At 43.3% G+C, this 72,089-nt stretch overlaps 1 protein-coding gene across 2 annotated transcripts; it reads left to right on the plus strand.

Moving 5' to 3' along the window:
- Nucleotides 1-27,648: 27,648 nt before the first annotated feature.
- On the plus strand, nt 27,649-46,345 carry LOC115208607 (axin-2). Of its 2 annotated transcripts, none has more exons than XM_029776797.1 (10): nt 27,649-28,212; nt 29,817-30,748; nt 33,424-33,564; nt 36,550-36,652; nt 38,518-38,658; nt 39,442-39,857; nt 40,169-40,597; nt 40,831-40,926; nt 41,590-41,757; nt 44,560-46,345. In XM_029776797.1, the coding sequence occupies exons 2-10, from the start codon at nt 29,925-29,927 to the stop codon at nt 44,684-44,686; spliced, it is 2,445 nt and encodes an 814-aa protein (XP_029632657.1). In that variant the 5' UTR covers nt 27,649-28,212; nt 29,817-29,924; the 3' UTR covers nt 44,687-46,345. The 2 variants fall into 2 exon arrangements, with proteins under 2 accessions (XP_029632657.1, XP_029632656.1); XM_029776796.1 differs by lacking the exon at nt 27,649-28,212 and adding an exon at nt 28,593-28,885.
- Nucleotides 46,346-72,089: the final 25,744 nt, after the last annotated feature.

Genomic DNA, 72,089 nt, shown 5'->3' on the forward strand with positions numbered 1-72,089 from the left:
CCTCTTCTTTCTAACCACCTTTCTGATCTTAACGCCTGACCAGCTCTGCTACAAAGCAGAGGCCTCCTGTATGTTGGGTGCTAATCTTTCACAAACAGGGGAGCTGATGTGAGCAGAAAAAGCCACAGGGCCTGTTAAGAGGAGGTTTATATTAGTTTCAACTCGTCATGCTCCTGACTCATTGTCATTAAACAAGCTCTGTGATGGGAGTTAAACTTAGAGGTACTCTTCTAGCTCTCTACGGCTCTACAGGCCGCAGACATTCCACACGTGTTGTAAAGAGGTCTCCGCTGCTAACCTAACAAAACAGCCCCAACTTCTGCTTCTACTTAACAGAGGGCTTTAGCAGAGCTCACCTTATCTTTACACAAGGACCACCCAGGAGTGACAAATCAGTTCTCACCTTCAGTCGTTGTGTGTGTACGCGTGTGTGGCCTAGGGTATGTACAAGCTCGTGTGTGCGTGCCTAAACAACTGCAAGTGTGTATGAGTGTGTGTGTCCCTAAGTAACTGCGAGCTTATGGAGTACGTGTGTGTCTGCATGTGTTTTATTTGTGTTACTGTCTACCTCCCACCATCTGGGACCTGTTTGGAGAGATTCTCTGTAAAACCCACAGTCACGCTGAGGAAGGATTACCACTGTGAAAGCAGCACCTGGAAGAAACTCTGCTCTCCTCTCTTCTCCTTGGCTCCTTCAGATGCTCAAAGAGGTTCTGGGTTCTCTGCTGGAGGCACAGGATTTGTGCCTGACCTACATGGGAGTCCTGGTGCGCTGTATCCTTCCATAAAAGCTGCAAGACAACATCTACCTAGCCAGCTTTTTCCCCTACCACCAAGATAGATACAAGTGTGGAATATATTATTGTTGTGGTGTATTGTACATTTCTTGAACATTGAGTGACTTTTGAGATTGCTAGTGTTGTAATCCTATACAATGCCCATTTTTTTGTTGACCACCTGACCTGACCAGGAAAAACACTGGGCCCTACAGATTTAGGATCTTAATTTGAGCCAGTTTGCTACAGCAGGACAATAATCTTGCAGCAACAGGAAATGTGAATTATTATGTGGATTATAAAAGGATCGGCTTTCCGTCAACGGGACAGTTGTAAATCAGGCAGCGCTTTATGTCAAGATCGCAGATTTTAGAGAAACAACTAATGTCGGTACATAATAGTGTCTTATATTGGCTGAAATCTTAAATTCTTGTTAATATAACTGCACTATCCAATTTACAGTAGCTATTACTGCGAAAAAATGCCATGCTATTGTTTGAGGAGAGCTCCTAACAACAAAACACTTTTTTCAACGCAATAGGTTTGATAAATTCACCTCTGAAGGTGAAATGTGTACTTACATTCTGAAATCTTGCTCTGATTTATCATCCAAAGGGTCCCAGAGATAACATGAAGTGTCGTTTTGTTAGATAAAATCATTTTTCATATCTTAAAAAGGTCCATATAGCACGCACAATCAATTTTGTATTTCCACTCATTCAATTCCTCAGAGATCCTAGAAGGTAACAAGACTTCACTATTTCATTAGGGGTGTAGTATATCTTATAGGACACCCCATCTGGTCAGAGAGCGATGCCTTCATGGCACGCCGATGATGCGGGTGGCCATCACTTGAACGACTGTATCTTTGTCAAATAAGCACCAATCGGGGTCAAACAAAGCTAGCTAGATAGCCAATGAGCTGGGCTTTACGGGAGTATCCGGAAACCATGTATATGTCATAAAATCTAGGTAATAACCTTGAACGACAGCATGCCTTTTCATTTTGGACAAAAATTATAAAGATATTCAGAGTTATGAAGTTATGAAAACTGGTTGTTTTGCAAATGTTGAACTTATAATATGGCTACTAATACTTGGAAAGCTAAATCAAAGTCCAAGTATACAGATTTGACAATATTCTTGCAGAAAAATGGAATATGAATGCGAATGTCTCCTTCACGATTTGCCCAAATGTACCTGGGGACTTCACATTAAAAGTCTTTGTGGGTCAGTTATTCTTCAAGTTATCCATCTGAAACGTTGCACATACACTGCTGCCATCTTGTGGACACCATCGGAATTACAACCAGAGTGATGGCTAGAACTATGACCTTTCTCTTGCATTTCAAAGATGGTGGTAGAAAAAGACCGGTTGGTTTTTTCTTTGTATTTTCTTCTACCAGATCTATTGTGTTATATTCTCCTACATTCAATTCACATTTCCACAAACATCGAAGTGTTTCCTTTCAAATGGTACCAAGAATATGCATATTCTTGCTTCAGGGCCTGAGCTACAGGCATTTAGATTTGGGTATGTCATTTAGGCTGAAATTGAAAAAAAGCGGGCTATTCTTAACGGAAATTTTTTGTAAGGGAAAATCAAGTCTGAAATGTTTAAGTGGAAATTACTAACTTCAGAAGCCTTTTTAAACCTCAAATACACTACAAGTTTTAAATGCAACGGGGTGATCAAATTAAGATCTCACATCTGTAGTTATAGGTCATAACTCGGTGCCCTGAGCTTTTTCCTGGTCAGGTCATATAGTCAGGAAAAACTCCAGGCCCTAATCATAGAGTATGTCCAACTGTGATTGTCCCAAGAAATCCTGCTCTACTGGTTGGAGGAACCATGGTTGAGTTTGAGGACGGAGGGGGAGCTGTGTTCGTGTTGCCTGGCCTTGCTTGGGGTGTCGCCTCTGGGGCTGTGGCCTCTCCATGGTGGGTGGTGGATAGGGTGACCGCAGTGTGGCCTGGCATCCAGCACTGTGTGCTGGAAGAATGTGCTGAGTTATGCAGAGTTCCTGACTAACCCACACGGCTGGCTTATCGGACGCCACCACGCTACGGTTCAAAGGAAGGAGCCGGGCCTCTCTCTGATCCATGTCTGAAACATATCTCTGTGTGTGTGTGTGTGTGTGTGTGTGTGTGTGTGTGTGTGTGTGTGTGTGTGTGTGTGTGTGTGTGTGTGTGTGTGTGTGCGTGCATTTGTTTGTCCATGTATGCACAAACATGTCTACTCCTCTTTGGACACACTGTCTCCACACTGTCTCCACTATCATGTTACACTGTCTCCACACTCTCTCCACTATCCTGTACCACTGTCTCCACACTGTCTCCACTACCCTGTACCACTGACTCCACACTGTCTCCACTATCATGTATCACTGTCTCCACTATCATGTACCACTGTCTCCACACTGTCTCCACTATCCTGTACCACTGTCTCCACTAGCATGTACCACTGTCTCCACACTGGCTCCACTATCATGTACCACTGTCTCCACATTGTCTCCACTATCATGTACCACTGTCTCCACACTGTCTCTACTATCATGAACCACTAGCTCCACTATCAGTACCACTCTATCCACACATTCTCCACTGTCCTGTAACACTGTCTCCACAATGTCTCCACAATCATGTACCACTATCTCCACTATCCTGTACCACTGTCTCCACTAGCATGTACCACTGTCTCCACACTGTCTCCCCTATCCTGCACCACTGTCTCCACACTGTCTCCACTATTCTGTACCACTGTCTCCACTATCCTGAAACACTGTCTCCACTATCATGTACCACTGTCTCCACACTGTCTCCACTATCATGTACCACTGTCTCCACAATCATGTACCACTCTCTCCACACCGTCTCCACAATCCTGTACCACTGTCTCCACTATCATGTACCACTGTCTCCACATTGTCTCCACTATCATGTACCACTGTCTCCACACTGTATCTACTATCATGTACCACTAGCTCCACTATCAGTACCACTCTATTCACACATTCTCCACTGTCCTGTACCACCGTCTCCACACTGTCTCCACTATCATGTACCACTATCTCCACTACCCTGTACCACTGTTTCCACTAGCATGTACCACTGTCTCCACACTTTCTCCATTATCCTGCACCACTGTCTCCACACTGTCTCCACTGTCATGTACCACTGTCTCCACACTGTCTCCACACTGTCTCCAAACGGTCTCCACTATCATGTACCACTGTCTCCACACTGTCTCCTCTATCCTGTACCACTGTTTCCACACCGTCTCCACAATTCTGTACCACTGTCCCCACACTGTCTCCACTATCATGTACCACTGTCTCCACACTGTCTCCACTATCATGTACCACTATCTCCACTATCCTGTAACACTGTCTCCACTATCATGTACCACTGTCTCCACTATCATGTTATACTGTTTCCACACTGTCTCCACTATCATGTACCACTGTCTCCACACTGTCTCCACTATCATGTACCACTGTCATGTACCACTGTCATGTACCACTAGCATGTACCTTAACCCCTACCCCCCTCCAATACCCCTGCCCCTCTGTCATCTTCCTCTCCGCTGTTCCCCTCCACCCCCAGCCCTGGCCTGCTCCTAATGACCTCTGTGGTGTCTGATGTTGTCAGGGGGTGACATCATCTGTCACAACGAGTCCACTGCCTCCTCCAGTTCTACTGTGTACTGTTAGAGTCAATGTCACTGTGTACTGTTAGAGTCAATGGGCCGTGTTGTTCTCTACTCCCTGACATTGGTATGGCACGCTCCTACTGTCATAATGGAAGAGAGAGGAGCATTGTGTGGCTGAAGCCATTATAGCCCCAGTTCATCTGAAGGGATGCTTGACTGCTGTTAATGTTAGCTCTTTGGATACTGTGTAGGAGGAAGGTTTGTGTTTGAGGCTCATATTAGATAGAATGTACAGAGTTCTAACTTCAAATGTACTGTTTTAACGGTACAATGTCTGTGCATTATAGTACAAATGTGTGTGTGTGTGTGTGTGTTTTTTGTTTTACTATCCTTGGGGGACCAGAAGTAAAACAAGGAAAATTAGAACAAGTGGGGACATTTGCCAGTACCCACAAAGAAAAAGGCTAGTTTAGTTTTAGGGTTAGAATTAGGGTTGGGGTTAGGTTTAGGGATTTGGGGTTAAGGTTAGGGTTAGGGTTAGATTAAGGGTTAGGGTTAGGAAAATAGTTTTTTGAATGAGAATCAATTGTTCGGTCCCCACATGGATAGTAAAACAAACGTGTGTGTGTGTGTGTGTGTGCGTGCGTGTGTGTGTGTGTGTGTGTGTGCGTGTGTGTGTGTGTGTGTGTGTGTGTGTGTGTGTGTGTGTGTGTGTGTGTGTGTGTGTGTGTGTGTGTGTGTGTGTGTGTGTGTGTGTGTGTGTGCGCGCGCGTGCAGGTGGCTGCCCGTGTGTGTGGCGGCAGAGTTAAAAGTCAGTGTGTTCATGGAATTCAGTCTTTCCTGCGGGCCTATTTTTATGGATCTACCTTGTTTGTGTTGTCTCAATGAACTTGATCTATTTTCGTTATTAGTACGGGCCATGATTAGATCTTCACAGTAGCTAGAACAACCTCGCGCAATTAAGGCTTTACTCGTCGAGCAAAATAACCTTTGAAGATGGTAGACAAAACAGCTGAATACTTGAAAAAGGCAGTTACCCTTAAATCTATGTAATCTAGGTCTATTGCCTCCGTTGTTATTCTTTCAGGCTGATTCAGTTGAAGGAGGCATCTTAATCTGTTTGTTTTTGACACATAAAAGACCTTAGTAATCAATCCAGCGGATGAACTGGGCATAGCAGATAGTGGAACAATGTTGTGAAACTTCTGTCCCTGACCTTTGCATTGTCTCTTGTTCACTCATCTCCACTGCAGATAATAAAGGTGTCCATAGAATCAAATGATAGGGATTGTAGACACATACTTTGAGACACTTCCTCAGGAATTTACCATAGGTGTCGCACACACTTATTGAAGAGAAAATAATTCCCCCTCCCTTGCCAGGAAAGATTCCCGCTTACTTTCATTCCATATGGAGATAGTCCTAATTTCCCTTCCTTTACCTCAAATCGAACACTTTAGAAGTCAAACCTGCCTTTTTCCTTGCGTTTTCCTCATGTGATTTGAGCTCTTTTGTGCTCTTCTGTGGCGACGCAAACTTTGTGAGCAACGTGACTTCTTGATATCCCGGGGAGTGGTGTCTGACGAGATTTTGTTACGTTCTCCTGTTTCTGAGAGTGAGCACATTCTTCTCCGCGGGTTCATTAGCATACATCAAGCTCCTGTCGTCAAACCGCAAACTTAATTTGAATCTCCGTTCGGGAACGGTGTCTTTCAACAGGCAGCTGTCAGACACATCAACCACACGACACACGGCAGAGAAGGAGGAGGAGAAGTTAAATCGAAGTACACTCTCAGAGGCTATATTTAGATGACATGTCACTTTCTTTTTTCAAGAGAAGAAGCTCTTTCAAAGTAGTCAATACGGAGTGCTTTATCAGGAACCCAAAAAACTTTGAACAATTGGAAGAGATTAAGCGATTTTCCATTTGTTTTGCTTGAAAAACTAAAAAGTGAGATTGTTCCCAAGTAGACAGGAGCGTTTAAGGGCCTCGCGTGTTGAGCCGCCCATCAGTCAAGGAGAAACGAGCAGCACCTCCCGGTGTGGCGTCTGATCGTTAGGTGTCCTCAAAGTGTCTCAAAGTATCTTTGTTATCGCTGAGCGCGTCGATTAAAGAGACAAATATCATTTATTCATCCCTGCCATTGAGGGAAAGAAAAGGATTCAAGAGTTTGTGTTTCATTTCCGTCAAATTCAGAGGTACCTTGATGAAGTCAGCTTTCTTTGTCAAGCTGTGTGGTGAGACGAGGCTGAGAGCTGTGGCCCATTTGAAAATTGATATTTTGGGGGGAGGGGGAACTTTGAACGATTTTTGGAAAGATAAGCGGTATTTAAACTTTTTTGTGGAACTTTTATTTGTAGGGCAGCGATACTGAGGAGAAAATACTACTAAAATGCTGCTCCACTGTTTGTAGAGCGGATGAAGCACGCTAACACACAATAATACAACAAACAAATGACCTTGTAGGACTCTTATGTGTAAGTGTGTATATATAAATGTAAAATGGATTTCAGTGACGTGGACATTGTGGAAGAGTCAGCATACACTGGATGGGTCTGGTTATCCTTTCAGTGTGGGACAAAAACATATTCATTTAAACCCCCTTTTCGTGTGTGAAGTCTGATTCTTTAGTATCCTTGACAGTCTCAGTCCCATATGTTCCGACCGTTTACATTTCAAGACTACAATCCTGTTGTAAGGTTTCTTTTGGTGGTTGAAAAGTTCTTTTCAAGCCGGGAAGTTTCGCCGTCTTCACTTTTCAACTGGAAAGATGAATATCGGTGGGACAAAGCAGAGAAGGCTTTTGACTAGACTTCTAAGAGTCAGGAGCGAGTCCTGTCTTTCTTTTGCAGTTTCCCATAACTGGCTGCCTCGCCTAGCTGCTAAAGAGACACTATAAGTGAGAAGTCAAAGTCTTTCAAGTTACATGAGCAGATCCTTGTGGAAATGCTGCTCTGCTAAGCTTAGGTTTTTCAGAACTTTTTTCCATTTAAAAAGAGGAGATTGATTTTTTTATTATTTTTTATTTAACTAGAAAAGTCAGTTAAGAACAAATTCTTATTTACAATGACGGCCTAGGAACAGTGGGGTAACTGCCTTGTTCAGGGGCAGAACGACAGATTTTTACCTTGATCTAGCAGCCTTTCAGTTACTGTCCCAACGCTCTAACCACTAGGCTACCTGCCTACCCAAGGATACCTGCCGCTTATGAGTAGTTATGACCAGTTATAAGCAGAAAGAAAGTAAGTTATGAGCAGGAATTGTAATAATAAGCTGTTATGACCAGTTTTAAGCAGAAAGAAAGTAGGTTATGAACAGAAAGTGTTATAATAACCAGTTATGACCAGTTATGAGCAGGAAGTGTATGTTGTTTTTACTGTACTGCCATTAATGGACAGCACTCTTGTTTTAAAGAGGGATAAAGGCCTCTGTCTGTACCGTATTCACTAAAGTATAACCACAGGACATTCAACCTAAAAACTCCCTTGAATGAAGTGCAGTGGATGTCATCGGATAGCTAGGTGTCAACAGAGAAACGGCAGATGTTGTAATAAGGAGATAACACAATTTAGCAACAAACAAAAAAACTTTAAGAGAAAACCATGATTAAGTGGATCTTTCTGGAGTGTTGTCACATTTTTGTTTTAAGTATTTTGGTCAATGATAAAGAAGCAAACGGTTCCTTCATAGAGCCGCTAATTTAATTTGCCCCTGACACTTTCTAGTATCCCAGATCAGTTTAAAGACCATCTAACCACATCAAGACTACATTTATTTTCTCTCAAATGCAGTATGGTTCCTGTTGAGAACTTGATGTCGGAACATTCTGTGTCAGATATTTTAAGTCTAAACAGTCAGTGTTTTGTGTTCAACAAGGTTGGATGGCCAGTGGTTAACACTCTCAATAGCACTTTCTAGGGTTAGAAACTGGAAACAGAATGTAACTCGACCTCATTGCAAATAATCACCCTGGGCTCTTTAAATGTTCTTAGCCCGTTTGTTTACGCATTGTAAATCATGAACAGAAATGCTTGGACATTGTGCGGCATGTATATTTCAAGGTTCGAACATTATATGATATCTGAATTTCTGCCACATGACCGCAGGCTTTTGGTGCTTTTTTCCTCTGAAGTCTTACTCAGATTCCTGAGGACAAAGAAAAGAGCGATGTGTTCTGAGGATTTGCAAAGAATGCATCTCCGACCGTTTCCAAAGGGGAATTTCCTCAGAGCGCAATATATAGGCTCAGACATTGGCCTCTACACAAACTGTTGCGTCCACATAACTTCCTGATCCTTTTGAGGAAGTTTATGAATCAGTTTGCACACCGGTTCCCAACACTGGTATTCACCCTGTAATTCTCTCCCTTTGATATGATGTAGTTTCTAGTTTCCTAACGTCTCCCTCTGAACCCTGTTTACCGTCCGACAGGCTAAGCCTCTTCAATAAGCGCAGCCCCGGTGATGTCATTGTAGGCGACCTCACCACCGCACCTGAGAGTATACCTGGCCATTACATCATCTCCGGGCTTCACTGAGCGCACCCCTGTGTGTGTGTGTGTGTGTGTGTGTGTGTGTGTGTGTGTGTGTGTGTGTGTGTGTGTGTGTGTGTGCGTGTGCGTGTGTGTGTGTGTGTGTGCGTGTGGGCGTGCATATGTGTCCCTCAGTGTCCTCCCCTGGTCTGCAGTAGCACGGGGGAGAACAAAAGAACCAAAAGCGTCCCATCACTCCATGCCCCCGGATAGTGTTACATGGCGTGCCATGCCAAAACACAAGGGCATAGAACAGGAAGGCTATGAGAATCAAAGGACACCGAGTAGGGTTAACAAACAAGGGGACTACCTTTGTACACTCCGACAGGAAGGTAGTGTGTAAGACAGGGGGGATTTGGCACTGGAAATATTCTAACTGAAAAAAAATAAGAAAAAATGTAAATCTCCCCCGAAAACTTGGCATTTCGTCAATGACCTTCTTCCAGTCAACATCAACACACACAAAACAAGTGACATCCTCTCTGTCGAGAGGTGAGGGGGATTTATATCGGGGAGAAAAGCAAGTAGGGTGACATTTTGAACCTTGGAGGCTGATGGAAGCTTTGAAAGGAAATATGATAAGGTATGCCTGTGGAATGTCTTTGAGAGTGGGCGCCTGGATCTGTAACTCGCGTTGCGTCCCTATTCCCTATATAGTGCACTACTTTTGACCAGGACCCATAGGTTTCTGGTCAAAAGTAGTGCACTACAGAGGGAATAGGGTGCTATTTGGGAGACAACCTCAAGGTTCCTAAATGTAGTTGTTGAACTCTGACCACACTGGGCTGTGCATTCCTGATAATTAAGTGTTTGGTTGAAGCATTTAAACAAAATACTTACGCAAACCTCAAAGTATGTCACACATGATCATGTTTTTGTGACACTGAAACACGACTGATTGGATGAAAGAGTGGAACTGTAAACTTGCAAGGCCAGTAGAGCCAATTCACAGTAAAAGTTCAATTCACAGTAAAAACAACTTATCTTCTTTCCCTGTCTCTGTCCTCGATCTTGGGTTAGATCATATTAACTTATAGGAGATTTTAGGCACTTAATACTGACCTTTTATTAATACTGACCTTTTCATTTTGGAGTTAGTGAAGACATTTTGCTGCTGTGAACATACAGTATATCGTCCTATCTAGATATTACTATACTATGTATATATTGTATAATACAAATATTAACTTCTGCATTTGGTTGCAGCTGGGCTGTATCTAGAAGAGACTATTGGAGAAGAGATCACAAATACAATTGGTTATACTGGCTTAAAAAGGCCAGTGACAAAGTCCCTATAGGACATCGATCCTGACATCACACACACATACACACATCAACCACACATTATCAAACACTGGCTCTTGCACTGAATTACACTAGAGTCCGGAGCCAATCACTTCCCAGAAAGACACAATACAAAGAGAGGGTTGACCTTGCATGACCACACACACACACTTATGCACACACACACATGCGCGCGCACACACTCACGCACACGCACGCACACACACACACACACACACACACACACAGTCTTGTATAACTAACCTTGTGGGGACACACAATTCAGTCCCATTCAAAATCCTATTTTCCCTAACCACTCACCCTAAACCTAACCTGTACCCATATCCATTCCCTTACCCTAACCTTAACCCTAAACCTAACCCTAGCTCCCAAACCTAAAAATAAACCTAGCTCCTAACCCTAAACCTAATTCTAACCATAACACTAATTCGAACATGCTGACCACGCGAGTGTTGAAAAATAAATGTACACATACATTATTCAATCATTGCACCCACACTGCTCGCGCGCGTCAATGAGCGTCTGCGTGGCCAGGCACTAAAATAGAACTTTGTTCTATTTGTGACGCTTGACGAGCTGAAAGTCCCGACACTCCCATGTCCTCATTGAATTTTAGGAGCATATACCCACGTGGGTGATTGAAAGATGAACTGAGGTCCACACTCCAGTCCAGTTGGTGGTGGTAATGCAACTTAAAGTTGGTTGCCAACCGCCATATAAAGTCTGAAGAGGAAAATAAGACTGAAGGAGAAGAGATTATTAGAAACCAACTCTGTTTACCCTTTTATCTGTGGATTAATTGTCGGAGTAGAGGACCTTGTGCATTTCAGATAAAATAGCAACTAACAACCCAATGTTTATATCCCAGGACAAATTAGCTAGCAACAGCAAGCTAGCTAGCTAAATTGGCATAAATGTTTAATGCTTTTCGACCTGTCCCCAAATTAATATATTTTGTTCAGAGTTCGTTTTGATATTTCAACCTGCTTGTCCTGATCGCGTCTGGTGTGGGTGGACAAAATCAACATGCACTCGATGGCGCAGGCGGACGCACGTGCGTGATCGGTCTGGTCAGCATGTAAACCCCCTAGAAATAGCATATGACCTTGTGGAAACTAACAAAATGTCCCCAATGGGTCAATTGTATGTTTGTTTACTATTCTTGTGGGGACTTCTGGTCCCCACAAGTATAGCTAAACAATCAAACAGTCTTCACACACACACTGGCTCCACAGCACTACAGCTGCCGTGGGGCGCTAAAGTGACGTTGGCCCAGTGTGATTGAAGGTCCAGCTGGTGGCCACCCTTTTGATCCCCTCTCCCTTTCATGAAAGACAAACAGCACCGCGTCGTCACCCACACCGACTGATTGATACACACACACTAATGGACATCCTTTCTCACTGTAATCACTCAGCTAATGACCCAATTGAACTCTGAATGAAGCCTGACGAGGATGGTGATAACAGAAGGTGGAGTCAGAGGGTTAGAGGGCCTGATCAGAAGGGAGAATTTAGGGGGGACGGGATAAGGGAGGGAGATCTAGGGGAGTGACCATGAACTTGGTTGGAAAAAATGTTAGCCTGGATTTAAACATAGGATTCCGTTTCACATTTTTGTTTTGTTTCACTGTGTGAAAAAATGTTTTATCTTGCCATGGTGGCACAGGATAGAGATGAGCCTGAGTCTTGGGCCCAAATCAGTGTATCCTCGTAGTCCGTTCCATCAACAAAGTGTTTTCCCTTTATCACAACAGAAGAGCAGGTCTACCGACTGGCCAATAAGCTCTACCTATAGCTCATCATGATTTATGAGGTAATCGCCACCCTGGTGTTTTAAATAGAGCCTCAAAACTATTGGCTTTTTTGAAGTAGTTGTGGGTATTTTTCCCCTTTAGGCAAACGGGGTAATAAGACTGACAACAATGCTAGTGGAGCAAGAGGGAGAGGAATGCTCAGCCGGATCCTAGCTTCCTGGGTATCCGCCTCCCTGGAGGCCGTTGTGGGGCCTCTTGTTTCCTTGTGCCTCATGCATTTCCAATGCATTTGTATTCAACAGGATTTTGATGGAAGTCACTTCCCACTGCCCGTGCCCATACTTGATCCTTGACCTAAAAATCACACATTTTCTCATCAGCTTCTCAGCAGATATTTTTGTTCTTATTGGAAGTCGGTCTTTATGAAACATTTAGTTTGAAGTGTGAGGATTGTCCTAGTGTAAAAAGTTGAAAGACAAGAAGGACAAGAGGAAAGGCCCTTTTAGAGTGGCTGGTGTCATCTTCCTATTCCTTGTGCCACAGGGGTCGAAGGGCTTGAGTTTGTCAGGGCTGTTGACTTGTAAAGAGAACAGCGGACACTGGAACTCAGTCAAGAACCTCATCCCTTTACTCGCATTTTACCCTACACTCTTAGAAAAAAGGTTTCCAAAAGGGTTATTCGGCTGTCCCCATAGGACAACCCTTTTTGGTTCCAGGTAGAACTCCTTTTGACTCCAGGTAGAACTCTTTTAGGTTTCATGTAGAACCCTCTGTGGAAAGGGTTCTATATGGAACCCAAACTTGTTCTACCTGGAACAAAAGGGGTTCTACCTGGAACCAAAAATGGTTCTTCAAAGGGTTCTCCTATGTGGACAGCCGAAGAGCCCTTTTAGGTTCTAGATAGCACCCTTTTTTTAAGAGTGTATGTATTTTTTAACCTTGTATTACTGTTGTGTAAAATTGGGGGCAGTTGTGTGTGTGTGTGTGTGTGTGTGTGTGTGTGTGTGTGTGTGTGTGTGTGTGTGTGTGTGTGTGTGTGTGTGTGTGTGTCCGTATGAGTGTGTGCGTCCGTATGAGTGTGTGCGCGAGCGTGTTTCAGAGAAAGATTCGTAGAAAGAGGGGTCAGGGTCTCTGTTACTGTAATCCCGCCAGTAGCAGTGAGCTGTTAGACCCATAAATCACAACGCTTGTATGAAATACCAGCGGGAGCAGAAAGGTCAGAGGAGGAAATTAGCAGCTGTCTTTTCCTCTCCTTTCATGTTAGCCGCGGGGCTAATCGCCACCGAGCCATCAGCTCATTTCCACTTGAAAACAAACTCAGCAACGATACCGGGGAGTAGCTGTTTGCTCACACTTTGTGGCACCGGATTTGATTATGAAGGGAGGGAACGATCCCTATGTTCTCACTTTACTGTTCTGTGCTCTCTCTTTCTGTCTTTATTTCCCCCTCTCTCGTTCTGTCTCTCTCCTTGTTCTCTCTCTCTCTCTCTCTCTCTTTCTGTCTCTCTCCTTGTTCTCTCTCTCTCTCCTTCTTTCTATCTTATTCCTTTGTTCTCTCTCAATCACCCCATCGCAGGTGCGGGAGGGTAAACATGGGAGCATGCTCCTTTTAAACTGCTCTGTTGACACATTTCAATACCGTTGGGGACTAGCGGTGATTAGATGTGCTTTGCCTTGGAGGTCTACCAAGTTAAAAGAGACTACTAGAATGAGTACGGCATGAGTGTTATTGCAACGCGGCCTTTCGAACGCTGTTGACCTCAACATCGGGAATGCATAATGTCCATTTGTTTCTCTATTTTATTCTCCGTTCCGCTGCCACCACATAGATGGTGTACTATCATTAGACTTCTGTACCAAAAATCCTTATTTGCCAAGAGATATACAGTAGCCACAATAGAGCACGGATCTACTCCTCATGATTTTTATAGTCTTCATCAAAAGCGAAATGTGTTTTTTTCCCCCCCACATTTAACAGCACGATTGGAACTGATATGAAAGGAATTTGAATGTTTTCCCAGCATGCTTTCCTTTGCCCACTCTCTCTCTCTCTCTCTCTCTCTCTGTGGGAATGTTTTCCCTATCTCCTGTCCTTCAGCACAGAGAGAAGCATTGCACCATTGCATTTGTTGATGTTCCTCGCCTATCTGTGCGCACTGTTTTTGAAGCTCACCCTCCTATTCACACCTGTGGAAAAGGCTGACACAAAGCAGGGAAGGCAGCAACATCCCACAACACTGGTCACAGAAGCAAAGCAGAGCTCCCATATTCTCTCTTGTCTTGAACTGGTCTTATCTCAGACTTTTACCTCAGAAGAAGAGAAACTGACGAGATAATGAATAATTTGCAGCAGGCCCTGGGTGAGGTCAGAGAAGCCTGGTCTGGCCCTCTCTTCTGTATCTGTAGCTCCCACAATTCCACTGGATCCACCGAACGTGTACCTACTGTTTAGAAAACATGATAACCTTGTGGGACAGAATAATTTATATACAGTATGCAGTACAGCAGATGTTTACATTTGCTTTTTTTAAAACTAACTTAAACCATACAAACGTGGTGATTCCTTGGTGTCCACATCAACAACAAACTAGAATGGTCCAAACACACCAAGACAGTCGTGAAGAGGGCACGACAAAGCCTATTCCCCCTCAGGAAACAAAAAAGATTTGGCATGGGTCCTGAGATCCTCAAAAGGTTCTACAGCTGCAACATCGAGAGCATCCTGACCGGTTGCATCACTGCCTGGTACGACAACTGCTCGGCCTCCGACCACAAGGCACTTCAGAGGGTAGTACATCACTGGGATAAAGCTGCCTGCCATCCAGGACCTCTACACCAGGCGGTGTCAGAGGAAGGCCCTAAAAATTGTCAAAGAGCCCAGCCACCCCTGTCATAGACTGTTCTCTCCACTACCACATGGCAAGCGGTACCGGAGTGCCAAATCTAGGACAAAAAGGCTTCTCAACAGTTTTTACCCCCAAGCCATAAGACTCCTGAACAGGTAACCAAATAGTTACCCGGACTATTTGCATTGTGTATGATTTAAGTTTGGAGTAAGTTCAAGTTTAGGCTAAGTATATCCTATTATCAAGAATAGGGCGTATGTATATAAAAACCGGTCACTGAGATATTTAATAGGTTTACGATTAATACACAGTGGTCTATTTGACTTTGTTGGAGGAGTCACCAGCCCTGTGTAGACATTTGATAGCTTTATGATTATTACACATCGATGTAACTGCCTTTAATTACTTTTCTGGAGAATTCGACACTGCGTATTGACACTGTAAATATGATAAACATCTCCTCCTATTCAGTGGTTTGGTTAAGGTTTGATGTGGTTACTTCCAGGTAACTTCCCAGCGCAGGATAGCCAACTGTAAATATTGTACTTCTACATGTTGTCACAGTAATAGATATGCAGGAGGGGTGAAGTCAGGCGCAGGAGACTCAAGTACGTGGACACATGTTTAATAAAACCACAGTCCACAATGCTGAACAAAACAAGGCAGGGTAGAACGATTCCCTTGAAGACACAACAGTCCTGGAACGAGCCAGGACGCAGCCCAGTAACCCTAATGCCCAAAATGCGTAATATCCTGAACAACGATAAATCCCCCACATGCCATCACAGACACGTAACAATCCCGCACAACCCCAAACAAAAAAACAGACAGACTAAATACCCCACTAATTACTAAACACAAAACAGGTGCTACCCTACACAGACATTACCAAAAGAAACAGAAAAGGAGATCGGTGGCAGCTAGTAGGCCGGCGACGACGACCGCCGAGCGCCGCCCGAACGGGGAGAGGCGCCACCTTCTGTGGACGTTGTGACACATGTGTTGGGGTGTGAATTTGATTCCATCACCTCATTGTTTTAGCTCCCTCTGTTTTTACTCTTGGACCCAAAACCTGGGTCTAAATAAAATTTGAAATCTTTCAAATACATTGTGTGTTTGCTCTTGTCTGCCTGGAGTGACAGATGGGTGGGGTTTGCACTTTTGAGAATATTCTATTGGTTACTTTGTACCAGGCAAGCTCAATCAAGCACAGATAAAGTATCTGAAACGATTTCAAATAGTACTTGAATCCAGGTCTGTTGGGAACCAATGCTTGTGTAGTGGAGTTAAGAATGTACCGTAGCTTGAAATGTAGCCGATGGAGCTACCCAATTGGACCCTTTTGTATAGCTCAACATTTGGTATGTTGTCAAGGAGGGCGGTCACGTGTGTTGCAAAGAATAGGGTCACTAGTTCAAGCCCGGTATGGGGACAGGACAGAAGCTAAACTGTTAGCAGCACACTGATGTCTGTTTCACTTGTCACAGCGCCAACTGTCATTGGACACTCATTTGATCAATAGGGACAATTTATTTGCCTTATCGCCTCATTGACTTCCTGTCAGGACTTAGCCTCAGAAGCACAAGACGTGGATAAACATTGTACTTTGTCAGTTGAGCAGAGTGGAGAGCCCAAGTGCTGTTCCTGCTCTTCATGTCCAATCCACTTTAGTTTCCTTTCAAGCGGGTCGCTTTTCCGTCTTATTTGTCCGATTGTTATACAAAATGAAGTCATTGATTGGTTTGTTTGCGCATAAGTTAACCATGCAACACCTTTCCATACCACGTGACTAGCAACCTAATAAGTACTGTTCTAGTGCTGAGGCCTGTGGGTAGCAGCATCCATGCAGGGACTGCATGCTTATTAATACAACAGGGGTCATATTGCTGTAATAGATGGACAGTGGACTTGCAGAACCCTTTTTTACACAATATTCCCTCTTTAGTATATCAGGATTAAAGGACACACTGTTTTTAGTTCCTTCTCTTAAAAACACCTCTATATTTTCAAAAGGACACATAAAGGACACACAGGTGAAACTGCAAGGACAGAGAGAAGAAAGAGAATGAGAAAGAGAGAGAGAGATAAAGAGCTAGTGAAGAGAGGAAGAGGAAAGAGACAGAGAAAGAAAAGAATGCCTACGATGACCCCATCCAGACCAGTCTGCCTCCCTTGGCGGTCCCGCTCCGCCACATCAGAGAGTTTTGGTTATTCAAAGTAGATCAGCATCGGGCCAATAATCTCAGTGATCTTTCCAGGGGCATCTGCTGAATGCTGAAAAGGATAGACCTTTTTCCAGTTCAATTCCATCACCCCCACCAGGAGAGAGGAGGAGGATAAAACGGACACCATATTGTAGGCACACACACAAAGGTTTCCCTGGCCAAATGGATTAGGCTGAACATCAGACATTGTTTCTATACATTATTAAACTTTTAAGCCACCGCAAAACAGGATTAAAAACCAAAAAAGAGAGTGGGAGAGAAAGCAATTATTTACCTTAGGTGCCAAAACCCACCCCCATGTTCTACCCACGTACAGTTGAAGTCAGAAGTTTAAATACACTTAGGTTGGAGTCATTAAAACTTGTTTTTCAACCACTCCACAAATTTCTTGTAAACAAACTATAGTTTTGGCAAGTCGGTTAGGACATCTACTTTGTACATGACACAAGTCATTTTTCCAACAATTGTTTACAGACAGATTATTTCACTTATAATTCACTGTATCACAATTCCAGTGGGTCAGAAGTTTACATACACTAAGTTGACTGTGCCTTTAAACAGCTTGGAATATTCCAGAAAATGATGTCATGGCTTTAGAAGCTTCTGATAGGCTAATTGACATCATTTGAGTCAATTGAAGGTGTACCTGTGGATGTATTTCAAGGCCTACCTTCAAACGCAGTGCCTCTTTGCTTAATATCATGGGAAAATCAAAAGAAATCAGCCAAGATCTCAGAAAATAAATTTGTAGACCTCCACAAGTCTGGGTCATCCTTGGGAGCAATTTCAAAACGCCTGAAGGTACCACGTTCATCTGAACAAACAATAGTACGCAAGTATAAACACCATGGGACCACGCAGCCATCAATTTGTAAGTCGCTCTGGATAAGAGCGTCTGCTAAATGACTAAAATGTAATGTAAATGTAATACCGCTCAGGAAGGGGACGTGTTCTGTCTCCTAGTGATGAACGTACTTTGGTGCGAAAAGTGCGAATCAATCCCAAAACAGCAGCAAAGGACCTTGTGAAGACACTGGAGGAAACAGGTACAAAAGTATCTATATCCACAGTAAAACTAGTCATATATCATCATAACCTGAAAGGCCACTCAGCAAGGAAGAAGCCACTGCTCCAAAACCGCCATAAAAAAGCCAGACTACGGTTTGCAACTGCACATGAGGACAAAGATCGTATTTTTTGGAGAAATGTCCTCTGGTCTGATGAAACAAAAATAGAACTGTTTGGCCATAATGACCATCGTTATGTTTGGAGGAAAAAGGGGAAGGCTTGCAAGACGAAGAACACCATCCCAACTGTGAAGCACAGGGGTGGCAGCATCATGTTGTAGGGGTGCTTTGCTGCAAGAGGGACTGGTGCACTTCAAAATCGATGGCATCATGAGGCAGGAAAATTATGTGGATATATTGAAGCAATATTTCAAGACATCAGTCAGGAAGTTAAAGCTTGGTCGCAAATGGGTCTTCCAAATGGACAATGACTCCAAGCATACTTCCAAAGTTGTGGCAAAATGGCTTAAGGACAACAAAGTCAAGGTATTGGAGTGGCCATCACAAAGCCCTGACCTCAATCCTATAGAAAATCTGTGGGCAGAACTGAAACAGCATGTGCGAGCAAGCAGGCCTACAAACCTGACTCAGTTGCACCAGCTCTGTCAGGAGGAATGGGCCAAAATTCACCCAACTTATTGTGGGAAGCTTGTGGAAGGCTACCCAAAATGTTTGACCCAAGTTAAACAATCTAAAGGCAATGCTACCAAATACTAATTGAGTGTATGTAAACTTCTGACCCACTGGGAATGTGATGAAAGAAATAAAAGCTGAAATAAATCCTTCTCTCTTTTCTTCTGACATTTCACATTCTTAAAATAAAGTGGTGATCCTAACTGACCTGAGACAGGGAATTTTTACTAGGATTAAATGTCAGGAGTTGTGAGAAACTGAGTTTAAATGTATGTGGCTAAGGACAACAACTTTTAATATGCCATCATCAGGTTTCTTTCTGTCACGCCAGATATTTTTACACGTCCACATGTCGCCTACTCTTAACTTATTTGGAAATGAAAGTTAATTTTTTTAAATTGGCCCTTTAAAGAGGATCCTCTTAACAAACCATAAGGAGGGTATGAATGGCGGGCTTCTCTAACGTTAAGGGTGTTATGCACCATGTCCAACTTCAAAGACCGTCTTAACTCCACACTCTAATTGTATCTTAACCGAGCTAGCTGCCTGAACGCCATCTGATTCCGCTGACAACTTCTCTCCTTCTCCCTTCTATCTCTTCCCCCTCCTTCCTTCTCTCTTTTCATTTATCTGTCATTATGGATGGATACTCGTGTCTGTTTTTTTCCCTTTTACTCTCCCTCACTTTACCCCAAAAGACTGCCACCAAGAGTCTTTATCTCTCTTTTCTTCCTCTATCTATCTATCTATCTATCTATCTATCTATCTATCTATCTATCTATCTATCTACCTATCTACCTATCTACCTATCTACCTATCTATCTATCTATCTATCTATCTATCCCTACTTGCTTGTTCTTCATTACCCTCTCTTTCTTTTTTTCTTTCACTTTCCTTAAATTTTCACCCACAAAAGTCTTGTCATAAGTGTCAACTCGGGCACAAGCCTTAACATATTTATTCCCCCCACTACCACCAAAACAGTTTAGGTGTGCCTTTCTCTTTTTCTCTGTTGTGGCCCTATATATATATATATATATATATATAAACAGACATTCAAGCTCTTCTCCATATGGGCATTAATTTTCTATTGTCCTCCAGATATTCCTCCTCGGTCAGGCTTGAGATAAAGGGATAATCACTTCAAAGGGAGCCAGCAGAGAGTGTAACCCCCCAGCTGAAGTGGACAATGAGCTAATTGAGAGGGGAACCGATCACAGAGCCTGTTCAAAGGGAACCCTGGGCCACGCCCCCTTCTGATACACTTCATTTTATTAGTGTTTATGGGGAGGCTTCAGCCAGAGTTATCACTCCTCCAACTGCCACACTCTTTAAACTAGCAATATTGGGTTATTTATAATGATCCCCCCTCTCTGTTTTCAACTGTTCTGTTGGGGCTAGGGCGTATGGAGTGTAGGAATAAGAAGGATGAAATTAGTTTATTGTTGTCACTGTTCATGAACATGCAATGTGGGTTAACATGTGGTAAGAAGTTTTCAAATGTTATTACAGCTAGAAGAAACATATACAGTTGAAGTGGGAAGTTTACATACACCTTAGCCACATACATTTAAACTCCGTTTTTCACCATTTCTGACATTTAATCCTAGTAAAAATTCCCTGTTTTAGGTCAGTTAGGATCACCACTTTATTTTAAGAATGTGAAATGTCAGAAGAAAAGAGAGGATTTATTTTTCAGCTTTTATTTCTTTCATCACATTCCCAGTGGGTCAGAAGTTCACATACACTCAATTAGTATTTGGTAGCATTGCCTTTAGATTGTTTAACTTGGGTCAAACATTTTGGGTAGCCTTCCACAAGCTTCCCACAATAAGTTGGGTGAATTTTGGCCCATTCCTCCTGAGAGCTAGTGCAACTGAGTCAGGTTTGTAGGCCTCCTTGCTCGCACACGCTTTTTCAGTTCTGCCCACAAATTTTCTATAGGTTTGAGGTCAGGGATTTGTGATAGCCACTCCAATACCTTGACTTTGCTGTCATTAAGCCATTTTGCCACAACTTTGGAAAAATGCTTGGGTCATTGTCCATTTGGAAGACCCATTTGCAACCAAGCTTTAACTTCCTGACTGATGTCTTGAGATGTTGCCTCAATATATCCACATAATTTGAAGTGCACCAGTCCCTCCTGCAGCAAAGCACCCCCACAATATGATGCTGCCACCCCCGTGCTTCAGAGTTGGGATGGTGTTCTTCGGCTTGCAAGCCTCTCCCTTTTTCATCCGAACATAACAATGGTCATTATGGCCAAACAGTTATATTTTTGTTTCATCAGACCAGAGGATATTTCTACAAAAAGTACGGTCTTTGTCCCCATGTGCAGTTGCAAACCGTAGTCTGGCTTTTTTATGGCGGTTTTGGAGCAGTGGCTTCTTCCTCGCTGAGCAGCCTTTCAGGTTATGTCAATATAGGACTCGTTTTACTGTGGATATAGATACTTTTGTACCGGTTTCCTCCAGCATCTTCACAAGGTCCTTTGCTGTTGTTCTGGGATTGATTTGCATTTTTCGCACCAAAGTACGTTCATCACTAGGAGATAGAATGCGTCCCCTTCCTGAGCGGTATGAAGGCTGCATGGTCCCAAGGTGTTTATACTTGCATACTATTGTTTGTACAGATGAACGTGGTACCTTCAGGCGTTTGGCAATTGCTCCCAAGGATGAACCAGACTTCTGGAGGTCTACAAATCTATTTTCTGAGGTCTTGGCTGATTTCTTTAGATTTTCCCATGATGTCAAGCAAAGAGGCACTGAGTTTGAAGGTAGGCCTTGAAATACATCCACATGTACACCTTCAATTGACTCTAATGATGACAATTAGCCAATCAGAATCTTCTAAAGCCATGACATCATTTTCTGGAATTTTCCAAGCTGTTTAAAGGCACAGTCAACTTAGTGTATGTAAACTTCTGACCCACTGGAATTGTGATACAGTGAATTATAAGTGAAATAATCTGTCTGTAAACAATTGTTGGAAAAATGACTTGTGTCATGCACAAAGTAGATGTCCTAACCGACTTGCCAAAACTATAGTTTGTTAACAAGAAATTTGTGGAGTGGTTGAAAACAAGTTTTTATGACTCCAACCTAAGTGTATGTAAACTTCTGACTTCAACTGTAGCCTACAGCTTGACTTTTGCCACTTATAACCTTAGAGTATGCCTGAATAGTAAACAGTGGTGGAAAAAGTACTCAATTGTCATACTTTAGTAAAAGTAGAGATACCTTAATAGAAAATGACTCAAGTTAAAGTGAGTCACCCAGTAAAATACTACTTGAGTAAAAGTCTAAAAGTATTTTTTTTAAATATACTTAAGTATCAAAGTAAATGTAATTGCTAAAATATTCTTAACTATCAAAAGTACAAGTAGAAGTATAAATTATTTCTTATTCCTTATATTAAGCCAACCAGACGGCACAATTCTCTTGTTTTTATTTATTTATGGATAGCCAGGGGCACACTCTAACACTCAGACATCATTTACAAATGAAACACGTGTGTTTAGTCCGCCAGATCAGTGGCAGTAGAGATGACCATGGATGTTCTCTTGATAAGTGTGTGAATTGGAGCATTTTCTTGTGCTGCTAAGCATTGAAAATGTAATGAGCACTTTTGGGTGTCAGGGAAAATGTATGGAGTAAATGTTGTCAAAAATATGAATAGTAAAGTAAAGTACAGATACTCAAAAAAACTACTTAAGTAGTACTTTAAAGTATTTTTACTTAAGTACTTTACACCACTGCTAGTAAACCTCTGTTGGTTTTTAGCTATTGTTTTCCATACAGACAGTATGAGGTCTTTCTGTAGGCCTAATTACTAATTTCCTATTTCACGTACCACCTGTATTTTCACCGGTGAATAAATAACTTTCCCTATGTTGTTTAATTCAACTCCTAATTAGAGGCATTATTTCCAGTCTGTGGTGGTGCAGCAGTTGCCTTTAATTTGACTCCATAGCACGAGGCCTCAATTAGCCCCTGGGTCACTCTGTTTTATTGGGGCTTAATAGCAAGACGGTGGTGGTCTCATCCTGTATTGTGCTTTTAAAGCATTGGGGTCTTCCTGTGAAATGGTTAGGGCCCCTACAAAGGGGTCAGGGTAGGGTCAACATAAAAAAAGGGCCACTGCCCCTTTCACAGCACCCTCCTTGGCTGCCACAGCTAGATAGTAGTGTGGGGCTGTGGGCACTGAGTGGTCAACAGCTGTGGTCGCATGGTCCTACAATGCAGTATGTCTAGTCACATTTCTGTTCAATCATTCCAATATTTTGGTTCATACACGCTTATGTAATAAATTGATATTTTTGAAACAATGCCCCCATTGAGAAGTATTGAGAGAAGAAACAGACTAAAGAATGATACTCACAAAATGTGCTTGAGCATCTTGGTTTTTCAGTTCTAGCAAGTTCTGTCTATAGTGCCAACTACAGTCAGGTCCAACATTATTGGCACCCTTCATAAAAATGAGAAAAAAGATTGTACAAAATAAATAATACAAATACTGAGCTACGTTGCATTTCGCTACACCCACAATAACATCTGCTAAATATGTGTATGTGACCAATAAAATTTGATTTGATTTGATATTGTATGCAGAAAACAATGGGAAAATCATATTATTTGATACTGATACAATTACTCAGAGAAATAGAATTTTTTTAACAAGTAATAAAAGAGCAAATAAAAAGATACAGTGCATTCGGAAAGTATTCAGACCCCTTGACTTTTTCCACATTTTGTTACGTGACAGCCTTGTTCTTAAATTGATTAAATATATTTTTTCCCTCATTAATCTACACACAATACCCCATAATGACAAATCGGAAAAAATGTTTTTTAGACATTTTTGCAAATGTATTAAAATAAAAAAACAGAAATACCTTATTCACATAAGTATTCAGACCCTTTGCTATGAGACTCAAAATTCAGCTCAGGTGCATCCTGTTTCCATTGATCATCCTTGAGATGTTTCTACAACTTGATTGAAGTCCCCCTGTGGTAAATTCAATTGACTGGGCATAATTTGGAAAGGCACACACCTCTTTCTATAAGGTCCCACAGTTGACAGTGCATGTCAGAGCAAAAACAAGCAATGAGGTCGAAGGAATTGTCAGTAGAGCTTCGAGACAGGATTGTGTCGAGGCACAGATCTGGGAAAGGGTACCAAAACATGTCTGCAGCATTGAAGGTCCACAAGAATAGTGGCCTCCATCATTCTTAAATGGAAGAAGTTGGTAACCACCAAGACTCATCCTAGAGCTGGTCGCCAAAACAAATTGAGCAATCAAGGGAGAAGGGCCTTGGTCAGGGAGGTGACCAAGAGCCCGATAGTCACTCTGTCAGGGCTTCAGAGTTCCGCTGTGGAGATGGGAGAACCTTCCAGAAGGACAACCATTTCTGCAGCACTCCACCAGTCAGACATTTGTGGTAGAGTGGCCAGCCGGAAGCCACTCCTCAGTAAAAGGCACATGACAGCCCACAAGGGGTTTTCCAAAAGGACCAGATTCTCTGGTCTGATGAAACCAAGATTGAACTCCTTGGCCTGAATGCCAAGCGTCACATCTGGAGGAAACCTGGCACCATCCCTACGGTGAAGCATGGTGGGGGCAGCATCATGCTGTGGGGATGTTTTTCAGCAGCAGGGACTGGGAGCCTAGTCAGGATTGAGGGAAAGATGAATGGAGCAAAGTACAGAGAGATCCTTGATGAAAACTTGCTCCAGAGCGCTCAGGACCTCAGACTGGCGCAAAGGTTCACCTTCCAACAAGACAATGACCCTAACCACACAGCCAAGACAATGCAAGAGGGCTTCTGGTCAAGTCTCTGAATGTCCTTGAGTGGCCAAGCCAGAGCCCGGACTTGAACCCGATCGAACATCTTTGGAGAGATCTGAAAATAGTTGTGCAGCGACGCTCCCCATCCAACTTGACAGAGTTTGATAGGATCTGTAGCAAAGAATGGGAGTAACTCCCCAAATACAGGTGTGCCAAGCTTGTAGTGTCATACCCAAGAAGACGCAAGGCTGTAATCGCTGCAAAAGGTGCTTCAACAAAGTACTGAGTAAAGGGTCTGAATACTTATGTAAATGTCATATTTCAGTCATTATGGGTTATTGTGTGTAGATTGATGAGTGGAAAAAAACTATTTAATCAATTTTTGAATAAGGCTGTAACGTAACAAAATGTTGAAAAAGTCAAAGGGTCTGAATACTTTCCGAATTGACTGTAGGTTTCAAAATGGTTGGCACCCCTGTTTCAATTCTCCAGCACCCTTCCCTTATGAGGATAATGAGATTTATCCTTTTTCTAAAATGTTTTATGAGATTGTAGAACAAATTGGGAGGGATCTTAGACCACTCCTTAATACATAATCTTTTCAGATCCTTGGTATCCTTCATCTGAGCTTATGGACTGCCCTCTTCAATTAAAACCACAGGTTTTCAATGGGGTTCAAATCCAGAGACTGAGATGGCCATTGCAAAATGTTGATATTGTCGTCAATTAACCATTCCTTTGTGGATTTTGTGTGATGTGCTAAAATGTCCTGGTACTTGGTAAAGTTCATGACGCTGCTGAACTTACAAGAGCACCAAGACCAGTGGAAGTTAAATAACCCCATAACATCAAAGATCCACCACCATATTTTACAGTAGGTATGAGGTACAGTATCAAAATGTACTTCCATTTTTTGAAGCCAAACCCACTGGTGTGTGTGGCCTCATACCTACTGTAAAATATGGTAGTGGATATTTGATGCTATGGGTCTATTTGACTTCCACTGACCCTGGGGCCCTTGTTAAGGTCAACGACATCATGAACTTTACAAAATCTCTTTCTCTGTGCAATTGTACAGAATAATATAATTTTCCCAGAAAATGTACAGTAGCATACAATATAGCTCAGTATTTGCATTATTTATTTTATAGTCTTTTTTGCTCATCTTTATATGTATATACAGTAGAAACACAGTCAATCATCTTAAAATACTCAAAATGTCATTACAACTTGGGACATTTTTTCCATATCAGCACAAAATTCAACAGCACTCTCTATTCAGAGAGGCATATTTGTCCACTTGGTCTCTTAGAAGTGATATGTAGGGTATATAATTTAATTTGACTGAAGTTAAGCATCTTATCCTACAAGTCAAGTATCCCACTTAAAGAATATACTCCTCTTCAGAAAAACCCTCTCTATCTCAATCATCCTTTCGTTACTGCCGTTGGAGAAGCCACGGGCCGATAACGATGCGGCTTACATATTTAAAATATCACATTGACTTAAATTTAGACTCACAGATCACTGAGTTGGTGCTTTTAACTTCACAGTGTCTGCCAATGACCTAATTTTGTCGTTCCATCACCCAGACAATACTGTAGGCACTTCCCATTTAGAAATGTTGGAAACCATTGTGTGTTTTGGGCCTGGATTGTTTTACAGAGCTCTCCCACATAAACAGCGGCAGTAAATGACCTCCTATAACATTCATCCAAATCAAGCAATGTGGCTATTGTTGTTGGGGTTCGAGGAAATATGATAGGAAAAACACTTTCTGGTAATTTCTGGACAATTTTTCTGTAATTTTATTCATTTAGGAAACGCATTTAGAGGACCCTGATTGGCTCAGGAGCACCCCTAGAGGCTAAAGTTCCATACAGCTTCTTTAACACAGTGGCGGTACTGTCTTTGCAAGTGCACAGAGCTAAAGGTTTACTATCAACGGTGGAAAATAGTATGGAGGGCCCGAAAGGTTAAGCGCTTAAATTCAAAATGTCCATATACGAAATGAAATTCTGCTGCAGATGACAAATTTCTACGGAAATGCTTGGACATTTATATTCTGACTCAACATTGAGAAAGTGACCGTCATCTAGAGTGCTTTAACCTCAAGCATCTGTGTGAGGGATGGAACTAAATACATTTTAGAATGTCTATACATTCCTGTGTATAGGAGTGACTTGACTAAGTTGAGATGTGATTGTGATAGGAGAAGTAGGGGTTATGGATATTTATATTGGGACCTGACATGGCCAGCTGTCACAATGCATGCAAATTAAGTATACCGTTCAGAACCTATAGAATGCATGATTGTACAGACTAATGAGCGTCAATGAAAGAGTTATATTTTAAAGTAATAGTATGTTAGTTCTCCTCTCCTCTGTCATGATTTAAGTGTTGTGTGTCTGAATTCTCTTATATAATTATATTTTTTCCTTTAAAGTTGATTTTCAACATCAAAGGGACAATACAGTCTTTGAAGTACCCTGGGATAGGATCACTGTCTAACCCTTCCTTTAAGATGCCTTCACAATGACATTAGTGAAAGTCATCCGAATTAAAAGCCCAGGAAACATGTCTTGTCTATCTTCCATAGCCAATTTCAGCTAATGTCATAGTAGGCTATGGATTCTCTGTGTGTGGGAATTTACATGCATGTTATGGTGGTTCCTGAATAGGTAGGCTAATACAAAAAAATGTGTTGAATTATTTGTCAGTATCATCCCAGTGTCTCAATGAAAATATTGAAATATATTGCTAGATAACTACCTCATGTGATTATTTGATATATTATGATTATTATTTGACATAATATGATATATTATATCCCTTTGGCATTTTAATGGCAAATTTAAAAAATGCATTTGTTTATGAGAAATCCAAGTGAAATGTAGCCAACTTTATTTACATAAACTGTTTACAGGAATTTACAGGAATTTTGTATTATTGTCTACCATGCAGAAACCAGGAGGTTAAAATACCAAATATTTAGGAAAGGAGGTATGTCTCTTTAAAGTTTATGTAGCAACAGAAGGATTGCAGGGATAATGCTATTGGGGCGGTAGATCACTTACTTCAGACGTTCCAAAGCCTCCGAGTTGGCTCGAGATTGCCAGTCTTTGATAAGGTCCTTACAACCTAGTAAAAACTTTGTCGTTCCAGAAAACCTTCTGACAGCTTTCTAAGTACGGCCGACTATTGTTCAACAGTGTGTTTTGGGGTCTATATATTGGCTGAAGCGTGTGGCGATGTAATTCAGTGAATTTTATTTGCTTCTATGTTTTTTGTTATCGGAAAGATGTTTAGATGTTGTTATGTATCTTCCGGGACCAGGCCGGCGGTTCTTTACTTTGATGTCCACTGTTAAACCCTCAGCCTGTTCGTTTTGAAATAGCCTAGAGGAGATCTGCAGCTTGCTATGACTACTTGAAACAGTACCTGGGGAAGGGGAAACGAGCTTTCTTCTCAGGGTTACATTTTATATTCCTCTTCTTTCTGAGATAAACATCAGAGCGGAGTAGACTAATACCAGCTTTCTGATAGTGTTATTGTAATACTTTTTGGGTTGTTCCTTTTTTTCTGCGTGAACCGTTTCTGATCATACGGGAAAGGACTCGTGTGCATCGATGGTAAGTTGCAAGAATGCAGTTCTACAACCTTAACCAAGGCCCCCTCTCTTGGTCGCTTTGATGTGTTGCTGCAACGCTTTGAAGTTGAGAAATGTATGCTACACTTGTTGTTTGTGGGCGAGAAAATACAGTAAAATGGGCACGTAAGGCAACTGAGATCGGGGATCAATGTTTTCGTGATTGTGAAGGCTGTAGAAGAGACTAATATTGGTTGATGTCGTTTACCATAGTCGGAAAGAAGGGGGAAAGTTTTTAATTTCAAAAAAATTAAATAAACAACGTTACCCCTTCTTTCCGACTATGGTAAGAAGGGGAAAAGTAATTTATTTAGTTATTTATTATAGTTTACCATAGTCGGAAAGAAGGGGAAAAGTGGGATGTATTCGGTAAGGTCCCCCTCTCCCGCCTCCTCGAAATGTCGACACCCCCTCTGATCTACATAGAAGCAGTGCCTGCGTACTTTGGGGTCAGTTGTTGAATGGGACAGGGTACATTAGACTATCCCTATTGCGTCAAGGACACATGTGGCTAAGTAACTCTAGTCCACTGTCGGATTACCATCACTTCCATCGGACTTTTTGTTGGATATATACCACTAAAGAGGACGGAGCATAAGCAAATGGGAATAGCTTTTTCTTCACTTTCTGCTGGATTCGGGTTTCATTTTACAATGGTATGTGATGTAGCCTATACACTTCGCGAGCTGTTTTCTTTTCACGATGTTATTTATGAGTAGTTGGGACACGTCGATTGTTTATGCAAATCTTGTAAACAGACTAAGTGCTAGTAGAAATGATATAATGTAGGTTGTGTTGATTGCGCAAAATAGTTTAGTGGCGCGTGGGCTTATGGCACATTTGGCACAATAATGACACTTTTACTTGTGACATTATTGAAGATGACTAGTCGCCTAGTCGCCTATATCTTGTCTAGTCGCCTAGTAATATTGTATTGTGCAGGGTAATCATATCGCGTTGCTCAGACACGTTGACTAGTGTTCGCTGCCATAATTGTGTTGTAGCCTACATGTGAGCTGAAATGTAGTTGGCTAACTGCAAATGATTTAAGGAATTCTAGGCTACTGTTGATCGTGATCATTGTACGGGTCTCTTATCCTCACCATTATAGGAACCTTAGTCCATTGTGGCGCATAGGATGTGTTCTCACTGTCTTGGATGGCTGGCTGTGTGATGTGCAACACTGGATGGATGAGGACCAGTGGTTCGTGGGAACGCAATCCTTATGCATAATGCAGATAACAGTATCGGAAGCACATTTAGACTGATCATTCATTTGAAATGAAATCTGTTTCAGGTGATCGCTTTGATATGCGTTACATATATTTTAGGTGCGTGCTTGGTGAGGAATGTTGGCGATGTGGAACGATTGTTCTTGTCAACGGTCGTTTGATGTGACAAATCGATGCAGACTGTAAATATAGGTTGCTAAACCCCCATTTAGATTATAAATAGATTGATGAGACTAAACCTTTCATTTTTCTTTCTCTGTAAACGGGCGGGGATCTGAAAGGGACTGTTTACTTCATGTCTCCCTTTGAAGTTAGCTGGATCTGGCTTTGATTAGATCAATACTTTCTGTTTCAGAGTGAAAAGGAGCCGAGAAACTCCCCCGCGGATTTAAGAGAGTGAGGAGGATTACAGTGGAGCTCATAGCAAGGCACAACGGCACACACGGCAACCGGAGCTGGAGCCATGAGCAGAGCGCTTACGGACCATATCAGCAGTAGCTTCCGAGAAGATGCTCCCCGTCCCCCGGTGCCGGGGGAGGAGGGAGAGGCGTCATGCCATACTCCCTGCAAACATGCCAAAATGAGAGCCCAAAACAAGGCTAAAGCTGTCACCGTCGCTTCTCCCGGCTCCACACCGAGGAGGAACGAGGATGGACTCGGGGAACCTGAGGGTAGCGCGTCGCCGGATTCACCCCTCGCCCGGTGGACCAAGTCGTTGCATTTTCTCCTGGGTGACCAAGACGGTGCTCACCTGTTCAGGACCTTTCTGGAGCGGGAGAAATGCGTGGACACTTTGGACTTTTGGTTCGCCTGCAACGGTTTCAGGCAAATGGACCTCAGTGATACCAAAACGCTACGAGTTGCCAAAGCTATTTTCAAGCGGTACATTGAAAACAACAGCATTGTTGCCAAGCAGTTGAAACCTGCCACTAAAACCTACATAAGGGATAGTATTAAGAAGCAACAAATAGACTCTGCGATGTTTGACCAAGCACAAACGGAAATTCAGTCAACCATGGAGGAGAATGCGTACCAGATGTTTTTAATTTCTGACATATACCTTGAATATGTGCACACGGGGTGCGAGAACACGGTGTATGCCAACCACAGCGGTCTCGGGAGCCTCAAATTGATGTGCGGATTTCTGCCACCTCTCATTGAGGAAGAGGAGTGGAGTTGTGACTTGAAGGCGAAAACGTTAGCCTCTGTGGTTGGACTATCTGCCAATGCGCTACGGGCCACTGCTTCCATTCGGACTGCGGCGGAAGTGATGGAGAATGGGTACAGGTAAGAGAACGTCTTCATCGAATTGATTAGGTTTACAGTCTATCGAGTCATTTAAGTGTTCGTTTTTATTATGACTGTTTATCAATATGCTTATGTTGAATAGAGATCCTAAGGTTACTTAACCGTATATAAAGTATTAGTAAATGAATTAGTTCTTGGGCATGTTGTCTGATTAGATAATAGCATATCATTTGCATATAATCCAGTTATTAACATGTAAAGAGCAAATATGCATTTGAACTAGTTATTTGCCCAGCCATGTCAATACAACGTTTTTCCCCCCTCAAATTCCATTGAGATAAAAGCTGCTTGATGGACCGAAAAAAATCTGAAAGTGGAAAAATGTCTGTTTGTCCCCTCTGCCCTGCAGTTAGTTAGGGGGTGCAACACATCAATGGATCTGGTATTTCCTGTAAAGTAAATGGTGTATTGCAGTCAGCCCTTTGTTGGCTTGCTCAAGTTTCCTGTGCTTTGAAATTGCTCCTCCAGTAGAGGCATGAATTCAGACACCAATCCTGCCTGGCTGGCTGTTGCAGCTAGTACATGAAACTAGTGATGCCATTGTGAAGTTATGCAATATTTCAAAAATGTTCAGCCTATTATTAAGTAGTCCTATTATTACAGACTACAATGTAACACACGCACACAGAGAGATAGTGAGTGAGTAATGCCCAGAAGAGATATTGGCCTCTTGGTCCGAGATCAAAGATAGTGTTTCTGGAAAGCATTTTTGGGTTTGTTTCTTAAGATCTCGTCCCACATATTGTCCAACCGGCTGCAAACTCTTCAAGTCAGGAACATTGTGAAAGTGTGGATTTTATGCACGAGGTTGCATCAAAGAGAGCCATTCCAAAGTTTTTCACCGAACTGTTCCCCTAGTATGTCCATACAATAAAAACAACATCTGGACACAATTATCACAGAGTGGTTAGAGAGTGTCTTGTTCCTTTCGGTGTCCATAGGAAAAGAGGGATGTGAAAAAGGGGCAGTTTTCAAGGAAACACATTTTTCCTTTTAAACAAAATAGTAATGCTGGGAAGAAATGCTTGTTGAGGAGAAAAGTGTATGATAGTTTCATGACAAGTTTTAAATTACTAGTGTTTTCTCTCATTCATATTCAACTTTCATGCTAAAATAGTGTGCCAGATAATTTTACCAGAGTTTTGCAGTGGGTTATGGGTTGACTGTCAGGAGTGTTAGTTCCTATGGCATGATATTTCTACATGCCATAGCTAGCTAGCGGGCTGGGGGGACAGTGTTGCTGTGGCAGACAGGATGTTCAGAAGGGGCCATGTTGAGTTGGGAACTGAAGGGGGACTCAGGGGGGTTATTGACATGAGGGCATCTCCTCAGCTTCCTGGTGTGATCTGCACATTCTTGTGTTTCACTGAAGGAAAGGGATAGCCTCCACCCCTCTCATCTCTTCTTTCCCCTGCCCCGCACCAACTGTTTAGGTCAACACATTTCCATCTGAAACATGTGGAACTAATTTCGCAACTGCACTCAGATTCCTTCAGAAACGTAGCCACTCCTCCGAAAAAATAACGCGAAAAAACATAGCCGGCGCAGTTCGGCGTCAAACCCCCGTTCTCCCTTTCGCTTGTGATGTTTTTCCCTCGTCCTTTCTACCCACTGCTTTTATCTCGTCTTTTAGAGAAATCCCTCTGACAGAGCCTAAGCATGTGCTTTGGAGGGAGACAGGAACAGGGGAATAATGAAAGAAAGAAAAAGAGGGGGGGGAACCGAGAGCCCAGCTGCGCTAAATACCTGACTCTTTGCGTGAACCTCCAAAGGTCAGGTTTGAGCTGGGGCCTACGGCTTTAGTCATCCTCCCGGCAGTAGGCATTCTCATAAAGAAAGAGGCCCTCCTTCCCCCTTCCCACACTCTCTCTGTTTTGCGCTCTCTCTCTCCCCCCCCCCAAGCTCAAGGTCTCCCCTCCTTCCTCCCTGTCCACCCCCTTCACTAGTGGAACAGGAATGCAACACAGCAGGAGAGAGTAGAAGTAGAGAGGGGGAGAGAGAGAGACTTTAGAAGGATGGGAGGGGGGCTTGGTTGTAGGAGGAGGAGGGGAGTATACAGAGGGGCCTGGATTTAAGGAGAGAAGACATGAGAGAGAGCAGAGCGAGAGGGAGGAAGGGGAGGGGAAAAAACACTTCAAGAAAAGAGTACACTGCTTCAGAGTGGAAATGTGCGGGAGTAGGGGCATTGCCCAAACAAAAGGGTAGAGAGATAGCAGGAGAGCGAGGGGAAGTGGCTCTGTTGTCCATTCACATACAGCTGAGCTGCTCACTTCCCTCACCCCCTCCCCACCTCCCTGCCTGCATGACGGGGAGTGGACATGAAAGGGAGAGAGAAAATAAATGGAAAAACAGCTCCTCAGAGAGTGTTGTCACATTCCTGAGGCCCCAAAGTCTTGCGAAAGTGACTAATTATTCAAATCTGTAGGAACTCGGACTCGAAACGCTTCAAATCAAACTTTTACTCCAAAGCAAAGACTCTTACTAAAACATGTACACAAGTTAACACACAAACTCCATTTACATAGCTAATACAGGTTCACCAATAGAAGTCTCTGCATGGCACTGCCGTTTTTACTTGGGTTTCAGTAATGAAATGGTGAAATATTTAGTGTAAAATGGACTGTATCAAGGTCTGTTGCTGTTGTGTTTGGCAGGTCACACAGACGCGGAGACCCGGCCAGTCCCTACTTTGTCAACTCGGGCTATGTGTTTGCCCCCGCCACCAGTGCCAACGACAGCGAGATCTCCAGCGACGCCATGACGGACGACTCCATGTCCATGACCGACAGTAGTGTGTAAGTAGTGTTCTCTCAGCATTCCCCAATTGGTTTCTCACCTTTTGACCTGGGTTGGGGGTCAATTCCATGTCAACTCCATGTCCATTCTGAAAACCATTTCACATTCAAAGCTGACTCCAGGCCTGCCTTTCTGAAGCATGTCTGAACTTCTATATATTCTGAAGCTCAAAAATGACTTTGCTCATTTAGCCATTCAGTGAATACTTTTCATGGATACATATATGTATATACGGGAAACAATTGGACTAAATATCAAGTTTATCTAAGAAGCTTGTGTTGTGAAATGGAATGGGATGTTTAGGTTTTAATGATCCTTTCAGATTGAGTTCAGGTTATTATATTAATGGATAAAGTGCCTCTAGGCCTGGGGGGGGGGTCTGTGAAAGTCATTATGTGGAAAAATCTTTTGATGTCTATTCTGTTACAGGCAGAACTTCTTGATATGGGGGGGTGTTGTGGAGTGTTGCCTCAGTTTTCCTCAAAGAAATGAGAAATGAATCCATCCCACCCACCCACCGTTCTGCCACAACAGCCTTGTTTTTTCCCATATTATCTAATCGCTTTTTCCCTTTGAAGGAGTAGAAGGGAAAGAGAGAAGGGGTGGGGAGGGAGGGAGAGAGAGAGAGTGAGGGGAAATAGCCATTTGGACCTTAAGACAAACTCATTGAAACATTTTGGCAGCAAATGAAAGGGAGCTTACTCACATGGTGGCTCGGCTTCCTGCTCTGCTACTGGCCCTCTCTCTCTCTCTCTCTCTCTCTGCTGCTGCAGCGCCACTGCTGCTGCGATCATGTGTCAGTGAGGCTTTCATGGAGGTTACTCCTTCCTGAACCCCAGGATAGGGTCAGGAGGGACTCCCACTGCCCAGATTAGGGCACCTCCAAAATCAACCCTTTCCCCCACCATCTCCCCCCAACCTTCCTCCCTCACCCTCACCCCTCCCAACCCCAACGGCCCCCCTATTTCCCTCTCCTCCTGCACTCTGAGCCAATAGCAGGGGAACGGTGAGGGTTTGGCGTGCAAGGGAGTGAGAAAATAAAGTGCACGGCGGATGAAAGGCTTAACTGAATCGCTTTCAGCCTATTGTTAGCCGAGGGGAGCTTAGGGGGATAAGAGGGGTGGCTGTCTGCTTTGAAAATGACTTGCACAACTGAATAGGAGATCCCCATAAAGTAAGGGCCCGTGAAAGAGTGCACGGTCTGTTTTCTTCTTCTTTGCCCATATGCATCGCCACCACAACCATCACAAAGGGCCTCGGCCATCGCATAGGGCTGGCTCGCTGGGGTTGATTTTAAAATGCAACAGGAGAGAGTGAATGAGAGAGAGAGCGCGCGAGAGAGGGAAAGGGATAGATTGAGTGGTGTTTTGGATGGTACATTGTTTTGTTGTGAATTGTAACTTTTTTTTTGTCATGAGTTTCTAGAGTTTTTTTTTTTCAAGTGTCTTGAAGGTTCATGGCTTGTAATCCTAGGATAATGGTTAGGGAAGAATCCCGCTCTTCAATGTGCATTGTTGGCAGTGGTATCTAGGCTCCATCTGGTAATGCAGAGTAAGTAGGACCCCGAGGCATACAAACCCACAGTCATTTGACCAAATTATGTATTAAGTGAAAAAAAATAGACCCCACTGGAATTCAGTCCCGTCTTTTTCCTGCAAACGTCTTCATGTTAATTATTAAAACATCTTATGTTACAAAGTGTAGCGCCTCGCAGTGGCCTGCCCTGCACAGAGTTCTTTGAGCCTTTGACAATCTCCTGTCCGCCTGCTCTCTCTTTCTCTCTCTCTCTCTCTACCCCTCACCGATTGTAATAAAAACCACAGCTTCTTCCTCCTCATTGGGGGGAACAATTTGATTAGTGTGTCCTTTTATAGTTTGGTAAAAGGCACACTGCAAATTTGAATCTCATTTCCAGATAAAGAACAAGAGGATGAGGATTTTGGGGGGGCAGATTTTTTCCCTTCTCACTTTTTGCTTATATCTTATTTATGGATTTACTTGGACGCTAGGGAATGCTGCTGCGCTAACTTCAAACATTACCTTATCTTACAAACCAGCCTTTTGATGTTGCTGAGATCAGAGGCTTGCTGGCGGAACACTTGCCAAATGAAGATGGCAGCGTGTGCATATGTGCATGAGTGTGAGATTTCAAAGAGGTAGCGGAAAAGCTAGCATTTGGGCTAGGTCAGACACTTCTGAGCAACCAAAAAGGCCAAGATAATTGGCCAGGCTTAAATGGCAACGGACTGGAAAAGCACACATTGGAGGGCGAGAAAGAGAAGAATATGTATTTTCTTCCCCCTTGCCACTGCCTAAAGGATGAACTGTCCAGAGACACTTTTTCTCTATGTCAAACCTACACGTCTTGCACCGCTTTAAGCAAGATCACTAGCCCCTCGAGTAGCAGCATTCTAGGCTCCTCCTCTTAGCCAGCTTTCTCAAGGTAGTCCTTGTTACCGAGGCTGGAATTGAAAGTACCTCACTTGGCTGCCATTTTGAAAAATCAGGCCCTTCCAGTGTTGACAAGGACTGATGGGAACTTATCAGTGGGACACTTTTGAACCCCAGCGTCGGGATGTTTAGCATATCTCCCCCCATTGTCCCGGTGTGTTTTTGTTGCCTTGGCTTCAAGGCCCTTCAAGGGCTCCTCTGGTCTTTGATTTGGGCTGTGATGTGCCCACCCGGGGGGAAAGGGGGGGGTCAGGGTGGTGCTGGGTTGTTCACTTCAGTGATGATCAGCCTCCCCTCAGGGTTCTGTCCACATCGCTAGGCTAATGTCTTTCACCTCGCTAGTAGATTGGGGGTATTACTTGGTTCTAAGCAAAGAGAAAGGGAGGCAAGAAAATTGAAATGTTTCTATGGAGATAGATATGTAGGGGTTAGCGTGCTAGTTTGCTAACTAACCCCTGGCTCTTCAGGGGACATTTTGAGTGACCTGTGACTGTGTTATTGACCCTGTTTCCTACCTGTGTCCTTTCTGACAGAGATGGGATCCCTCCATACAAGCTGGGCACCAAGAAGCAGCTCCAGCGAGAGATGCACCGCAGCGTCAAGATCAACGGCCTGGTCTCGCTACCCCACTTTCCTGTGAGTCCCGCTTCCTGTTTACTTCCTGTTTTTTGATGTCTGCTGTCTTCATACACAGTGTCTTTTATATCTTTAAAACTCCACAAACTTTTCTCAATCCCCCTTTACAACCGGTTCGCTTTCGCCCCGTTGGGAGAACTGTGTTTTCTTCTTCTTTTATGATGTTGTGATAGAACACTATATTCTTTCCCCCCCCTGCTCATTTTCCTATAAAAAGTCAGGGTAAATGAAAGGGGGAATTTGCATATCACTTATTTTCTCTCCTGCTCAACCGTATACACCCCCTCCCTTCCCCCCGTCCAACAGCTGTCATTTATAGCTGTCGTCTATAGACCCCTGTTGCTTTCCTTCCTTGTGTTTCACCTCCAGAACTTAGTCAAGAATGTTATAAATGCATATGTAAAAATAAATATTTTTGATAATGATGACGGTGGTGGTGATAATGAGGATGATTATCATTAGAGGTCAGGGGTCACAGAACCAAGCCTTGTGATGCTCCCTAAATCAGCCAGCTTACTACTCAGCCCTGTGCTTTGATCATGGTCGATGAATGAATGGGACCCAGGTTGCCTGGCCTCTTTATTGACAACCTCCAACAGAGCCCCCCCCCCCACACACACACTCCCCTTTTGTGACAGTAGCCCCCCTACCCCCAACCCAGCCCCCATATGACTCTCACCATCCCCACTGCATGTAGTGTCATGTGCAAGCAGGGACCTCTAAATACTTGGTACTTCATGGCACAGCTCTAGGGCTTGGAGTGGTTAGATTGGGCACCCGTGTCAGAAAGCAACCAATGCAAATAGTTTTGTCTTCTTCCCTTCACAATGTGTTTGTGTACTGTCTTGATGCATAGGGAAGGCTTTGTGTGTGTGTGTGGGTGTGTTGTGTTGTGTAGGGAGGGCTGTAGCCAAGTAGAAGGGGCCCTTGTTGTCTGTTTCTCTGTCTCTCCTCGCTCCCTCCCTTCTCCACTTGCTCTCCTTTTAATGTCTCCCTCCTGATTTGGAGATGGCTTGGGCTCCCAAGATGCACCAGCCCCAGGCAGCGGGGGCTCTGCGCGGCGCTGACGCGCCTTTGCCAGCAGCCCCTCTCGCTCCTTTCTTCTCACTTCCCTTCATCGTCTCTACAAAGAGATGAGAGGAACAACAAAAAAAGAGTAAAATCAAGAAAGCTAGTGCGCCAAATAATAATACAGAAAAGAAGATGAGAGAAGCCGGCACATATAGTTAGAGAAAAATAGGATAATGCGACTACAGTACCTCAGTGGTGCCCTGCGTGCAGTCAGGAAATAAATTACCACTTCCCCCTTAGATCTCCCCGGTATTTGACTCCTCTCCTTCGCTCCCTCCCTCCCTCCTACCATTCCACACATCTCTCAATCCTCTTCCTCATTTTTTCCTTCCTCTTTTTGTTTTAATATTGTCCCCCTCCTTTTTCTTTCTCTGACTGTCGATATCTGTCTTTTATTCGGGGAGATTTAAAGCCGCGTGTCCCTCCCACCCCAAGGGTTGGAGTGTTTGATGTTTGACAAGGGCCCCTTTGAAGTGTGCTGACTTCAGAGGCTGCCTCCGCTGATGGCTTGGTCGGAGTACAGAGGGCGCAGGCGGGGGGCCCTCCTCCTCGGAGCCAGGCCAACTGCTACCCCCCCATCCCGCTACCCCGCCGCCTGGCAGGCGGTGCCAAGGATAGCGGGCATGGGGAGGGGGTATCGGACTAGGGGTTAGCCCAGGGGCAAGGGCATCAAAGGAGGCCTATAGAGTTAGAGGAGAGGGCACTGGAGGAATCAGGGGGCAAACTGGGGACAACTAACTCACACACTCAAACACACACTCAAAAGTGTCCTTTCTCCCATCTCGCCCCTACAGAGGACACACAGGCTGCCTAAGGAGATGATGCCAGTGGAGCCCTCGGCATTCGCCGCCCAGCTCATCTCCAGACTGGAGAAACTGAAGAGGGAGCAGGACACCATGAGCTCCCTGGAGGAGAGGCTACAGCAGATCCAGGAGGTAAGAAAACCCCCCTTCCCAAACTACATTGGTACATACCACCTCATTTCCCCAACCCACCTGCATTGAGCAATGAGCTTTGGAACGTTCCATTGCGACCTAGTTTAGGTGACCCTCCGGTCCTGAACCCTGTCTTTGCTACCTAGAAAGACAATGTAGCTAGGAGGAGCCATGTGAGAAGTTAAGGTTGTAGCTTGCTAGCTGACTCTTCTTCCTTGATTCAAAGAGACTTTGCGTGCGGTCTTGCTTTAGAAAGAATTTAACTGACTAAGGGTCTGCCGTGCAGTTTAGCGACTTCTTCTCTTAAAGTCTCTTCTTCTGAGGAAGTTTCAAACTTATGTTTCTTGGCACACTTGAAGTTTATTGAAATGGGTAGCGCTTAGCGCTCAACTCTCCAGTGGCGTATTGCTGAGTGTGTGTGGTGCCGGTCTCTTTGAGTCTGGGCTTGCTGTGCATTATAGATGAAGAAAGAAGAAGCTAGCACACCCAAAGCCTGTTAGCAAGTAGAACCAGGGTGAAAGAAACTGGAAGTCAAATCAAGTTATGCCATAGAATTTGCCTCGGCTACTTCACAAGCCAATACAGTACCTGGTGATTGTCGCAGTGTGAAGTTTGCTGCGAATCGTCGAAGTACTGTCGACTGACTGAAGTAGCGTTTTGGTTGGGTTTAGCAAGCTAGCAATGCTTATATGTGTAGTGTTATGAAATTGAGTAGGTTATATTGTCCCTGTACTTCTATATTGCGTCCATGTTTTAAAGCAATATGTCTTTGTGTGTGTGCAGGAGGAGGAGAGGGACGAGAGCGACCCCTCCACCACCGTCCCGCTCAACCACCCCCTGCTTCCCCCCTCATCCGGCGCCGACGAGGACGCTCAGGCTATCCTAGATGACCACCTATCCCGGGTGCTCAAGACGCCCGGATGCCAGTCGCCCGGCGTGATCCGCCACTCGCCCCGCTCGTGCTCTCCCGACCGGCCCTCCGCCACTGTGGTCCCCTTCCTGGGGCCCTCGTATCCGGGGGCCACCAAGGGCCCGTTGGCTGGGAGCAGGCAGTCGACCAAGCACATCCACCACCACTACATCCACCACCACACCGCCACCGGCCCCAAGAGCAAGGAGCAGATCGAGGCCGAGGCGGCGCAGCGCATCCAGTGCCTCTGTCCCCCAGGGGGCGCCGACTACTCCGACTTCACCCCCGGGTCAGTTCACATACAATATCACCTGTACTGGGGTTCGTTCACAATTCACATCAAGTACACTACATTTACTTTAGAGTTGTGTTGGGGTCAGTTCACATACACTTCACATACAACTAAATTTACCTTAGTGCTGTACTTGGGTCAGTGATTTTAAACTGTGCACTTATCTTATGGATATGACCGTTCTACTTGAGTTTCATTTAGACTGATGTGACGAGCTGTATCGTTCCTATCACTAGTCCTTGTTGTAGATGTAGCCTCTCCTCATGGAATAGTCCCATGTAAACCCTCTCCTTTCTGTCTTCCTCCAGCCGCTGCAGCAGTTTGTCCAAGCGGCCGGGGAAGCCGTGCGAAGGCGTACGCCTGAGCCAGGCCAACGGCAGCGACGGGGTCACGTCCCCGCCCCACCTGCCCCTGGACTCCACGGACCGCTCGCAGAACGTCTGGCAGTGGATCCTGGAGAGCGAGAGGCAGGGCAAGAACAAACCTCACGGTAGCACTCAGGGCCTGAAGAAGAGCCACCTCCCGGACCCCTCCACGCCCAAGACGCTTCCCATCCGAACGCACTCTTCCTGGGGAGGCGTGTGCGGCACAGGGGGTCACCTCCGTGGAGGTCACCATCCGGCCCACCCCTTCATCCAGGACCCGGCCATGCCCCCCCTGCCCCCGCCCAACACTCTGGCCCAGTTAGAAGAAGCCTGCAGGAGGCTAGAGGAGGTCTCCAAGCCCCCCAAACAGAGGTAGGCACACATACACACACTCGTATATATTTGTCCTAGCTTGCAATGTATAGTCATTTACAATGAGCCAAATGACTCTATCCAAATTAAGTGAGGGATTATCTGAAAATGTTTGACTTCAGGCGACTGTTGAAGCCTACACCTGTTTTCCAGTGTTTCCTCCACCTGTGTCGTGAATACTGATGCCATCAATCTCATTCTATTGTATCTTTGTCTTTCTATGTGACTGACAGGCATTCAACGACCAGCCTTCAAAGAGACAGGAGTCACCCTGTGCCTTTCCCCAGTGGAAACCCACCTCTGTCCAGCCCCGCACTTCAAACAGACGAGTGCGTTCATCTTCCTCTCTCTCTCTCTCCCTTTGTTCTCGCTGCCTCTCTCTCTCTCTGATTTCCCCTCGATAGGTATAGTGTGAGTCAGCATGTCTCCCTTTTTGAAGTCCTCTTTTCTCCCTCGCTTTTAATCATTTAAGATTAAACATGATGGGTGTAGTCTGACTCGGTCCACAGACACACACACACACACACACACACACACACACACACACAACCCCTGGTTGTTATTTTGGCCCTCTCTTCGCTACCTTGGCCCTGTGTTGGTGTGTGTGTGTGTGTGTAGGGCAGCTTGGTTGTGTTTGATGTTAGGGCCGTAGCCACCTGACTGCCAGGGTCTTTTTGAGATTTAATTGGCTGACCTTCAGCGGGCCAGCTGTCTAAGGCTAGCAGGCGCCCGCGTCTGAAGTATAGGACCTCGAAAAGGCCGCTGGAAGTGAACGAGGAAGTGTGTGTGTGGGATGAAACCCACATATACACACCTGTAATCGGGTCAGGTTCACCTTACCTGAGCTAATCCTTACACACTGGCCGTGTTAAGTGTTTGTCGCTCTGGATGAGAATTTCTGCTAAATGAGTCAAATGTAAATGTTTAGTTTTAGCTATGGGATCAGGTTATGCTTTATTTATCTAAAGTGTTGCTCGTCTCTCTATTCCCAGGTGGAAAGAGCCAAAGAAGTCGATCAGCGGCGTGAGTGTGTCTGGCTGTGACCTGGTGGTCACCTACTTCTTCTGTGGTGAGGAGATCCCCTACCGCAGCATGATGAAGACACACAGTCTCACCCTGGGACACTTCAAGGAGCAGCTTAGCAAAAAAGGCAATTACAGGTAAACACCTAGACGAGCACACACACACACACAACACACCTTTAATGTACAACTATAGATAAACACACCCCTTTCAAACACACATTTCATGCACAACACACACTCTCTTGCTGAAGAGCAAGACACACTTTTTTCCCACGACTTGTGTGTGTGTGTGTGTGTGTGTGTGTGTGTGTGTGTGTGTGTGTGTGTGTGTTTATCTATGTACATGTGTGTTTGTGTATGAACTAAATGTGTGTGAAAAGCTGGAGCTCTCAGCTTTGTATGTGGAGTAGTGAGAAGGAAGAGTAGAACTCAGGCTGAGCACGAGGAGGGATGGGTCGATCCACTGTACAGAGAGGAGGGGGGGGGGATTTACTGGAGTGATATTTGGTTCACATCTGCTATTGATTTCCATAGTAAGGCAGTCTTAATAAGGATGGCTTTGAAGTCCAGGCCTTTTATTTTGTGCACATAGACTCAACACGCCACTGTGTGGCCCCCAAAATCCTCCCCCTCCCAAGGATTAGATCAGGCAGAATCACAGGCACCTTTTTCCTTCTTAGATTCAGTTATATGTTGATTTTAATTTTTTAAAAAAAAAGGGTTGCACGAGTTGTCAAAATGACTGGTGTTTTGTTTAGTAGTCGTTGAAAGTGGCTATGACTTCATTATGTTAAGAATTAGAGAGGGACTGAATCATTTCACATTCAAGGAACCTACACCTAAAGGGGACTCTACAGTAAAGTAGAGTATTTTATGACCGTCATATGTATAGGTTGTAGCACCCCGAAGAGACAAAGTATTCCGAGACATCCGTATCTCGATTCTAAACCCCCATCCACATCTGCTTGTTAGTCCGAGCTAAACCCACCCCCACTATACCGTAACTCTTCCGGGAAAGAACGGGCGATTTTTGAAGCCGATGGCTCTAATGGTTCAGAATGTGTGGAGTTGGTTCATTTCAACATGGCAGGAGAACAGTACTCGGCCACGCTGCCAGACGATATCGGTGCCAGATGTTTCACAGAGAGAAATCTTTTGCCATATATAACATGATCCAATGGAAATACTCCTTTTCTCTCCCTCCCCGTTCTCCATCTTTACTTTTCTCTCCCTCTTTCTCCCCCATTCTCTCTCTCTTTGAGAAGAAGCGTAGGGTTGTGATTTAAATGGCAAGAGACACAAGCATCTATTTAGATTTGATTGATGCCGCGAAGATGCACTTGGCTAAGGCCTGGACCTTTTATTAGTTTCGGTGTTAGTATCAGTAGTTTCAGTGTTCACGCTTCCAGAAGGGTTTGAGGCCCTTCACTACAACCTTCAACCGTGTTGAAAATGCATCATGCCAAAAACCCATAGCAACACCCAACCATCCACACCCCAGAAATCCCAGTCGGGAGTTTTTATGACACACAAACCTTGATCAGAACAGCTGTACAACACTTCCTCAACCCTCCCTCACCATTTCCTCCGCCGTTTGCCAAACCTCTCCGCTCGCGCTTAAGTACGATTTTTAAAAACACGATGAAGAAGTGGAGTGGGGGGAAAAACATGTTTTATTTTTTTTACACGCTACACGTGTTGTTTGTATGACTTGTAGGTCGGCGTCGCTCATAAAAACGTTTCGGAATTCCTGGGCCCAGGCATACATGGGTAAAATGATGCATTTTCCATTACAAAGCTTATCATTAAATCTCCCCCGCTGGTCATCACTGCCTTTAAAGCTAGGGGAGAAGAAATCATTAGAAACTCTAGGCAGTAGACTTCATAGACTGAGCTGAGTCAACCCTGGGATCTTTGGGGGGGGGGTGAGAGGGAGGTGGGGGTGTTGGTGAGGTGACTCCTTGACCTCCAGGAGACTGTCTGGATTGGTGTCCTCCTCCTCGCGGGGTATCGGCCTTCGGGCCCGGCCTGCGTCCAATCTATCACACCCACGGAGGGGGTCTGGGAGAGAGGCCTGCTCCTCTTCTCTCTCTCCCTCTGTTCTCTGCTGGTGATCGGAAAGCTGCCCAGACTTTCTGTCTGTCTGTCTGTGTTTCATTGCCTCTCTCTCTGTCTCTGTGTCTTTCTCTCTGTGTCTTTCTCTCTGTGTGTGTCTCCATAGTTGCCTCTAGCAGTGTGTTAGTAGGTGTGTGTGGGGCATGCGGTGGCAGGCAGACTCTCAGGCACCTGAAATGTCAGCCCTAGTGAAAGGAAGGCCCTTCATTTGACAGTGGGGCACAATTAAAAGTCCAGGCTAGACAAGGGGAGCTCAGTGCTAGGAGAGGGAGGGGGGGGCCTTAAGACAGGCAAGGGAGGGGGGGCCTTAAGACAGGTCCTAATTAGCCCTTCAACTTTAATGAGACCTTCCAGGACAGATGGCCATTGTACAAATGCCTAGCAGTCAAGTTCCTTTAGCTCCCTCTCTCTCTCTTTTTAGTCTCTGCTGCTGCTGCTAATTCCTTGAAATGATCACTGACAGAGTTCAAACCAAACCTGGCAACCCAAACTATTTGGAGTGGTTGGGGTTGCCAGGTTGGGCAGAGTTGTGTTTGTCAGTGGTGTTGGTGGTGCGTAATATAGTCAAGCTTTGTTCTTTGAAGTGAGAAGGATGGCGCTGAACTGTGTGACCTAAGGCAGTTTGGTTACGGGTTTGAGTCATTGTGTGTGTGTGGAGTTGGTTGTGTAGGTGCCGAGAAACTGTTTTCATGGTACAAAATACAATTCTTAGCATTCACTCGTCCATGGTGTTAAGTTAAAGAGGAAGATACCATGCTAGTTTTGTTTTGTATTCTCAAAACATATTTTCTGACAATGCCCCTCTCACTCATTTCTATCCAGGTACTACTTCAAGAAGGCCAGCGACGAGTTTGAGTGCGGGGCCGTGTTCGAGGAGGTATGGGAGGACAGCGCCCTTCTGCCCATGTACGAGGGCAAGGTCCTGGGTAAGGTGGAGAGGATGGACTGATGCCACCCTTACCCACCCTACCTTACCTATCAACCAAATACCCAACCTCCAGGGCAGACTGTCGCGAGGAACCGGAGTGATTGACTTGATTAGGGGAAAACGCTCCAGACTTTCTTTTCTACTATTAAGCTAAATAAGAGTTAATATATCCAGCACGAGGAGTGTGATTGAAGGAACACGAGCCAATGAAGTATGCCGAACCTAGAAGAGCCCCCCCCCCTGACTTTCTAAACCAATCAGCCTTAGAAACACAAGGGAATGACACTACAGAGAGAGAGAGAGAGAGACACGGCGACTGGAAGCCTCTAGGCTCCCTGAATTTAACCACTGAAGATGCAGATGACTGTTTGTCCATTACGAGAGACTAACGTTGCGATTGAAATAATGGTAACGTTGTGAGAACGTTGCTCCCTGATCACCCGCAGTGGACTGGCTACAGCACCAGAAGCCCTGCGAGTGCCGCCACCTGCTCTTATAACATTGTGCTAACGTTGTTACAAAATGAAACTTCTATACGTGTGCATATACATACATGCAAATATGTGTATATATACACATGTATTATATTATATTGATGCGTTTTTATCATGAGTTGAAAGTTTTGAGTATTTATTTTAAAAAAAATGTCCTCTCCCTCCCTCACCTTCAACTTGTCTACCCCCCCCCCCCCCCCCCATGTCCAGTTGATGGACAAGCTGCTTCGGGTATTGGGAGAATACTGTGGTGATTTATTTTTTGTTTTTTTACCTTGTAAAGTCAAAGGTCATGACACTAGCCTAGTGCCCCCCCCCCTTTACCCCTGTCCAACCTCACTATACCAGGGGTCTGCTGAGACTGAACCTTCCACTGTCGTAGTAAACCAACCAACAACCCAGTCTTAATATATGCTGCTGCTGATATGTGTTCTCTTCCGTTTCTAAGCCAGAGTAAGAGTGGTTGGTTTTCTCTCACTCCAGCACAGAACTCTATCCTTTTTAGTTGTTGTGCCTTTGTTTGTGGACCAGGCACCACACAGGGAAAGACGAGAAAGAAACATGAATTAGGATTAGGTGAACAGAGAGGACCTGGAGAAATAAAGTGTTTACAGCGAGCACACCAAAATAACCTTGTCGCGCTTCTATTGAAATACCCACCTCTCCAGGCGGTGGCTTAATATCATCACGTTTCAAAATGGCTTCCGATCCATATTTATTAGCAAAGAAAAAAAACGTTTAAGAAATGTTGCTCCAATAGCTTTTTGAATGTTGTGAAAAGAACATCTTAAACGACAGAGCTCCTGTATACATTTGTAATTATGCATTTTTTGAAGTATGGATAAAAGGACACAAACACTATGGGTAGTGTTTTTATGAGTACAGCTCCTGTGCCTACATGGATGCCATACCATACCATGTACTACCCTGATTCAGGGTGTTAATAATTATTCCCTTGGTTTTCAGAAGGGTCTTATGTTGAAAATATTGTTTTATGCATTTAATAATATCCTGTAATCATGTTATTTGTTTTTACGCCATGGCTTTTGTTTTTAGTTTTGTTCTATCTAAACTGTAAATTATACATTATATACAGAGTTTCATTTAAAGATTTACCTGGACCTATAATTATTGTAATTATTAAGAGATGTAGCCTTTATTAAAGTTTTATATTTTTCAAATGAAAGCTTTTGTCTGCTCATTTCTGTTGTTCAATTGCAAATGAGAACGGGAATGCTTGATTATGTGATAATACATATGACATTAACAACAAAACTCTCCTCTTTGGAGAAACATTCATGACACAAGATTACATTTCTACCTTTTTCTTCAGATCACTCCAATTGAACACTTACTTCAAGTTAGGACTCTATAGTTCTATACAGGATTGGAATCCGTATGATCGAGAAAGTTAGTACAAGACAGCTGCAGAATGATGACTCTAAGCTGAAGGGGCTCAATACTAACAAAAGTGGGCATCGCGTACTCATGGCCCATGGGGTAGACAGATGTAGCCCTGTGTCCCAAATGGTGGCCAATTCCTTATATAGTGCACTACTTTTGACCAGAGTCCATAGATTCTACATAGGTAATAGGGTGCCATTTGGGATTCAACAGTAGCCTGGCATACAAGATGTTTTTTCTACGTTTCAGTGAAATGTACAAACTGCAGTTTGGACGCCAGGCTAAGACAGATGTCAGGGTAGAAATAAACTGTGTGTGAGTCCTAAATGGTATCCTATTCCCTATATAGTGCACTACTTTTGACCAAAGCCTATGGGGCTCTGGTCAAAAATAGTGCACTATATAGAGAGCAGGGTGCCATTTTGGACAGATCCTGTGTTCAATCCCTTAGTCCCCTCTAGTTACAAGGCAACAGTTGCCTTTTGTGAGATCCCCATGGACTCTTCTCCTTTATTTTCTAATTCTCTCCATTAGAGGAGAGGAATGGCAGATCGCCATGGCAGCTGACACCTCACAGGGAGAAACCCCAGGGGAACCCTACCCACTGGGCACAGACTTCAGTTCAACGTCTAGTTTTGATTTACATTTGGTTGAGTTGTCAACTAATGTGAATTCATTGTGAAATCAACAAAAAAATGTGATTAAAAGTTGGGTGAAAAAAATATGACTTTTAGCAAATCCAATTAGTTTTCACAGATTTTTGGGGTTAAAATTGCGTGGGAAAAAAATGTAATTTAACCCGTTTTTGCCCAATGGGTAGCTATACCTTTTGTACTGTGGCCTTTAGCCCTCTTCACAGACCTGGGTCATGTTCAATAGGGCGCAACCTCTTGCAACGATAAACACAAATCTGTGCTCTCATTGGACAAGATCAGGTCGTGCCTACCAGTTGAAAATAAAAAATGTCCTGCTTCCTTAACAGGACCCAGGTACACTGCAGTCTCCACTGTGGCCTAATGGGAGACATTAGTGATCAAAATGGGGCCATTGGGCTAATTGGTAGCCTAGAGAGCAGAACTGGGAGAACTGCTTTCCCTCCTGCAGTCAACACAAACATTTAATGAAGTACCCCAGATCCCAACGAGACGGCTCAGCCATATTTGCATCAATTATCTGGCTTTTATTTGCAGGAAATGATTAAATACCCTACAGAATGAATTCAGTCACCGCAGTCCTGCTACATTAGCGAATCAGAAAGACGTTGTCCAAGCCAAGGCGCACTGACTCAATTGAGCTGAATTTGAAATCACTTAAAATAGCCTTACTGACATGAAAATCTATTTTTCATTCCCTCGAGCAAATGTGCCTGGTAACACACATTAATGAGTGAGTTTCTATTCTATCATTTTCTACAGATCTGGTCTTTTTCTTGAATCCGTCTTTAACTGTATAGACACACAGGCACAGGTTGCATTAAATTGGCACCCTATTCCCTATATAGTGCACTACTTCTGACCAGACCTCTATGGGTCCTGGTAAACATTAGTGCACTATAAAGGAAATAGGGTGCCATTTAGGATTCACAACAGACTCTACAGGAAAAACTGTCTATGGTTCTGTTGAACTGCAAGTTTAAAGGGGGCAGATGGAACCCTTCACCCTGCGCCCTAGTGCCCTCTCCTCCACCCCTGCCCCCTCCCCTGCTCCTAGCTCTATATTTATAGCCTCTCTGGGCTCTAGCTTTGAAGGGAAACCGAAATTGCTGGCATTTTTCCCCACAAAGGTGTTGATAGATAGACAATGACTGTTGCATTCCCCTCTCCCCACAACAGGCCCCAGACCTTCCCCCATCTCCCATCCCATCTCACTGGTGAAGTTTAGAGTCCTTGGACAACTCCATACAGATGCTTTGTAGTCCAAAGGTTTTCATTTATTAATAATGGAGGAGAACTTCCATTGACTTTCATGTTGAGACTCTTTGAAAAGTTTCCTCATAATTTGTGTTCTTTCACCTTCATAAGACGAGAGAAATGAATGAGACTTGGTTTTACATTGATTCTGTTGGCAGCGTTCGCTTTCCTCCCTCTCTCTCTCTTTCTATCTCTCTCTCTCTCTATCTAAACAGTGTGCTAACTGTGCCATTCATTTCCCCTTGTGTTGTGGTAATTGGCATTTAGCATGGTTGAGGCTATTGTAAACATGCCTGTGTGAGACTGTTAAAAGCGGCACCACTCGCTCCACGGGCTACGCTAGCTCGGGAGGCAGGCGAGGGGGTACTATTGTACTGGTGAGCCTTTGGGCTTTTTAATCGCCTTCTCATACCGCACTTACTCCGTTTACATATTTAATTGCCAGGTAAAATAATTTGTCGGCAATCCGTTTAATATTTTGATTGTACAGTAACCATAAAGAGTGAAAGAAGGGAGCGAGGGAGGGAGGGATAAAGAGAGAGAAAGAGGGAGCAGCAGGCAGCAAGAGGAGAAAGAGAAGGGTCTGCTGCCAGAATACACATCAAAGGCCTGCCTTGATGTTGATGTTGAATAGGCATTAATGGTTTTCTGAAGGCAAGCGATTGCATGGAAAAAAAGAACGAGAGAAAGAAAAAAAATGAAACCCCCCTTCTCTGACAATCCCGCCAGCAATCTGAGTAGATGCATGAACATTGGAACCCTGTGCCAGAGAGAGAGAAAGAAGGAGAGAGGAAATAAATGGGTTGGGATGTTGAATGTACATTCTCATTTACAGCAACGACCTGGGGAAGAGTTACAGGGGAGAGGAGATTGGGGAAATGAGCCAATCGGAAGCTGGCGGTCATGGCTGCATGAGAGGACAGGTTGGTAATATAACCAGGACAATGGGGTTAACAACTCTAGTCTTGCAATACCTCCACTGGGATCTTTAATAACCACAGAGTCAGGACCTCTTGCACTCTTATCCAAAAGATGGCACCCTTTGCAGGGCAGTGTCCCCAATCACTGCCCTAGGGCATCGGGGTCTCCATTGACCAATTTCAGCAGCATCTGGTCTCCTATACTAACCAAGCCCAACCTTGCTTAGCTTCAGACGGAAGCCATCATAGAGATGCAGAGTTGTGTAGCTACTGACAGAATAGATGTAATAATTCCACAACAATGTTTATTTCAAGAAAACGTTAACGCTATGGGTTGTGAGACCTACTTGAAAATGCATTTCCCATGCTATTTTTATAGTCAAGATCAGATCACATTGTTGTGAACAATAGCAACCGCCCGTGGTTATTTTAGGAGTTCTTCGCTGTGGGAATATTTTGGCTCCATTTATATAGGTAACATTTACTGTATAAAAATGCCAAGGACCTCAAAGAGCGCCAGGTTGACATCATATTGAGAAAATATGTTGCCCATCAAACTTCATTAGGTCAAAGTGTGTGTGTGTATGTGTGCTTGTGAGTGTGTGCTTTGTATTTACATGTGCATATGTGTGTGTGTCATAGTCCAGACTAGGTTATATTGTGCTCATGGTCTTGAAATGAGCAGAGCTGGTAGACAGCTTTAGAGATCTCCGTGTCTTCACCTGCCATAGTGCCCTTGGTCTCAACCTAAATGCAGTCTTGTGTTTCATTGTATTTGTGGTGGGGCGAAGCGTTTGCGTATGAACGGTCCAGGCTGGGGGTTTTAACAGGAGCTTACGTCTGAAATGGAACCAAAACACCCTTTATCCTCCAGGGGCGAGCACAGAGATGTTCCCTCGCTCTCTCTGGTTCTCTCTCTATCCTGTCCTTTCTTTCTCTCTCGCACGCTTATTTTCTCTCCTGTTTCTTTTCTTTCTCTCCCTCTCCTATTCCTCTCCCTCTCTCTCTCTGCATCTTTCTCTCTCACTTGTCTATTCTCTCTTTTTCTCCTTCTCATTCACTCCCCCATTCTCTTTTTCTCTTTCATGATATGGATATGCCACTATGAAGGGGGAGTGTTTTGGGGGTCTAGGTTCAACATGATATTGTCTGTGGTGTGTTCTTTTGAGTGTTCATAACGGCACTCCTCTTCCTAAACTTTAGGAACGAATGTAGTCGACACTAAGTAAGACACAGCAAACACATCCATATGAGACAGGATATACTGTACAGGGTGGATCTGCCCAGTCCTATTCTATATAGACCAAAATAGAGAGCGATAAATAACACTTTCGGCTTTGTAGATTAAAGAATTGTGGGAGTGCCATGAAGGTGAGCAGAAAGATAGGCTCCATTCGGATCGCTAAACAAGTCCCCCATGGAGAATTGATAGCATTTAGAGTAACACTGATCACCGGTTTATGGTTAGGTGGTCTCTCCAAACCACACAATGTGACATTGCATTTCAATGTCCTCGGCCGCAATATCTTTAAAAACACAAAGTTATATCATGCTCCTCTGATTTGCTCTCTTTATCTTAGGGTGCATCAATCTTCTCCCTCCTCCTTCTCTCTCTCTTATTTTACACGTCAGTTCTGAAACACGGATGGATGGATGGATGGATGGATGGATATAGACATTGTCTATTTCCACTAACTACCTCTGTGGAGGATCCCTCCCTAACCCCCATAGAAGCCTGTGTTCCTTGGGCAAGAGACATGAGCCTTAGGCCCAAAACCACTGTCAACAAGGGGGAGCAATTTGGCTGGCAGGGTTCGTATTCACAAAGGGGTGAACCACAGCCGTATTTAGCAACGCGGTAGCTCCGTTCGGCTAAACACTACCGGTCGGTGTGTGTCTCTCAGATCTGGGGAGGCAAACGGAGATGGGACGGGACTCAGCGGTCAACGCAGACTGCCGCTTAAGACTCCATTGTTTGGAAGACCGGAGTGCCAAACTTCAGAATGTCCCAAATGATCCGATAACACTAACTTGATGGCACGCAACGAACCCCCAGCATTCCAGAGCGAGCCATCGGAATGCGCTTGTCACCAGAACGGCTTCGCCTGTGGCCTCAATTGATTGGTGTGTGTATTTTAAAACCTACCAACTGCCCGTCTTTTCTCAGACAATCACAGATATTGAGAACCACGTTGCCGAGAATACGACGATCAAATCGCTGTGGTTTTCCCCTTGAATGTGGGAATACGATGTTCTGAGCTTTGCCGGCGTTGTCCATGCATTGGTATGTTAAGGTGTAAAGATATCGGAACCTGGTGTCATGTAAACACCTTGGCCCTACATCACATTGTGGTCAGGCTGGTACGCCATGGGGATTTGGAGTCAAAGCCATAGGCTTAAAAAGCAAACATACAGTACTTTGTCATGAAGTTACATAAAACCAATAGAGTCAGATGAGACCAATAAACACAAGTCAAATCTGGATCAGACCCGAAACCAGCATGTACTGTGGTCCTTGAAGATCAGTTGTGAACCCCTGGACTAGATCAATAGTAGATGAAATGACAAACCTTGATTGAGTAACGTGAGGAGCCACACTTTTACTGATTGATAAACGAAGCACAAAGAAACAACATACTCTACACGTTGACGCCCCAATACTACTAGTAACATGGGAAATGGGGATCTCTTTGAAGACCTGTGACCTTACGTTGACATCGTACCATAGCAGACGGATCGGGCGTGGCTGCTGAGGAGAAGAACACGGCGAACACCCCGGTTCCTTTTAGAATCAACCAGGGACTTTCTATGTACATATGAGCCTTAATCTATGGAGACTTGGAGTTGTGCTGCAGTACTGTGGCTCGCACATACGTAACTCTGGGCCCACAGTCCATTCCCCAGACGGCTGTGGGAGCTGTGGTGCGGCCACTCTCGGTTTGGAGGCCTCCCAGGCACCACAGGGATAAAACAAACCCCTGTCATGTGAGCTGCTCATGTGACCCGTCGGCGCTTCGGAACTTGCCCTGCAGCTAAGGCAGCACGGCCTTCTTCAGCCAATCGTGTGGGTTAATCCTGTGGTATAGGAAGATGCATGTTCGTCGGTCAGAGACAGAAAAGGGTACAAAACCAGACGAAGACAGTGTATTCTTTTTTAGATAATTTTTTCAGGCCTTCTAGTTCTAGTAGAAGTTTTCATTGGATGTGCTTCATCTTCAAGATATAATTTCTACACGTACAGCAACAGAGCAAAGTGACGGCAACCAACATCAGTTAAACTCGAAAGGACATGAATCCCTAGTGATTTTTATTGATTCTCACCATCTAGAAACGCTTTGAGTCAAATGAGGCCCGGTGTTTATACATGGCTAAATGAATCGTCTCAAACCACCTGGGTTGTGTATGTGTGAGTCCTCAGCAGCTGACTGGTTCCCATCATAGGCACTCTTCTCTCCGCTGAAAGACTACGGGCTTTGCTGCCATTGTTTACCCACAGTGCCCAACACCTGTTAGAGATTGAGCCATACACAACCCAGCTGCAAGCCATTTCAGCTAACACCCAAGAAGATAACTATCTCCAAAGCACTAACAGTTGGGCTAATGAAGAAGTGATCTAGCTTCTAAAAAGTCCAGAGCATTTTTCAACAATGGGAAAGCTAGGGGACTTGGTAGGGGCAGACAGTGAACAGATGGATCCACCACACTGTGATTTGGCAGGTTGGAAGGGTGGTAAAGGAGGGTCCCCAAAGACAATGGGGAGAGGGAGGTACAGACACGAAAAGGGGGCCTCTGAGGAAATCTATCCATCTCCATGCTGTGGGGAAACTGACCTCCGAAGAACAGTAGAACACAGTCATTCTGAATAGACGACTGAAGCGGCATTGTCTTCCCTGTTTGTGTTTGTTCGTCCCACACAGCACTCGCTGACGGGCGCCGTGTGCCCCCCTGGCGCAACATAGCCGGGCATTGTGAGGAAACTGGAGTCACAGAGCCCACAGCTCCCTGTCCTTTACTCTCCTGCCTCTCTGTCGCCAGTCCTTCTTTGCACACATGCAATTAAGTCTGTTTCCCAATGCTGTGATTTCCCCACGTTCTTTGTTCATTCGTTTTTGTTGTTTTCCTTTATCCGAGCCCTATTTTATTTTTTTATACTCTTGCTCTTGCGGGTTTGTTGCTCGGGTGGAAGGACAAGACTGGGGGTGGGAACAAAAAAGTACATTTTACAGGCTTTATGACGTACCACATGTGTTTCTGGGTCTTTGTATTTACATGTTTCTCATGGAAAATAGGTGGATGGTGGAGAATGAGGGAAGGAGGTAGTGGATAAAGGGGGGGTGGAGAAGAAATACAGGCATATGGTTCTTGTTTGGTGGGTTAGGACAGAGCTGGTCTGTTTGCTCTCTGCGATGAGCAGAGGAATACATTCTCATAATTATCTTCAAATATGGTTTCTCCCATTCAGAGATTAGGCTTTTTCCTTTAAATAAGGGATGAAAACACATAAACAGATGCGTTGTTTTAGGAGCTGTGAGAAGTCTCCTAAAAGTCTGAATTTGTCTCTTTAGGTCAAAGGAGGCAGCAGATTCTTCCGTTATTTGAACTAAAAGTTTTAGTAGCTGAAGAGGTACATACATTTTTTGGCTCATGAATCATGAGAATTCTCCAACTCAGAGGTGGGCAGTCTCCTGCTGTAACTGATTCACCCTGGATGCCTTGGGGTACCTCAACACTTGGCACTGAGTTGGCTATTATAAAGTGTTCATGAGAACCAGCACCAGGTATTATGCTCCCCTCTTCCCCCACATTTCTGAGATAGGCCGGTCCAGAGCCATAAAGTTCTGGGCCCATCCAAATGTCCTGTAGGGGTGAACATTTAATTCCCTTTCACACACCTCTGGCTTGTAATTCTCTCTGAAAGCTTATGCCTTCATTTCGAAAAAGTGGGGGAAGCAATCGTGTTTAAGAACCTCTAAGTTATGTCACACTACAGGAAGTAAAGGTCATACCAATTAAGTAGATCACTTTGATAGATGGCTCAAACATACATACTGTAATACAGACAAATGAAGAGCATGAATACATTTGTAAATTATTTCACAAATGCATATATCAATGTGTATGTCAAAATAAATTGATGAGGATGGATAGAAAGATAGATTGTTCGAAAGAGAAGTAAACCCACTTGTCAGTTTAGCATTGTTAAATGGCATCGGAGGCCTTCCCGGTTTCCTGAAGAGAGGGGAGTCCCCGTGGCTCCTGAAATGGGACACTGGAAAAGCAAACAGATCATTAATTTATACTGTATGTTGCTTTGGTGGTTGTTTGTGTCTCCAATGTCACACTCCCATTTCAAATGTCAAGAGAACTAGGCTACATTTGGGTTGTGTCGAAATCCTCACTCAAAGTGGAAAAAGAAGCCACCGGAACCTCATCTAAAAGAGGGCTGTTACTGATGGGAAACCTTTGAAGGTGGCGATGATGAACTCTTTGAGTCATTTCCTGAATTTCCTGAATGTGGACCAACTTGAGAATAGAGGAGTGCGGGTTTTAGTTGGCAAGATGAGATCTCTTCATCAGGTCTAGATGTGGGGGTGTTTCTTGGAAAAAGAGTAAGAACAGGTACAGTAAGGAGGTGTGAAAATAGGGGAGGGGGAGCTCATTTGAGATGAGGAGGGACGCGAGCCAAAAAAGTGAAGGGGAAAGATAATCATTGTGGCTTTCTGCTGGGTTGGAGGCTGATGTAAACAAACCCAGAGCTTATGCAAGCTTTTGATCTCGTGAACCGTGAAATCTTCCCAGCAAAAACTGGAAAATTAGGCCTCGCTGTGGGGAGGGGGGGAGGGGCACCGGGGCAAAGACTCATGGGGAAAAAATATATTTAGCCCGAGATGGAGAGTTTCCTTAAGCTATTAATTGCGCTTTTTTTCTCAACATAATTTTCTGCTACATAGTGCTTTACCCTGTTTTTCCTTAAGTGTTTAAGCCCAAGGTATTCCAACAGAGTTGGTTTTTAGATTAGAATTTATTATTCCCTGATGAAAAAATTGCGGACTTGTAGTCGAGCCCCTTGTAGTTTAATTGTCTTTATTCAATGTCAAGTCCTTACTGCTAAAAGACCATTAGGCTAGGGCATATTGAGAATAACGAGCCAGATGCCAATAACTAGAAGATTAGTTCATTTTCACTATAGAAACGGCTTATGATAATGATAGTTGGGGGAATCTGTTTGTTCTCTGACGCTGTTCTTTTCATGTGAGAACCCCATTGAGCAAGCTGATTTTCATCAGAGGGCCACATTCCCACTCCCAATTTTGTTGACATTCCAAGGGGGGCTTGAGGGGATGGGGGTGATAAGGGGGGGGGGGGGCAGCGAGAGGGAGAGAAGAGAATAAATCGACTGCTTTGCCCGTGAGCTGCACTTTTAATTCTTCCCCCCTTGTGCGGTTCCCTGGTAGGATGTGAGTTCAGTACAGAGGTGAGATAGCTTCCCTCCTACCCCCCTGCAATGCTTGTGCCTGAGAGCTATCCATTTGAACTTCAATGGGAGGCTGACTTCTTGTGAGGACTTGAAACGGACGTCTTTGGGAGGCTGATGGAAGTGCCCGGGCATGCCTTCTTTACCTGATGTGATGTGAAGCTTACTTTTGTTTGATGATTTGATACATAGATACAAACTGGTAAACCAGGCTAAAAAAAAGTGTGAAAGGGAGGGAAGAAAAAAGGGGGATGAGAAAAAGAAGCAGGGAGAAGAAGGGAAAGTGGACAGAAAGATTGACACTTGCTCCACCACACCTGCTATTGAGTTGTGGCCATGATGGAAGGGTGTTGCTCCACATATCCTTCAGATCTTGCTGAGAGGTTGAACGAAGGAAGGGGGGAAAAAATGTAATAAACCAAAGTCAGGCATGGAATTGTAACGGGTTTGAACTGCTGAGATTGTTGTTCTTGCCAGTCCCAGGTGTAACTTGTTGTAATTAAGGGCGTGTCCCAAGGTATAAATGCTTGTCTGTTTCATTCATTCAGGGGATCCTCTTACTATGTGCTGGTCACCTTGCATTGGGAGGACGGGAGTGGTGATGGTGTTTTTTTTCAAACAAAGTACTGTCAGAGTATGAGAAATAGTAATTATTGTAAATGGAAATAGTTTTTAGGTGTTGGCGCCCATATTCCACCTAGACCTGCTCTCCTTCTCTCTGGGCACGCCCTCCGTGAGTGTTGCAAAACATTATTATTGTCTGTTTGAGTATGTGAATGAAACGTATAAACCTAGTTTGTTTGAGAAATCTGATATGGCTATCTGTTGAATTCTGTCTTGTAGGACAGTTTTATGGAGCACCTGGAGCTGATGATATATGTCAATGGTGTAGGCCTATGGAGATTGTGCCTTTGTTATGCTGAGAATGAAAATAAATTGTTGTTGCATCCTGACTTTGTCTGATTCCCATTCTTCACTCTTTAATGCAAAGAACCTGTTATGTTTAGCTTAGTCTTGAGTACCTCACCTCGCGTATAAAACAGATGGTGTAGTACGGCTACAGGAAATGGATATTTATGTGTAAATCCCCCATGTTACATTTGGCGTAGTCGGCAGGATCAGGGACCGGAGCATGGGAATTAAGTGTTTATTTATTTGGCAAGGGATCGTGTTAGTATATGTATTGGTGCATTTAGCCCTGGTTGGCCTTGGTTTTGGTAGAGCCTCTGAAGCCTGGTATGCCGTATGTTTTTGAGTGAGTGGGACGGAGGTGCCCTGAGGCACTGTTGTCCCGGTGCGTGACCTGGCGGCTGGGTGAGTGTGTGAGGTTTGCAGTGTCATCACTTCCATGAGGGAAGTCGGAGGGGGATGTGCTGAGAAAAGCCTCCCTTTGCAGTAGTAGGATCTCGATGTTATCTCCTGTCCTAGGTAGAGCAACATGCTAAATGCATGTGTATTTGAGGGAGGAGGTTGGATGGTTAGCTTCAACAAAGTGAGCTGCTACTGGATAGTCAATGTTCTTACACCTGATTGAGCTGCGGTGTTCAGCTATGCATTGTTTTCATTGTCTTTTCGTTTGTCCTACGTAGGCTTTTCCACATGAACAGGTGATGAGGTAGATTACTCTCTTGGTTTTGCATGAGATGATACCCCTAACAGGGATTTTTCGACCTGTATGTGGGTGTCTGAAGAAGGATGTTTTTATAGTGCTCACTGAAATGGTATTATCCAATAACTACTTTGTCTTTGAGTCAGACTTTTTCTTTCAGATTTGGGGTGTAGCCGTGGGCTCCCCCTTTTCCCCCAACTATGCAAACCTGTATGTGGGACAATTTGAGGAAGTATTTCTTTATAAAACAAAGGGAGGCTTACTGGATATCATATCTAAAAACATTGACCCCTAGTGGTCTGAATATTGACTTTGATCTCAGGCCCTTCTTATAAACAATTCTTTATTTTATGAACAAGTCTTAAAATGATATACTCTTTCTACAGCTTATTAGTGTACACCTAATATGTTCCCCCTGTTGATGATGCTCATTATACATTAAGGTTGAACCAAAAGATTACATATAACAAATATGAAATACGAAACAATTAAATATGTGAAATTGAATTAAACAATAATGTATGTTGATGCTAATATGATGTACAATATTCAATTATGTTTCTATATGATAACAATAGTCTAATATATTTAATATGCCAAAACTATTGTTTTTTAACAGTGTCACTATTTCATTCTAATTAACATAATAATTATGACACACCCCACACTATTGTCATTGGTTACACTAATTGCACTGTTTGTCTATATAACCTGGTCCAAGTACTCATGACATTACTATGAAGGCACAGTGATGCTGAAACATTGGAAAATACCCAATAAATTACTGGGAGTTTTTATATGGAGTGTGACTCTTTATTTTAATAGTTTATTTGGAGTTAGTCAACACTAGAGGTCGACCGATTATGATTTTTCAACACCGATCCCGATTATTGGAGGGCCAAAAAGCCGATACCGATTAAATCGGCCAATTTTTTAAACATTTTATTTCTTTGTAATAAGGACAATTACAACAATACTGAATGAACACTTATTTTAACTTAATATAATACATCAATAAAATCAATTTAGCCTCAAATAAATAATGAAACATGTTCAATTTGGTTTAAATAATGCAAAACAAAGTGTTGGAGAAGAAAGTAAAAGTGCAATATGTGCCATGTAAGAAACCTAACGTTTAAGTTCCTTGCTCAGAACATGGGAACATATGAAAGCTGGTGGTTCCTTTTAACATGAGTCTTCAATATTCCCAGGTAAGAAGTTTTAGGTTGTAGTTATTATAGGAATTATAGGACTATTTCTCTCTATACGATTTGTATTTCATATACCTTTGACTATCGGATGTTCTTATAGGCACTTTAGTATTGCCAGTGTAACAGTATAGCTTCCGTCCCTCTCCTCGCTCCTTCCTGGGCTCGAACCAGAAACACATCGACAACAGCCACCCTCGAAGCAGCGTTACCCATGTAGAGGAAGGGGAACAACTACTCCAAGTCTCAGAGCGAGTGACGTTTGAAACGCTATTAGCACGCACCCCGCTAACTAGCAAGCCATTTCACATCGGTTACACCAGCCTCATCTTGGGAGTTGATAGGCTTGAAGGGGTGGGTATAATTTGTGGAACGTTCCAACAGAAATCTGTTCCAAAAAACGTAAAGTAAAAGGTTGCCAACCAACAACGCATACAAAGTAGCAACACATACAAACCTAGCTAACTAGCTGCCGAATAGGCATCAACTCACCACGTAGCTTATTCTTAATGTTTGTCCATAGGCAACCAGAGTGAGGACAGACATTTTTCGGAATAAACGTGATGAGTGAAAAACGCAATGAAATAGACCACTCCCTACCCGATATCTTATTCTGCCGCTATACAACTTTGTATGCGTTGTTTTTTGGCAACCTTGTTATTTACGAAGTTTTTGGAATAGATTCCTGTTGGAACGTTCCACAAATTATACCCACCTGGATTGAAGTGATAAACAGCGCAATGCTTGAAGCACAGCGAAGGGCTGCTGGCAAAACGCACGAAAGTGCTGTTTGAATGAATGCTTACGAGCCTGCTGGTGCCTACCACCGCTCAGTCAGACTGCTCTATCAAATCATAGACTTAATTATAATATAATAAACACACAGAAATACGAGCCTTAGGTCATTAATATGGTCGAATCCGGAAACTATCATCTCGAAAACAAAAGTTTTTTCTTTCAGTGAAATACGGAACCGTTCCGTATTTTATCTAACGGGTGGCATCCCTAAGTCTAAATATTCCTGTTACATTGCACAACCTTCAATGTTATGTCATAATTACGTAAAATTCTGGCAATTAGTTCGCAACGAGCCAGGCGGCCCAAACTGTTGCATATACCCTGACTCTGCGTGCAATGAACGCTAGAGATGTGACACAATTTCATGTTAGCAGGCAATATTAACTAAATATGCAGGTTTAAAAATATATACTTGTGTATTGATTTTAAAGAAAGGCATTGATGTTTATGGTTAGGTACATTGGTGCAACGACAGTGCTTTTTTCACAAATGCACTTGTTAAATCAACACCCGTTTGTCGAAGTAGGCTGTGATTCAATGAGAAATTAACAGGCACCGCATCGATTATATGCAACGCAGGACACGTTAGATAAACTAGTAATATCATCAACCATGTGTAGTTAACTACTGATTATGTTAAGATTGATAGTTTTTTTATAAGATAAGTTTAATGCTAGCTAGCAACTTACTTACCTTGGCTTGGCTTCTTGCTGCCCTCGCGCAACAGGTAGTCAGCCTGCCATGCAGGCTCCTCGTGGAGTGCAATGTAAGGCAGGTGGTTAGAGCGTTGGACTCGTAACCCGAAAGTTGCAAAAACGAATCCCTCCTGAACAAGGCAGTTAACCCCCGTTCCTAGGGCGTCATTGAAAATAAGAATGTGTTCTTAATCTGACTTGCCGGTGGCCAAAAATACTGATTGCCGATTGTTATGAAAACTTGTAATCGGCCCTAATTAATCGGCCATTCCGATTAATCGGTCGACCTCAAGTCAACACCTCCACACAAACAATTTTTTCTGGGTGTGCGCCAGCTCATGTTTTTTAATTTACCAATCATATACTGAGCAAAAATATAAACGCAATATGCAACAATTTCAAAGATTTTACTGAGTTACAGTTCATAGAAGGAAATCAGTCAATTTAAATAAATTCATTAGGCAGGGGCGCAGCCATGGGTGGACCTGGGAGGGCATAGGCCCACCCACTTGGGAGCCAGGTCCACCTACTGGGGAGCCAGGTCCAGCCAATCAGAATGAGTTTTCCCCCACAAAAGGGCTTTATTACAGACAGAAATACTACACGTGGCCGGCCTGTGGCTGTGAGGCCGGTTGGATATACAGCCAAATTCTATAAAACAAAGTTGGAGGTGGCTTATGGTAGAGAAATGATCATTCAGATAGCTGGCCACAGCTCTGATGGACATTCCTGCAGTCAGCATGCCAATTGCATGCCCCCTCAAAGCTTGAGACATCTGTGACATTGTGTTGTGTGACAAACCTGCAGATTTTAGTGGCCTTCTTTCTATTGTCCCCACCACAAGGTGAACCTGTGTAATGATCATGCTGTTTAATCAGCTTCTTAATATGCCACACATGTCAGGTGGATGGATTATTTTGGCAAAGGAGAAATGCTCACTAACAGGTATGTAAACAAATTTCTGCACAAAATTTGAGCATTTCTGGGATCTTTTATTAAAGCTCATGAAACAAGGAACCTACACTTTACATGCTGCGTTTATATTTTTTGTTCAGTACACTATAGAAGTAAGAAAAACAGAAACTACTGGCTTTCAACACTGAATTTTAGAGATGATTAATAACTATGAATGAGACATTTATGCAGTGTGACTGTATCCAAGTTCATATGTTGCTGCAGAATGGCGGGCTATGGTGACGGTCCCCTGGTAAAACCTGATGTGGCAGTGTGAGACACCCCCCCCCCGCCCCCAACATATTTACTTTTTTTTTTATTGGTATCTTTCGTCTCTGTGTTTCATAATTTTCTTTCAATTCGCAAGAGGATGAATGTATCTCACAGGAGAAAGCATCCAAGCGAACAAAACAGCTCCCCTCTGTCTCTCTACTTGTAGGCCATCTACAATGCATTCTGAAAGTATACAGACCCCTTCTTTACCAAGAAGGAGTGATGGAGCGCTGCATCAGATGACCTGGCCTCCACAATCCTCCGACATCAACCAAATTGAGAAGGTTTGGGATGAGTTGGTCTGCAGAGTGAAGGAAAAGCAGCCAACATGTGCTCAGCATATGTGGGAACTCCTTCTAGACTGTTGGAAAAGCATTCCTCATGAAGCTGGTTGAGAGAATGCCAAGAGTGTGCAAAGCTGTCATCAAGGCAAAGGGTGGCTATGGTCTCTTTAGGCAGAGATTACAGCCTCGAGAATTATTGGGTATGACGCTACAAGATTGGCACACCTATATTTGGGGTGTTTCTCCCATTCTTCTCTACACATTCTCTCAAGCTCTGTCAGGTTGGATGGGGAGCTTCGCTGCACAGCTATTTTCAGGTCTCTCCAGAGACAATCTATCTAGTCCAGGCTCTGGCTGGTCCACTCAAGGACATTCAGAGACGTGTCCCGAAGGCACTCCTGCGTTGTCTAGGCTGTGAGATTAGGGTCATTGTCCTGTTGGAACGTGAACCTTTGCCCCAGTCTAAGGTCCTGAGCGCTCTGGAGCACGTTTTCATCAAGGATCTCTCTGTACTTTGTTTTGTTCCTCTTTCCCCTCGATCCTGACTAGTCTCCCAGTCCCTGCCACTGAAAAACATCCCGACAGCATGATGCTGCCGCCACCGTGCTTCACTGTATTTGATGGTGCCAGGTTTCCTCCAGACGTGGTGCTTGGGGTTCAGGACAAACAGATCAATCTTGGTTTCATTATCCCAGAGAAAATCATGGTCTGAGAGTCTTTAGGTGCCTTTTGGAAAACTCCAAGCGGGCTGACGTTTGCCTTTTACTGAGGAACGGCTTCGGTCTGGCCACTCTACCATAAAGGCCTGATTGGTGGAGTGCTGCAGAGATGGTTGTCCTTCTGGAAGTTTCTCCCATCTCCACAGCGGAACTCTGAAGCTCTGACTTAGTGACCATCGGGTTCTTGGTCACGTCCCTGACCAAGGCCCTTCTCCCCCGATTGCTCAGTTTGGCCGGGCGGCCAGCTCTAGGAAGAGTCTTGGTGGTTCCAAACTTCTTGCATTTAAGAATGATGGAGGCCACTGTGTTCTTGGGGACCTTCAATGCTGCAGACATTTTTTGGTCCCTTCCCCAGATCTGTATCTCGACACAATCCTGTCTCGGAGCCCTTTGACCTCATGGCTTGGTTTTTGCTCTGACATGCACTGTCAACTGTGGGACCTTATATAGACAGGTGTGTGCCTTTCCAAATCTTGTCCAATCAATTGAATTTACCACAGGTGGACTCTAGTTGTAGAAACATCAAGGATAATCCATGGAAATAGGATGCACCTGAGCTCAATTTCAAGTCTCTTAGCAAAGGATCTCAATACTTGTGTATAAATGTGCAAAAAAATCTACAAACCTCTTTTCACTTTGTCATTATGGGGTATTGTGTGTAGTTAATGAGGGAAAAAATATGTATTCCATTTTAGAATAAGGCTGTAACGTAACAAAATGTGGAAAAAGTCAAGGGGTCTGAATACCAGCCATAACATTGAATGCAAGAGAAGCCAACAAGCATTTGGCCTTCCTTGACAAAAAAAGTTTACAAAATTTGCCAATCAGCATTGAGCTAAATTGAGCGAACTCAACTGTGAATGGTCCTGGCGCACTAAAAAAAGTGTCAAGGGAAACAAACTTGGATTTTGGTGTCACTCCAATCAAATCGCATTTAGAGCATACGTCATTGACAGAAATAACTTACATTTTTGCATCTCGTTGTGTTGTTGTCCTCCGGTAGCTAGCTAGCTAAAATTGACCCTTTCTTAAATTAGCCATAGATGGAGATATGGATTTGGACTTCTGGTTTTACTTAATTCTCTGTACTGCCCAATGATTATAATGGCGATTCTGATTCAACCATTAATTCATACATTGTTGTTCTCCTGGCTGGAGAGCATGGAAGTTCAATATGTAGCTAGATGTAGAAGGCTAATTTTAACTCGCTAACGTTGCCCATGTATGGAAGTTAGGCTAGCGAGCAAGCATTTTATCCAGGTAGCCTAGGACAACAAAAAAGAAGTGTGTACTGTATGACAGAGTGATAGACCATTTCGTAAACATGAAAGAGAGAAGGATGGCATTGGCATTTCTCTACAAGTAGGGTGATGTTTTTCTACTTGCACGAAATGCACACACACACGCACACACTCAGTCAGAAACAAGAACCACGGACAGCCACATCACATTTAGCTTACGTTGATTGGACTAAATTGTTTTTGGTATCTTTTAGTTGTCACAGTATTAGACTAAGCAGAGGTGATTTGATGATGTTGAAATGGTACTGGAATAGTGGAGGCAGCGATAGTGGAGGCTGCGTTAACTCTGTGTGGTTCTAAATCAATAGTTGTTTTGTGGTCTGAAAATGTCTGAAACACTAACTTGCTTGACATGCTGTAGTTTATGTAATTGTCTGTCACATGCAATATGCTTTCTGGACTTCATTGGACAGGGGTTGCTATCCGGTTTTGTGATAATACACAGGTGTGGTTGAATTTATTCTGCCACTGTTTCTTCTTATTGTCTCGGCCTATATATCATGGCCTCAAGGCATATGAATATGAACAGGTTAACCTCTACAGGATCGGTGTCTCCCCCCCCCCCCCTGCCCCGCGGGACGGTTGAGCTAATGTAGAATAATGTGATTGGCATGAGGTTGTAAGTAACAAGAACATTTCCCAGGACATAGACATACCTAATATTGGCAGAAAGCTTAAATTCTTGTTAATCTAACTGCACTGTCCAATTTACAGTAGCAATTACAGTGAAAGAATACCATGCAATTGTTTGAGGAGAGTGCACAGTTATGAACTTGAAAATGTATTCATAAACCAATTAGGCACATTTGGGCAGTCTTGATACAACATTTTGAACAGGATTGCAATATTTCATTGAATCAGTCTAAAACTTTGCACATCTAGTGGCCAAAATTTAAATTGCGCCTAGATTTCTAAGTAATATATTGGCCTGCTCTTGCATTTCAAAGATGATGGAACAAAAAAATTATAATAAAACACGTTTTTTTCTTTGTATTATCTTTTACCAGATCTACATTAATTTCACATTTCCACAAACTTCAAAGTGTTTCCTTTCAAATGGTAGAATTTGAGAATGTGCAAGAATGTGCATATCCATTGCTTCACAGCCTTAGGTAGTTCGATTTGGGTACGTCATTTTAGGCGAAAATTTGAAAAAAGGTCCGATCCTTAAGAGGTTTTAATTTATTTTGTGTCAAGTGTGAGGACACATTGAAATTAGGGGGGAAATATGTAACTGGGTAGAACCGTCAACCTATTTTGAACCATGTATGTGATTTTGTTAATGAGGGTGTGGCCTTTTTACAAAAGCCTTCCTGTTTGTAACACGTAAGAATGAGAAATAGGAATTATTGTAAATGAATTGTTTTTAGGCATTGGTGTCTGTATTCCACCTAGACCTGCTCTCCTCCCTGGGCACGCCCTCCGTGAGTGTTGCAAAACATTGTCTGTTTGAGTATGTTTGAGTAAACGTAATGTTTTTTTTGCAAGAAATCTGATATTGCTGTCTGTTGAAGTCTGTCTTGTAGGAAAGTAGGACGGCGCTCATGGAACTGAAGATGACGTAGGCCTATGGAGATTGTGCCTTTCTTTTTACACTGAAAATAAATTGTCCTTGCATCCTGATATTGTTGTCTGATTCCCATGCTCCACTCCTTGTTATTTTTTAGCTTAGCCCCTTTAGGACCTCCCCTCGCATATTTGATTTTATTAGGATCTCCAATAGCCGACACCAATGCCGACAGCTAGTCTTAGTAGGGTCCGACACATATCGGAAAAGATATTTCAGACAAAATACTTAACAATTTACATGCACCACCGTTCAAAAGTTTGGGGTCACTTAGAAATGTCCTTGTTTTGAAAAAAAAAGTTTTGTCCATTGAAATAACATCAAATTGATCAGAAATTCAGTGTAGACATTGTTAATGTTGTAAATGACTATTGAAGCTGGAAACGTCTGAATTTTAATGGAATATCTATAAATGTCTACAACAGACGCCTCACAAGTCCTCAACTGGCAGCTTCATTAAATAATACCCGTAAAACACCAGTCTCAACGTCAACAGTGAAGAGGCGACTCTGGGATGCTGGCCTTCTAGGCAGAGTTCCTCTGTCCAGTGTCTGTGTTATTTTGCCCATCTTAATCTTTTCTTTTTATTGGCCAGTCTGAGATATGACTTTTTCTTTGCAACTCTGTCTAGAAGGCCAGCATCCAGGAGTCAACTCTTCACTGTTGACGTTGAGACTGGTATTTTGTGGGTACTATTTAATGAAGCTGCCAGTTGAGGATTTGAGAGGTGTCTGTTTTTCAAACTAGACACTAATGTACTTGTCCTCTTGCTCAGTTCTGCACCGGGGCCTCCCACTCCTCTTTCTATTCTGGTTAGAGCCAGTTTGCGCTGTTCTGTGAAGGGAGTAGTACACAGCATTGTACGAGATCTTCAGTTTCTTGGCAATTTCTCGCATGGAATAGTCTTAATTTCTCAGAACAAGAATAGACTGATGAGTTTCAGAAGAAAGTTATTTGTTTCTGGCCATTTTGAGCCTGTAATCAAACCCACAAATGCTGACGCTCCAGATACTCAACTAGTCTAAAGGCCAGTTGTACGCCTATGTAGATATTCCATAAAAAATCTGCTGTTTCCAGCTACAATAGTCATTTACAACATTAACAATGTTTACACTGTATTTCTGTGCGATTATATGCAACGCAGGACAGGCTAGATAAACTAGTAATATCATCAACCATGTGTAGTTAACTAGTGATTATGATTGATTGTTTTTTTATAAGATAAGTTTAATGCTAGCTAGCAACTTACCTTGGCTTCTTACTGCATTCGTGTAACAGGCAGGCTCCTCGTGGAGTGCAATGTAAAGCAGGTGGTTAGAGCGTTGGACTAGTTAACCGTAAGGTTGCAAGATTGAATCCCCGAGCTGACAAGGTAAAAATCTGTCATTCTGCCCCTGAACAAGGCAGTTAACCCACCGTTCCTAGGCCGTCATTGAAAATAACAATATGTTCTTAACTGACTTGCCTAGTTAAATAAAGGTCTAAAAAAATAAAAATCGGCCAAATCGGCGTCCAAAAATACCAATTTACGATTGTTATGAAAACTTGAAATCGGCCCTAATTAATCGGCCATTCCGATTAATCGATCGACCTCTAGTGTGCATGTGTTTGCATTTATCAGTTACACATGTCAGTACATCCACACAAAGTAGGTCACATGGTGGAGAGGCATTAAGTTGTTGCTTTATTTGTTTTTTTTATCAGTTTTGCTGTTCACTTGCGCTATATGAGATGGAAGGGAGTTCCATGCAATCATGGCTATGTATAATACTGTACGTTCCATTGAATTTCTTCTGGACCTGAGATTGTGAAAAGATCCCTGGTGGCATGTCTGGTGGGGTAAGTCTGTGTCAGTGCTGTGTGTATGACTATGCAAACAATTTGGAATTTCCAATGCATTAATGTTTCTTATAAAAACAAGAAGTGATGCAGTCTTTCCTCAACATAGCCAAGAAAGACTGGAATGCATATTATTGATATTAGCCCTCTGATTACAATGAAGATCAAACCCTGCCGCTCTCTTCTGGGCCAGCTGCAGCTTAACTAGGTCCTTTGCAGCACTTGACAATATGACTGGACAATAATGAAGATAATATAAAACTAGAGCCTGCAGGACTTGCTTTGTGGAGTGTGGTGTCAGAAAAGCAGAGCATCTCTTTATCACGGACAGATCTTTACAACCATTGAATCTATATGTTTTGTCCATGACAGTTTACAATCTAAGGTAAGTAAAGTAATTTAGTCTCCTCAACTTGCTCTACAGCCTCACCATTCATTACCAGATTTAGCTGCGGTTTAGAACTTAGGGAGTGATTTGTACCAAATACCATGCTCTTAGAGATGTTCAGGACCAGGTTATTACTGGCCACCCATTCTAAATCTGACTGCAACTCTTTGTTTAGGGTTGGAGTGATTTAATTAGCTGTGGTTGCTGACGCGTATAGCGTTGAATCATCAGCATACATGGGCACACAGGCTTTGTTTAATGCCAGTGGCAGGTAATTGTTAAAAATGTAAAATAGCAGAGGGCCAAGAGAGCTGCCCTGTGATACACCGCATTTTAAATGCTTAATAGAGAAGCTTCCATTAAAGAAAACCCTCTGTGTTCTATTAGATACTGTAGATATCTCTGAATCCACAATATGGCAAAAACATGTTTTTTTCAACAGGTTTACGGTCCATAATATCAAGGCTGCACTGACATCTAACAGTACAGCTCCCACAATGTTATACATTTCTTTCAATCAATCATCAGTCATCTGTGTCAGTGCAGTACATGTTGATTGCCCTTCTCTATAAGCATGTGGAACGTCTTCATTTGTTTTACAGAAAAATAGCATTGTATTTGGTCAAAACATTTTCCCAACAGTTTGCTAAGAGCTTGCAGCAAGCTGATAGGTCAGCCGTTAGAACCAGTAAAGGCCACTTTATCATTCTTGGGTAGAGGAATGACTGGCTTCCCTCCAGGCCCGAGGACAAACACGTTCCTCTTGCTCAGATTAAAGATATGATATATTGGAGTGGCTATTGAGCCAGCTACCATACTTGGTAGCTTTCCATTTAAGCTGTCATTTAAGTTTGTCATTATTGATTATTAACAATAGTATTTCCACCTCTCCTACACTAACTACAAAATGCAATGTTACAATGCTTTTCTTTCATTATTAGTTTTTTTTATGCTGGAGTACGATGGCTCACTGTTCGTTGTTGGCATTTCCTGCCTAAGTTTGTCCACTTTGCCAATGAAGTAATCATTAAAATAATAGGCAGCATGAAATGGTTTTGTGATGAATAAGCCATCTGATTCCATGAAAGATGGAGTTGAATTTGTCTTTCTGCCCATAATTTCATTTAAAGTACTCAAGTTTTTTTCCATCATACTTCATGTCATTGATCTTGGCTTCATAACAGTTTTTTCTTCATTTTGTTGAGTTTAATCACAGAATTTCTTAATTTGCAGTAACTCAGTCCGATGTGAAGCCAGACTTATAAGCCACTCCTTTTACCCCATCTCTTTCAAACCTTACAGTTTTTCAATTCCTCGTCAATCCATGTAGTCTTAACAGTTAACAGTCTGTTTCTTAACAGGTGCATGTTTATCAATAATTGCAAGAAGCAATTTCCTAAATTCTAGTGCAACGTCTGGATGCTCTTATTAATCACATCAGACCAACAAGTATAAAAAGGTGGCATAGTACGGCTACAGGAATTAGGTTATTTATTTTTAGATTTCTGACATTACATCAAATCTTCAATTGGCAGCATGATGGAAACTTCGATGTCAAGAATCAGATGGTTTTTTCCCATCTTTTAACCTGTTGTCATACCTAGTCTTCTCCTCTTAAATAACCATTTTGTAATTCAATATGTATTAAATTTTCCTCTGCAAATATTGGGGCCAATTTCTTTACCAGATGCTTAGTAGATATTTCAACACTCAAGATGGCCGACCTGATTTCACAAGACAAAGGAGCTATGAATACTGACTTCATCTAGTTACGCCTGCTTTGGTCCCTATTCATGTTTGTTTGATATATTTCAAAGGTTTCCCAATTTCAGTCTGTTTGAAGCGATGCCTCTTGAAAGCATTGAATTCGAGCCGTCCTGTTGTGCACTTTGCACAAACAAATTACGCCTTTTTCAGATCAAATTAGTTCTGTTAAAAACGATACGAGTCACATCTACTAGTGACAAAATCGCCCAAAAACATTCAACGTTACTTTTGATTGTTTCCTTTCAAGCTCTCTTCATATCAAAAGAGAACGAATAGGGCAGAAGATAGCAGACAAAATAACCCCAAACGTTGAGGCTTCACTTTCCCTTGAAGATGTTCAAATTAGCGTCTTGGAGGAAAAAAAATCTAAGCGAGCGTAGCCTGAAATGTCGACACTGCAGTGTTTTTAGGACAAAAGACACTAAGATGAGAGATACCAGCGGCTGGCTTTGGTGTCACTTCAAAGGCTTGACTTTAAGAAAGTGGGCTAATACTGTACTGATATGAAGATCTCTACCTGGCTTCGTGACCCCATCTGTACCTTCTTAAGCCGAGCCACAGACCCTGGAGCAGTCCTTACCTGCCAGGAGGCAGGGGTTGTGAGGGGAGGGGGGCAGGTTTGACGTGTAACCCAGAGGTCGTCTTTGGTCTTCTTCCCATCTGTAATGGCAGTAGCTCTTTCTTCTCTTGTTATGCCCAGAAAAAGATGGCCTCCTTTGAACTCTATAGTAGCTATAGAAACGGCTGGAGTTTCTCCACTTTATGCGCAGCTGTCAGTGTCTGGCTGGGCTGCTGCTCTGCGGGTTGAAGTCATTAAAACGCAGACACACACATTGACACATTTGCTGACACGGGCTAGATAAACAAAAGCCTGTGTAAGTGTGTGTTTTTTGGAGGGAGGGGGGTTCCTTTTAATTGGGTTAGCCTACCCACTGGGCGAAGACGTCAGTTCAACGTGTAGATTTACATGTTTTGCAGGTGAAATTTCAACTACAGGACAATGACATCATAGACAAACCTTGTATACAATCTGTTGAATTTGTATCTTTGAAACAACTTCAGATCTTCAATGGCATGCATATCCACTATCAAGGCAGCATCTCCTACTGGACAGTTGATCTATCTACAGCTATCCATTTGGTTTCCATCCAGGGTTTAACCAAGCCCCCTGCTTAGAATTGACATTTGTCACTGACTACTACCAATGAGCCATCATGAAAGTTTTTATTGATAGATTTCGTAGCCCTTTCCTGCAGTCAAATGATCTAGTGACTTCATGGATGGAATGTCGTTAATATTTTTCACAATTTCATAATTAATACAATTTATTTTATATATTTTTGAAAATCTGGGTATTCTGTCAAATGGTTTTGTTATATTTCAGTCTTCTGTGATGTATATAACATGTAAAATTAGGATGCAAACTCAAAATTAAATACATTACGTGGCTATTTTGGCATGTAAATCTTGGTGGGGCAAACAAAACAAAAACATGTCTGATGCAGGCCAGCAAAGCCACTACACAACACAACAATAAACAATACATTAATTGCACTATAACGGTGACAAACGGTCCCCAAAAACTGTTAGGGCCTACATAAAGCTGTCCCAACAGCAGTCCCAACATCTTACCACTTCTACACCTGGTTATCAGCTGAGCCTTGTCTGGCAGCGAAACAGTTAATTCAGACTAATTTACTGCCTTTAAAAAATATAGCTGATATGGCTGACTTGCTTAAACAAATGTGGTTTCTACTGGCAATAGAGATGTACAAACTATGGCATAAGGGAACAACGAGTAAATAAGAGGAAATCCATAATTTCAATTAAAACATTAATGAGCGAGCTAGGACAGATGTAGTCAATATAACTATTTGTACAGCACCTTTGAAATGTACAGAGACAGAATTCAGAACATGGGCCGTTCTTACAGTGTTCTCCCAGTACACCAAGTCAGAACCGTAGGATGAATAAAGTTGTCTAGGTTATCTTACAAACTAATGTAATTATATTTATTCAACCTTAATAGGAGTGACAAATCCACGGCCACATTTTGAAGTAACTGTGACTATAAATGTCTTCTTATGTAATCATAGAAAGTGTTCATGTTCAAGGTAGCATACAAAAGTCACAGGTCTGTGGAGATCTTCCCAATTGCTATAATAATTTGCGGAGAATATCGAACAGCATTGATCACTTGCACTCAGGGGCGGAAATCCCGGGGGAGACGGGGGGGACACGACTCCCCCATCCTTGGAAAAATATGATTTGTCCCCCCCAATATATCACTGAAACATAACTATGTAATTTAAATAATATTAATAATACGCAATGAAAGCAATTGTGCTGATTATAGACACTTAATAGCACGTTTTTAAGTTTCAAAAGACCCCCCCCCCCCCCACCCTTTGCCTCACAATGTTTTGATCCACTGCCAGTTCCTTAGTTGGCAAGGTAACAGAGGGGTCGTATTTACTGTCTGAAAGGCACTCAATGAACGTAACTGAAGTGAGGTTAATCCAGTCAATCGCGCACACACACTAGCTGAATATGCAGAGCTAGCGCGCAAATATTAACTATTAAGCCAGCTAGTACCTATTCCATTTATGTGCCCTCGTCAAAGATGGAATCTTTGCTATCGTCAATTTATTCCAAGATCAGCATGCAGATGATGTAAGTTCGTGCTTCAAAGTCCCTGCGATAAGGTTAGCGATAAACTGAAGTCCAAACTGAGCAGAACTACACTCTCTTCTACCATTGTCTTAAATATATTTAATGGTCTCGTTGCAAAAGCTAAATTGTCGCAAGGGAACTTTTAT

The sequence above is a fragment of the Salmo trutta genome, chromosome 14 (genome assembly GCF_901001165.1).
Source record: "Salmo trutta chromosome 14, fSalTru1.1, whole genome shotgun sequence".
In the NCBI taxonomy this organism is placed as follows: Eukaryota; Metazoa; Chordata; class Actinopteri; order Salmoniformes; family Salmonidae; genus Salmo; species Salmo trutta.

Coding starts and splice junctions, on each gene's coding strand:
- LOC115208607 (XM_029776797.1), top strand. CDS start 29,925: ATGAGCAGAGCGCTTACGGACCATATCAGCAGTAGCTTCCGAGAAGAT. Junction 36,653..38,517: donor TCTCGCTACCCCACTTTCCT/GTGAGTCCCGCT, acceptor TCGCCCCTACAG/AGGACACACAGGCTGCCTAA. Junction 41,758..44,559: donor AGCAAAAAAGGCAATTACAG/GTAAACACCTAG, acceptor ATTTCTATCCAG/GTACTACTTCAAGAAGGCCA.